This window comes from Phyllobates terribilis, unplaced genomic scaffold, assembly GCF_046119375.1.
Source record: "Phyllobates terribilis strain yellow unplaced genomic scaffold, ASM4611937v1 Scaffold_2__4_contigs__length_985480577, whole genome shotgun sequence".
Taxonomy (NCBI): Eukaryota; Metazoa; Chordata; class Amphibia; order Anura; family Dendrobatidae; genus Phyllobates; species Phyllobates terribilis.
In genome coordinates this window covers 193,785,804-193,857,892 of record NW_027362762.1, presented here as the reverse complement: position 1 = coordinate 193,857,892, position 72,089 = coordinate 193,785,804, and the positions used below count along the sequence as shown (strand labels likewise).

The 72,089-nt window shown below is 44.6% G+C and overlaps 1 protein-coding gene across 2 annotated transcripts; it reads left to right on the top strand.

The window, feature by feature from the left end:
* The first annotated feature begins 38,075 nt into the window (after window positions 1–38,075).
* CS (citrate synthase) lies at window positions 38,076–66,252 on the top strand. 2 transcript variants are annotated; one of them, XM_073663751.1, is made up of 11 exons: window positions 38,076–38,292; window positions 51,876–51,923; window positions 52,057–52,164; window positions 54,734–54,799; window positions 54,875–55,006; window positions 55,146–55,334; window positions 59,796–59,995; window positions 63,287–63,416; window positions 63,494–63,595; window positions 63,681–63,890; window positions 64,440–66,252. In XM_073663751.1, the coding sequence occupies exons 1-11, from the start codon at window positions 38,242–38,244 to the stop codon at window positions 64,608–64,610; spliced, it is 1,407 nt and encodes a 468-aa protein (XP_073519852.1). In that variant the 5' UTR covers window positions 38,076–38,241; the 3' UTR covers window positions 64,611–66,252. The 2 variants fall into 2 exon arrangements, with proteins under 2 accessions (XP_073519852.1, XP_073519853.1); XM_073663752.1 differs by lacking the exon at window positions 38,076–38,292 and adding an exon at window positions 38,653–38,691.
* Window positions 66,253–72,089: the final 5,837 nt, after the last annotated feature.

Sequence of the window (72,089 nt, the reverse complement as noted above, 5' to 3'; positions counted from 1 at the left end):
TACTGTGCTTGACGACAACCTCAGTCTCTTTTGGCCACCACTTGTCTAACCATGCCTGGTTTGTTTCTAGATGTTGATATGAATACCAAGGTCTGGCGACCAAGTTGCTACAATTTTGATACATGTAAGACCCTATTCACGCTTCCAATTTTTTTCAGATAAAACATTTGCTCATTTTAGCTACACATGAGCCAATGTGGGTCCAGTAAAAGGCCACCAGCAGCAGATCCCATTGTGGATATGACAAGCAGTCGGAGGTGTTGTGTCCCAAACACAACATAAAGTGGAAGTTGCTACTATAGAAGGGAAGTTTGGGGAGTTCCCTTTTATGACACTTGAGGAGTTGCTTTATGAAGTGTTATTCTCTTTTTTTTTGCGGCCTATTACTGAACATTAGTCAATAAACCTTTTCACATTACTTTTTTTGCTAAAATTAAACCCAAACATGTACGAGATTGGCCGCAAAACGAACCAAACTTGCTCATTTCAGTGAATGGGTCTGCAAAAAAAAAAAAGTGCACAGTTGTCATCTGTGTTGCATCCACCTGCTGTCTGATTTTTCACTGACTAAGACCTCATTCAGACGTCATTTTTTTAAGGTACAAGAAAAACGGACTGAGTTCATAAGTGATTTTCATCGGTGTCGTCAGTTTTTTTTCCACTGATGAGGAAAAAAAGTTTCTCCACCTTCTCCTATCGGTCAGTGAAATGGATGGCATCCGATTGCTGTCCGATTTGTTATCTTTCCATGGAGCCATAGACTCAATCACATGTCAGTTTTTCCACACATGAGTTCTATCCGTTTTTTATTCACAAATAGCATTGGTACCCTTGATAGTATATTCGGTAGTTCATGTCAGTGATTTTTTGCAGAACGAATGGTCCGTGCAAAGTTGTGGAGACATGTACGATATTGATCTGGATCAAACTATTATATAGCTATGACAGGTTCTCCTCCTGCTCTTGTTAGTGTAGTTTCCTTAGAGACTGCACAGCTCTGTCCTCCATAAAATGTCTGCTGGTGGTGGTTGTGACCAGACCAGTCTATCCATCTTGTCCAATTGAAAACCTGATTTCTATTGGAGGAGACTGATAGACTGATCTGGTCAAATGCTCCTCCACCAGTAGCCATTTTATGCAACGGAGAGCTGTGCAGACCTAGTGACTCTGATGAGAAGTATAGTTACTGACGTCACTGCTGTTCAGAGTCGCTGGGTCTCGCAGAGCGCAGCGGGAGTCGGCGACTCTGATGAGCAGTGACATCAGTACCCGGCAACTGTGAATAGCCGGAACAGTACTGCTATTCACAGTCGCCAGGGCCAGATTTGGGGACAGTGTCTTTTTTTTTTTTTCTCTCTTTTTATATTTTTCAGGTATCCATTTGTGGACTACGACGGACCAACATTGTTTTTGTTTTTTTCTTTCATAAATTGATGCATTAGGGAAAGTGTCGGGGAATGTTTTTTTCAAATAGTGTTTTTTTTTGTGTGTATTTTTATTTTTGATTAATGGGTTAGTAATGGGGGTATCTGATAGACACCTCTCCATTACTAACAAGGCTTGATGTCAGCTGTGATTTTTTACTTTAGTACATAGTAGAGCCTTCTGTATTTATTTTTATGAAAATTATTCAAGTTGCAACCATTGAACAGTTGCACACACAAATGTAGGATGGTTTGATGAAATGTTCATGAACAACTCCTATTCCGTTGGACTGCAACTGTCACACTACAACAAGTCTGTGTGTAGCTCCATCCTATATAAAGCCTCATTGTGTTTCGGGGGAACTGTACATAGATCACTATAACGGCAGATGCAGACAAGCATATTTTTTGTCATTTGAGAAAATTGGATCAATTGTGCAAATGACACTCTGATCAACGTTTGATCAGTGTCCGCATAGTCCGATCCAATTCTCTCGGATGGGAAAAATATTTCTCCATCTTCTCCATTCTCTGAGTGCGCAGATATCAAACTGCACTCAGATGTGTTCCAAGTGCAGTATGATGTTTCCCACGCACTCACTGACTTGCATGGCTGAGTGCGATTCAAATATCGTATCAAACTCAGGTATGCATCAATTTTTTTTCCTCTGAGTCTCCGTCCAAGGAAAAAAATCAGACGTGCATGGCCCCATAGACTAACATTTGTCCGAGTGCGATCCAATGTTTTGTTGGATTGCACTCGGACAGCAAGTACGCTCGTCTGCACCTGTCACTAGATTCACTAGAACTGCCTAGATCCTGGTCAGTCATTTTATAAAGGCTAAAAGGCTTTCTTAAGGCATCTTAATAAGCCCACGTTTGTGAATACACCATAGGCTTTTATAACTTTAACTAGATGGTGGCCCGATTCTAATGCATCGGGTAATCTAGAATATGCATGCGGCTGACCGGGCGCCACTAAGCAGCGAAGCAGTGTTTAAATGGGTTGTGCACTACTTTTAATTAACTTCACAATGTATCCCCTCGGTGCCCCTAATGAATTTTGTCATTACGTCATGTTGTCAATCCTGCTTGTGACAACATCGCTGACGACGCACAGCCAGCACGTAATTCTCCCGCCTGCAGCCGGATGTTGCTTCAGTTTACATCACAACTATTTGCGGCTGCAGCCTGGGGTCTGCTGTTCCGCGCACCACAGTGAATGACGGGCTGTGGCCGGGGTTATCCGTCATCGTGTCACATCCAGCATCCACAGCGCGGTCTGTCAATGTGGTTTGTATGGCTGCCTCATTCCTCTAATCCTGGTTTGTATGGCTGACTTATTTTGGATTGTACGCCTTCCTCATCTTAGCTTGTATGGCCCCCTTATCCTGGTTTTGTATGACCTACTCATTCCCCCATCTCTACAGCACAGTTCAAAAACTAAACCCTAATCCTCCCTGTAGCGCCGGCGTCCCTGCCCTCTGCTAGGCAGGGACGCTGTTCCCCTCACCTCCCTGCTCCGTGCCCGGCGTCCTCCTCCCGCTCTGCTGGCAGCGCGCGCTCCTTCCCGGCCACTGTGCTTAGGGCGCGCGCGCGCGCTCTCCCTCCCTCTTAAAGGGGCCGCGTGCGCCGTCCTAAGGAGTCCCCGGCCAATGGCCGGAGGACTTCACCATATATAAGGCACCTCCTCCAAAATGGAGGTGCCCGAGCAATGTTGTTGCACTGTTCTGCTCTGCTTCAGCCCTCAGGTCCCGTTGCCAGTTACCTGCCTGATTCCTGCCAGAGTCCTGCCAGTTTGCTGTCTGTTTCCTGCCTGTTATTCCTGCTACCTGCTTGCTAGCCTGAGGTCCGACGGTCTGCCTTACAACTCCTGTCAGTCTGTCTAAGGACCAGCTTGCCCGCTCACCTGGGAGCGCTCCTCCGCTACCTGCCTGCTTGCCTGCCCGGAGGCTCCGCCGTCACGTGCTGTGACCACCAGCTATTCCAGAGACTCTTGCCCGCTCACCTGGGAGCGCTTCTCCGCTACCTGCCTGCTTGCCTGCCCGGAGGCTCCGCCGTCACGTGCTGTGACCACCAGCTATTCCAGAGACTCTTGCCCGCTCACCTGGGAGCGCTTCTCCGCTACCTGCCTGCTTGCCTGCCCGGAGGCTCCGCCGTCACGTGCTGTGACCACCAGCTATTCCAGAGACTCTTGCCCGCTCACCTGGGAGCGCTTCTCCGCTACCTGCCTGCTTGCCTACCTGGAGGCCTCACCGTCACGTGCTGTGACCACCTGCTATTCCAGAGACTCTCGCTTGCTCACCTGGGAGCACACATCCTCCATCTGCCTTGCTAGCCTACCTGGAGGTTCAGCCATCACAGGTAGTACCTACCCTTTACCTAGAGACTGCCCCGGTCACTTGCCGTGACCTCCAGCCCGTTCACCCAGAGACTGCCCCGGTCACTTGCCGTGACCTCCAGCCCGTTCACCCAGAGACTGCCCCGGTCACTTGCCGTGACCTCCAGCCCGTTCACCCAGAGACTGTCCCGGTCACTTGCCGTGACCTCCAGCCCGTTCTTCCAGAGACTGTCCCGGTCACTTGCCGTGACCTCCTGCCCGTACACCCAGAGACTGTCCCGGTCACCAGCTGTGACTGCCTGCCTGGTCGCCACCCGCTCCCTTACAAGGACCGCCCCCTTGTATAGTAGCTCAGAGGTTCCGTCTCCCAGACCCGTTACAGTTTGCTCGGGCCATGGAACCCGGTGGCACCCAAGCTCCCTCGCTCTCGGACCTCTGTCATGAACTGTCCCGTCAGAGGTCCCAACAGGAGTCCATCCTGGGTCAACTGCGGAATGTCAATTCTCGCCTGGATACTCTGACTGCTCCACCAGCAACCACTGCCAGTGCCATGACTCGCAACCCGGCAGCTCCGCTGCCCACCAATACCATGGTATCCTACCCCGGACCCCGGCTTTCTGCACCTCCTCGCTTCGGAGGCGACTCCGCCCAGGCTCGAGGCTTCATAAATCAGTGCACCCTGCACTTTGAACTATTGTCCCACAAGTTTAACTCCGACCGGGCCAAAATTGCCTTCATCATGTCCCATCTCACCGGGGAGGCCCTGGCCTGGCTAAATCCTCTATGGGAGAGAGGAGACCCCCTGGTGTCCGACTTGCCTGCCTTCCTCACGGCTTTCCGGAAAGTCTTCGACGAACCCGGACGGAAGACCTCATCCGCATCATCTCTGCTACGCCTCCGTCAGGGAAGTCTCACCGTGGGCCAATATGCCATACGGTTCCGTACCCTTGCCTCGGAGCTGGCCTGGGATAACGACGCTCTGAAACCGTCTTCTGGGAGGGTCTGTCCGGCCGTATTAAAGATGAACTTGCCGGTCGGGACATTCCTACCACTCTCGATGACCTAATAACTCTTGCCACCCGGATTGACCTACGGTTCCAGGAGCGTGCCAAAGAGGTCACCCGTGAGAGGAGGTTTCCACGTCTAGCTCCTACCTTTCAGAAACCCGTCACTCCCTCCGTCTCTCTCCAGGTACACTCTCCTGAGTCTATGCAGGTCGACCAGACCAAGATGGTCAAAACCCGTCAGGACTTACGCCGTGCCGAGGGGAGCTGCTTCTACTGTGGCAGTAAGGAGCACCGGATACGTGCCTGCCCAGAGAGGTCGGGAAACGCCTGTGTCTAGGTTCGCTCAGAGAGGTCGACCTAGACAAGAATAAATCCTCTCCATCTCTGCTGCTGTCAGTTTCAATCGTCTGCGGGGAGAACCGTTATTTCGAACTAGCCCAACTGGACTCTGGAGCAGCCGGGAATCTTATTTCACAGTCCCTGGTAGAGAAATACCGCATCCCCACCAAACCTCTGGCTGTACCCTTGTCTGTTGCTGCCGTGGATGGGGGTCTCTTACCACGCCCCATCCAACTCATCACCGAGTCCATTACTCTACAGGTGGGAATGCTGCATCCTGAGAGTATCTCCTTTCATGTTCTGCCTGGACTCTCTCACGCCCTCTTGCTAGGTCTACCTTGGCTCCAGAGACATGCACCCGTGCTTGACTGGCAGACCGGAGAAGTCCTTCGCTGGGGACAGGACTGCCATAAGACCTGTCTGGTTCCCGTCCATCCCGTCCGTCCTTCTCCTACCCCAGCTAATCTACCTGGACTTCCGATTCCTTATTGGTCTTATGCTGATGTCTTTAATAAAAAGGAAGCAGAGACACTTCCCCCTCATAGACCATACGACTGCCCTATCGACCTGTTACCCGGTACTACTCCTCCCCGTGGGCGTATTTATCCATTATCCGCTGCTGAGACCCGGTCGATGTCCGAATATATTGAGGAGAATCTGGCCAGGGGATTCATCCGGAAATCTACCTCCCCGGCGGGAGCAGGCTTCTTCTTCGTAAAAAAGAAGGACGGCTCTCTCCGTCCCTGTATAGACTATAGAGGCCTTAACCAAATCACGGTGAAGAATAAGTACCCCCTTCCACTCATTCCGGAGTTATTTGATCGTCTGAGAGGGGCTAGAATCTTCACCAAACTGGACCTCCGTGGGGTGTACAACCTGGTTCGTATCCGTCAGGGGGATGAATGGAAGACGGCATTCAACACCCGGGACGGCCACTATGAATATCTGGTAATGCCCTTTGGTCTCTGTAACGCTCCTGCCGTCTTTCAAGAGTTGGTCAATGACATCTTCTGGGACCTTCTCTACTCTTGCGTAGTGGTGTACCTGGACGACATCTTGGTCTTCTCTCCGGATCTCCAGACTCACCGGAGGGACGTTCGTCAGGTCCTGCTCAGGCTCAGGCAGAATCACCTCTTCGCTAAATACGAGAAGTGCCTCTTTGAGCAGACCTCGCTTCCGTTTTTGGGCTACATTATTTCTCAGACCGGCCTACGAATGGATCCAGAGAAACTGTCTGCCATCGAGAAATGGCCTCGACCGGAGGGGTTGAAGGCCATTCAGCGGTTCCTGGGCTTCGCCAACTACTACCGCCTCTTCATACCACACTTCTCTTCCCGGACTGCCCCAATTTCCGCGCTCACCCGTAAGGGTACTAATCCCAAAGAGTGGCCGCCCGAAGCAGAGGAGGCCTTTCTTTCCTTAAAACAGGCCTTCTCTTCCGCCCCGGTGCTGCATCGCCCGGACGGCAACAAGCAGTTCTTCCTGGAAGTTGACGCCTCCTCCTCTGGAGCCGGAGCGGTACTTACTCAAAAATCATCTTCCGGGAGGATGGTAACTTGCGGCTTCTTCTCTAAACTCTTCTCCTCCTCAGAACGCAATTATTCCATAGGAAACCGAGAGTTATTGGCCATCAAACTGGCATTGGAGGAGTGGCGTTACCTGCTCGAGGGGGCTCTTCACCCGGTAATAATTTACACTGACCACAAGAACTTGGCTTACCTCCAGCATGCCCAGAGACTTAACCCGCGCCAAGCCCGGTGGTCCTTGTTTTTTGCTCGCTTTGATTTTGTTCTTCATTTTCGCCCGGCTGACAAAAACGTCAAGGCGGACGCCTTGTCTCGATCCTTTCTGGTGTCTGATCTCGAGGAAGATCCGAAACACATCATCGATCCCGCCAGAGTAATGCAGGTGGCTCCCGTGAGTCTAAATCGTCTCCCTCCCGGAAAGACGTTTGTATCAGTACCTGATCGGGAGAAGATCCTTCACTGGGGTCACTCGTCTAAACTGGCTGGCCATGCCGGTCAGAAAAAGACCCTCCAGCTTATTACCCGGCACTACTGGTGGCCTACCCTGCACAAGGACGTAATGGACTTTGTTTCTGCCTGTGTGTCCTGCGCCCGCAACAAGGTTTCGAGACATCTGCCAGCCGGTCGCCTCCTTCCGCTCCCAGTACCTGCTGCCCCCTGGCAGCATATAGCAATGGACTTTATACCAGACCTCCCAGTCTCTGCCGGTTGTACGGTCATTTGGGTGGTCGCTGACCGCTTCTCCAAGATGGCTCATTTCGTTCCCCTGCCAGGCCTCCCGTCTGCACCCGAGCTAGCTAAAGACTTTATTCGTCACATCTTCCGTCTTCATGGCCTGCCCCTCCACATCGTGTCGGATCGTGGGGTACAGCTCACCTCACGCTTCTGGAGAGCCACTTGTAAACTGCTAGACGTCTCCCTGGACTTCTCTTCCGCTTACCACCCACAGTCCAATGGTCAAGTGGAGCGGATCAATCAGAACCTGACCAGTTACCTCCGGCACTTCGTTAATGCCCATCATTCAGACTGGGTGGATCTCCTACCATGGGCCGAGTTCTCTTATAACAATCACGAGAGCGAATCCTCCTCCAAATCCCCGTTTTTTGTAGTCTTCGGTCAGCATCCTCGGATTCCTTTTCCTGTCTCCACCTCTGTGGACAACCCGGCTGCGGAATCTCTCGTTGGCAAATTTTCCTCCATTTGGGAGAGTACCCGATCCGCACTCCTTCAGTCGTCCGAACGGATGAAAAGACACGCTGACAAAAAACGCCTGGATCCTCCACAATTTCGTCCCGGAGATAAAGTCTGGCTCTCATCTAAATATGTCCGACTCAAGATACCTTCTTACAAGTTAGGGCCTCGGTTCATCGGCCCCCTGGAGGTCATCAGTCAGATCAACCCGGTGGCCTATAAATTGAAACTCCCGGCCAACTTACGGATCCCTAACTCCTTCCATGTATCTCTCCTCAAACCTGTGGTACTTAACTCTTTTTCCAAGTCTACAGGTACGCCTCCCGCTCCGGTTTCTGCTGATGACGAGTTTGAGGTAGAGAACATTGTTGCCACCAAAAGGGTAAGAGGAAAGACCTTTTTTCTAGTAGATTGGAAGGGGTTTGGTCCTGAGGAGAGAACGTGGGAGCCCCGGGAGAACATCCATGCCCCTCTTATCCTTGCTAAATTTCTGTCTGGCCTAAAAAAAGGGGGGCCTAAAGGGGGGGGTACTGTAGCGCCGGCGTCCCTGCCCTCTGCTAGGCAGGGACGCTGTTCCCCTCACCTCCCTGCTCCGTGCCCGGCGTCCTCCTCCCGCTCTGCTGGCAGCGCGCGCTCCTTCCCGGCCACTGTGCTTAGGGCGCACGCTCTCCCTCCCTCTTAAAGGGGCCGCGCGCGCCGTCCTAAGGAGTCCCCGGCCAATGGCCGGAGGACTTCACCATATATAAGGCACCTCCTCCAAAATGGAGGTGCCCGAGCAATGTTGTTGCACTGTTCTACTCTGCTTCAGCCCTCAGGTCCCGTTGCCAGTTACCTGCCTGATTCCTGCCAGAGTCCTGCCAGTTTGCTGTCTGTTTCCTGCCTGTTATTCCTGCTACCTGCCTGCTAGCCTGAGGTCCGACGGTCTGCCTTACAACTCCTGTCAGTCTGTCTAAGGACCAGCTTGCCCGCTCACCTGGGAGCGCTCCTCCGCTACCTGCCTGCTTGCCTGCCCGGAGGCTCCGCTGTCACGTGCTGTGACCACCAGCTATTCCAGAGACTCTTGCCCGCTCACCTGGGAGCGCTTCTCCGCTACCTGCCTGCTTGCCTGCCCGGAGGCTCCGCCGTCACGTGCTGTGACCACCAGCTATTCCAGAGACTCTTGCCCGCTCACCTGGGAGCGCTTCTCCGCTACCTGCCTGCTTGCCTGCCCGGAGGCTCCGCCGTCACGTGCTGTGACCACCAGCTATTCCAGAGACTCTTGCCCGCTCACCTGGGAGCGCTTCTCCGCTACCTGCCTGCTTGCCTACCTGGAGGCCTCACCGTCACGTGCTGTGACCACCTGCTATTCCAGAGACTCTCGCTTGCTCACCTGGGAGCACACATCCTCCATCTGCCTTGCTAGCCTACCTGGAGGTTCAGCCATCACAGGTCGTACCTACCCTTTACCTAGAGACTGCCCCGGTCACTTGCCGTGACCTCCAGCCCGTTCACCCAGAGACTGCCCCGGTCACTTGCCGTGACCTCCAGCCCGTTCACCCAGAGACTGCCCCGGTCACTTGCCGTGACCTCCAGCCCGTTCACCCAGAGACTGTCCCGGTCACTTGCCGTGACCTCCAGCCCGTTCTTCCAGAGACTGTCCCGGTCACTTGCCGTGACCTCCTGCCCGTACACCCAGAGACTGTCCCGGTCACCAGCTGTGACTGCCTGCCTGGTCGCCACCCGCTCCCTTACAAGGACCGCCCCCTTGTATAGTAGCTCAGAGGTTCCGCCTCCCAGACCCGTTACACTCCCCTTGTTTCCTTTCTCTGCTCTAGCGCTGTCTGTCCTGTTTTCAGCAGCTCCTCGCAGGATGTGAGGCACAGCACGCGCTCTCAGATACTGCTGTAATTAGCTGCTGTCTGTAGATTCGCTGCTTTCCACGCCGGGACTAAGTGGGTGGAGAGGCACAAATCTGCATTCACTTTAGTAGCACATGCCGCTATGAAGATTTAACAATAATACAATGAATACACAGAATAATACTTTATTAACTATTATTGGTTATAGAACTTAATACAACGGAACAAAATTATTAAACAGATGATCAAAATACATAAACAATTCCATGAATATGTAACAATATTTTACAATAAATCATCGGACAAAAGAAGTACGACCCTAGAATTTATTTATTAACAATATCAACCTAAAATATTTTTGTACACGACATTTTTGGTGAATACTTTTGGACTATCTGGAAGCAACTTTCCTTGTAAATGGGTATCCAAAACTTGCACCTTGACATTGGATCTCATTTTAACTCTTGAAAATGCAACATAGAGTTGTCCATGTCCAAAAACGGGCTCCGGTAAATATATGCCAACACGTTGTAGAGTTTGACCTTGTGACTTGTTTATTGTCATGGCAAATGCTGGTTTTACTGGAAACTGTCGACGACGAAGCCTAAATGGAAGACCGGTGTCTGAATGACATAAATCAATGCGTGGAATGAACTCTTCCTCTCCTTTTGCAGATCCAATGATCACTGTTGTTCGAATTATGTGGGAATGGAGTCCAGTAACAATAAGGCGAGTTCCATTACATAGACCATTTCTTGTATTTAGATTCCGAAGCAACATTACGATTGCTCCAACTTTAAGTTGTAGTCTGTGGAATGGCATTCCTGATGGCGTAACACTATTTAAAAATTCAACTGGATAATGCTCTCGTTCATCTTCATTGTCGACATCCACCAAATCATCACTTTTGTATAATTTATACTCTCCAGGCATTCTATCCATCACACGGGAATTTAGCAGAGATACGTCATCGTTCTTGGGACAGAGAATTGCATAGGAAGAGGCCCTCTCAACACTGCTTTGGTCGTTTACATCTATTTCAACGCGTTGTCCAAAAACATCACTTACGATGCAGTCAGTGCACACCATGTCTTCTGGTATTTCAATAATGTCTTCTCCAAGGTTATATTCATTGCTCAGTTCACCATTACCAAGTTTAAGAAGCCAGTTGCTGTACTCTGGGTCAGAAGATCGCATGTTGTTAATTAGTTGTAGTTTATTAAACTCTTTCCAAAGGTCTGACATTTTTAAGGTTGACTCGATAATATTTGTTCTTGTTCCATTCAGTACAACTGGAAGGCATTACCTAAAATCTCCGCCAAGGACAAAAACTTTACCTCCAAAAGGAATTTCATTTTTTTCAGCAATATTTGTAGTCATAACTTCACGCAGAAGTCTGTCAATTAAGCTCAAACCATATTTGGGCGCCATGGTGCACTCATCAAGTATCAAAAGATTTGCACTGTTCAACTGTTTTCCTGCAAATGTGTCTTGTTTGATTCTTGAAACGGAGATTTCATTGACCGGAACTGGTATCCCAAAGAGTGAATGCATAGTGCGACCTCCTCGTAAGAGGTTTGCTGCAATAGCTGTTGTAGCCGATGGCAATACGACTTTTCCTAACCCTCTAACGTGATGCATTAAAACTTCATATAGGTATGTTTTACCGCTGCCTCCAGGACCGTCAATAAAGAAACATTTTGGCGTTGGATCGGCTTGGTTTTCTACAGCGCTCACAATAGTGTCATATGCAATCCGTTGTTCTTGATTTAAGAAGTTTTTCTTCTCTGTTGCCAACAATAATTCATAAGCTTCGTCATACTCTTGAATTTGTGCAACTTGACTTGCAGGCTGTGGCAAATTAATGTCTGAAAACGTTTTTTCATGCAGTAGTAGGATATTTTGGACATCTTGCATGGCATAAGATTCGCAATTGTGACAATTTCCACTTTTGTTGTGAAGACGTAAGCAGTAATCTTCAATTATATGTTTTTTGAAATTTGTCCAAAGTTGAGCCGGATTTGTAGGCGGTCCAAAGACACAAATGTAGGCAAACAATTCACGAAGTTTCTTAGGCATATGTAGAGTAACTGCGTCTTCTAAAGTAAGTGTCCACATAGTATCATCCAATAGAAGTCCTAAAGCCAAAGCTGCAGCTTTAAATGTATCGTGCAATACTCCATTAACTGTTTTCAAATCTTTGTAACTTCTAGCTCCTTTGACATGCAGTAGTAACAGCCGAAGGCAATATCTTTCTTGATCTTTGACACTAACAGTATACATGCGTCCAATTATTCTGCTAAGTCCTCGTTGTCTTGGCTTCCAAGTTTTATTCCAAACGTAATGCTCTGGAATCTCTCGATACAAATACTGCCTTGCGTTTTCGTCAAGTTGGTTCAGCAAAAACCATTCCATTAATGTTGACGTTGTGCTTAAATTTTTGGAGACATCTTCGACTTGAGCATTTTCAAAGAAATAAAGCTGCTGTTGATTTGGTAAATGAATAGCTAAACGTATAATGGCATGGGACTGTGAATGCATTGGAGATGCAAATATTCTCCAAGCAGCTTCTGGAGCACTGACATATCTTGAGTCAACAAACCGTGATGATTCATCGTGATTGACTGTTTTTTGTTGGATTTCGACGTTAGCTTTGTCATGCCCCTTGTAGATGTACTTGAAAAGATATTTAACACTTTTTATTGAAGCGCAGATTTCAACGTTGATGTGACAATTGTAGCGTTTTAATAAGTACGGGTTGTATGGAACTATCCATGAGTTATTTATAATCTTTTTGTTGTGTACAATGTTATCAATCATTTGTCTCTGGTAGGATGGGTAGCCGTCCAAATCTTTAACAGCGTGCTGTTTCAACTGCTTTGGAAACCCTTTTGTACACTTTCCATTTTCCATGCATGGACTTTTTGGATTTGCTACACCGCATGGGCCATGAACCATATTACAGATTACAATATTATACAGTTCAGGATACTTTTCTTGGTTAGGAATTTCAGCCCACACTATGTTGTCAATTTCATCCTCCGTGCGAAACTTGGAATCCGCGTCTAAAATAATTAGTACATGCGCATGTGGGAGACCTCGTTTCTGAAACTCTATGATGTGTACCATTGCTACGACTGTTCCAAAAGGGCCTTTTTTGATGTCTTCAAAAAGGCTGCTGAGTTTTAGTCGAAATACATGTGCAACTAAGTCCGGCCTGTGTTCAACTTGCTGCCAGGGTTGTAGATTTTCTGTAATTTCCGGCCATTTAGGATTACAGGTCATTGTTAAAAAAATGTCAGGTCTTCCATACTTTGTTACTATTGCCATTGCATCTTGATAACGCTGTTGCATGTTGCGGGGGCTACCTTCAAAAGACGACGGGAGAATTACTGTTTTTCCAATTGGAATTCCTTTTTGAATGGATTGTTTTTGCAAATGTTCTTGAAGAACGCAGCAGTCTTCAACTTTAAGTTGTTTTTGATTTCTTCGTATGAAATTGAGCCGATTTGCTTCAATTTTAACGTATGCGTCTACTAAGTACTGTTGTGTCAGTTTCCCACCGTTTAAAATAGGATTGAAGTATTTTCGCACAGACAGAAGAAAACTGTAGTACTGTAGTTGTGTAATTCTTCTTGAAGTTCCATGCTGGTGTAGGTTTTCATGCCACCCTTGACCACTGCTTGGAAAGAATAGCGGATACAGAAGAGCATCAAGGTTGCTGTGCAAAATGCTAATCCGCTGTGTTTTAGGAACGAAAGGGTTGTTTTTGTCTGGCTTAAGATGGACTAATATATCTCTTTGAAAAGGAGGCTCTCCATCATGGTATTGAAAAACAACTGCGACCTCACTTACACGTGGTTTGTTGTAACATCGGGGATCTTGTTGACGTTCTTGTTTAATGGCCATGATAATAGAAGGCATTTCCGTCCCATTTTGTATAGCTCTCTGTTCCTCCTCAGCTTCAACGTCTTTTAGCATGCGATATGCGGCAGCAAATGGGCTGATTGTTTGTAAATGTACGGCAATTAGGTTCATCAGTTCTGCATTACACTTTTCATTTTCTTTTCGGTTCATCCTTTGTTCTGTAGCCTCATTTGGATCAAAGATGTATAATTGTGCAAATGTTGGTGGTTGTCCTAGTTCTGGGTGAAATGTTCCAGTACGGTGGTAGATCTGGCCATGAATTTTAAAACAATACGGTCCGAATCCAGGGGGCGATGCAATGTTGGCACCAAATGAAGCAAACGCATGAGAACTGTTGATACTTCTGATATTTTCCATAAAATTTCTACTGTGTTCATGCGTTCCTTTCATCAACTGCTCAAACAGATCTGAGTAGTGACATCTTGGTAGCATCACTTTTCCTTTTTGACAGCATTGAGTAAACTGATTGTCAGATGGTTTTTCCTCGATAAAATTCATAGATTCGCATTTTGAACAAACTACATTCATCTTCCCACAGTAGTGTTGAATAATGATAGTTTCATTGTCTGTTACGTAACGTGCAAGTTGTTGAATGTTCTGCTGGGTTTGCCTTAGTTGGTAGAGCATTCTTTTTTGATAAATTTGTCGATCGTGTTGTTCTCGGTTTGTCCTGGATTCTGGAGATTCATTCAGACGACATTGTCTATGGGATTCTGCATCGTGTTCGTGTCTAGCCGCAGTGTGTTGCGGTGTTTCCCGTTCCCGACATTGTCTGTGAGATTCCGCATCCTGGGCTTGTCTGGCGACAGTGTGTTGTGTTGTCTCCTGTTTCCGACGTTGTCTGTGAGATTCCGCATCCTGTGCTTGTCTGGCGGCAGTGTGTGGTGTTGTCTCCTGCTTCCGAAATTTTCTGTGAGCTTCCGCATCCTGGGCTTGTCTGCTGGCAGTGTGTTGTGGGGTCTCCTGTTCCCGGCGTTTTTGGTGAGATTCCGCATCCTGGGCTTGTCTGGCGGCAGTGTGTTGCGGTGTGTCCTGCGCCCGTTGTTTCTTGCGATATTCTGCATCCTTGGCTTGTCTGACAGCAGTGTGTGGTGTTGTCTCCTGCTTCCGAAATTTTCTGTGAGCTTCCGCATCCTGGGCTTGTCTGCTGGCAGTGTGTTGTGGTGTCTCCTGTTCCTGGCGTTTTTGTTGAGATTCTGCATCGTGGGCTTGTCTGGCGGCAGTGTGTTGCGGTGTCTCCAGTTTCCGGCGTTTTTGGTGAGATTCCGCATCCTGGGCTTGTCTGGCGGCAGTGTGTTGCGGTGTCTCCTGTTCCCGGCGTTTTTGGTGAGCTTCCGCATCCTGGGCTTGTCTGGCGGCAGTGTGTTTCGGTGTCTCCTGTTCCCGGCGTTTTTTTTGAGCTTCCGCATCCTGGGCTTGTCTGGCGGCAGTGTGTTGCGGTGTCTCCTGTTCCCGGCGTTTTTGGTGAGTTTCCGCATCCTGGGCTTGTCTGGCAGCAGTGTGTTGCGGTGTCTCCTGTTCCCGGCGTTTTTGGTGATATTCGGCATCCTGGGCTTGTCTGGCGGCAGTGTGTTGCGGTGTCTCCTGTTCCCGGCGTTTTTTGTGAGATTCCGCATCCTGGGCTTGTCTGGCGGCCGTGTGTTGTGGTATCTCCTGTTCCCGGCGTTTTTGTTGAGATTCTGCATCGTGGGTTTGTCTGGCGGCAGTGTGTTGCGGTGTCTCCAGTTTCCGGCGTTTTTGGTGATATTCGGCATCCTGGGCTTGTCTGGCGGCAGTGTGTTGCGGTGTCTCCTGTTCCCGGCGTTTTTTTGTGAGATTCCGCATCCTGGGCTTGTCTGGCGGCCGTGTGTTGCGGTGTCTCCTGTTCCCGGCGTTTTTGGTGATATTCGGCATCCTGGGCTTGTCTGGCGGCAGTGTGTTGCGGTGTCTCCTGTTCCCGGCGTTTTTGTGAGATTCCGCATCCTGGGCTTGTCTGGCGACAGTGTGTTGTGTTGTCTCCTGTTTCCGACGTTGTCTGTGAGATTCCGCATCCTGTGCTTGTCTGGCGGCAGTGTGTGGTGTTGTCTCCTGCTTCCGAAATTTTCTGTGAGCTTCCGCATCCTGGGCTTGTCTGCTGGCAGTGTGTTGTGGGGTCTCCTGTTCCCGGCGTTTTTGGTGAGATTCCGCATCCTGGGCTTGTCTGGCGGCAGTGTGTTGCGGTGTGTCCTGCGCCCGTTGTTTCTTGCGATATTCTGCATCCTTGGCTTGTCTGACAGCAGTGTGTGGTGTTGTCTCCTGCTTCCGAAATTTTCTGTGAGCTTCCGCATCCTGGGCTTGTCTGCTGGCAGTGTGTTGTGGTGTCTCCTGTTCCTGGCGTTTTTGTTGAGATTCTGCATCGTGGGCTTGTCTGGCGGCAGTGTGTTGCGGTGTCTCCAGTTTCCGGCGTTTTTGGTGAGATTCCGCATCCTGGGCTTGTCTGGCGGCAGTGTGTTGCGGTGTCTCCTGTTCCCGGCATTTTTGGTGAGCTTCCGCATCCTGGGCTTGTCTGGCGGCAGTGTGTTTCGGTGTCTCCTGTTCCCGGCGTTTTTTTTGAGCTTCCGCATCCTGGGCTTGTCTGGCGGCAGTGTGTTGCGGTGTCTCCTGTTCCCGGCGTTTTTGGTGAGTTTCCGCATCCTGGGCTTGTCTGGCAGCAGTGTGTTGCGGTGTCTCCTGTTCCCGGCGTTTTTGGTGATATTCGGCATCCTGGGCTTGTCTGGCGGCAGTGTGTTGCGGTGTCTCCTGTTCCCGGCGTTTTTTGTGAGATTCCGCATCCTGGGCTTGTCTGGCGGCCGTGTGTTGTGGTATCTCCTGTTCCCGGCGTTTTTGTTGAGATTCTGCATCGTGGGCTTGTCTGGCGGCAGTGTGTTGCGGTGTCTCCAGTTTCCGGCGTTTTTGGTGATATTCGGCATCCTGGGCTTGTCTGGCGGCAGTGTGTTGCGGTGTCTCCTGTTCCCGGCGTTTTTTTGTGAGATTCCGCATCCTGGGCTTGTCTGGCGGCCGTGTGTTGCGGTGTCTCCTGTTCCCGGCGTTTTTGGTGATATTCGGCATCCTGGGCTTGTCTGGCGGCAGTGTGTTGCGGTGTCTCCTGTTCCCGGCGTTTTTTTGTGAGATTCCGCATCCTGGGCTTGTCTGGCGGCCGTGTGTTGCGGTATCTCCTGTTCCCGACGTTTTTTGTGAGCTTCCGCATCCTGGGCTTGTCTGACGGCAGTATGTTGTGGTGTCTGTTGCTCTCGACGTTGTCGTTTTCTTGCTGCTTCTGCTGCTTTTCTGTCTTCCTCCGTGGAGTATTTTCGCTTACGACCCATTATAAAACAGGAAGCGTAAAGAAGTATCTCTTCAGCACGCTGTCACTGGCAGAACGTGTTCAGTAAACCTGACAGAAGTCCCTCGCACAGTGTGACTGAAGTCCCTCGCACAGTGTGACTGAAGTCCCTCGCACAGTCTGACTGAAGTCCCTCGCACAGTCTGACTGAAGTCCCTCGCACAGTCTGACTGAAGTCCCTCGCACAGTCTGACTGAAGTCCCTCGCACAGTGTGACAGAAAACCTGCTCAGTACGTTATGAGCATTTTGTGAGTCACATGACCACATGGGCGGAGTTAGCCGTGCTATCTCCCGTACGTGGCGTAGATATTTGAAATGTTGCGGTAATTGTCCGGAGAGCGTGTTTAAATTTGGCGCGGAAATCTGTGATTGGTCGCGGGCGGCGTCCGCGACCAATCATAGAAGCAAGTTTTAAATGTCGCGCGCAGTGTTACTAAGCAGCGGACAGTGTGTTTGAATTCAGCGTTCAAATCTCTGATTGGTCGCGCCCTCCCGACGCGACCAATCAGCGTATCGTATTGGTGAGGACCGGGGAGCGGCTGCCTGTACGGCTACTTCCGCTCCGAGAAGCCGGGACATGAGCGGGCGCTCGCAGCAGAAGTATCCGGACCCACAGCGCCGCTCCCTACACACGCTAGCCGCATGGATGTCAGCGGCGCTGCCTGTGCGGATACTTCCGCTCCGAGAAGCCGGGACATGACCGGGCACTCGCAGCAGAAGTATCCGGACCCGCAACGCCGCTCCCCGGTCCTCCCTTCACACCCTAGCCGCTGATGTCCCCACAGTATCAGCATGGTGTTACAAAGATCCGGACATTTTTGTTAAAAATCTCTAATTGGTCGCAGGCGCTGCCCGCGACCAATCACCAATTTGGGCGCCAAATTTAAATATCGGCGGCGACCAATCACGGATCTTGGCTCCACATTTAAAAACCGCTGTGCAGATTGGTCGCTGACGCTGGGCGCCACCAATCACCGATTTTGGCGCCACATTTAAATAGCGTCCGCGACCAATCAGTACAGCGGTGTTGAAATGTGGAGCCAAGATCGGTGATTGGTCGCGGCCGATATTTAAATTTGGCGCCCAAATCGGTGATTGGTCGCGGGCAGCGCCTGTGACCAATTAGCGATTTTTAACACAAATGTCCGGACCTTGTAACACTATGCGGATACCATGGGGACATCAGCGGCTAGGGTGTGAAGGGAGGACCGGGGAGCGGCATTGCGTGTCGGGATACTTCTGCTGCGAGCGGCCGCTCATGTCCCTGGTTCTCGCAGCAGAAGTACCCGCACATGCAGCGCCGCTCCCCGGTCCTCCCTTCACACCCTAGCCGCTGATGTCCCCACAGTATCCGCATGGTGTTACAAAGGTCCGGACATTTGTGTTAAAAATCGTTGATTGGTTGCTGGCGCTGCCCGCGACCAATCACCGATTTGGGCGCCAAATTTAAATATCGGCCGCGACCAATCACCGATCTTGGCTCCACATTTAAACACCGCTGTGCTGCTTTAAATATCGGCCGCGAACAATCAGCACAGCGGTGTTTAAATGTGGCGCCCAAATCCGTGATTGGTCGCGGGCAGCGTCGGCGACCAATCAGCACAGCGGTGTTTAAGTTTTGCGCTAAGATCAGTGATTAGTCGGGTCCGAAGACCGCGACCAATCATCGAATCGTCTTGGTGAGGACCGGGGAGCGGCGCTGCCTGTGCGGGTACTTATGCTGCGAGAACCCGGGACATAGCGGGCGCTCGCAGCAGAAGTATCCCGACCCGCAGCGCCGCTCCCCGGTCCTCCCTTCCGCATGGAGGTCAGCGGCGCCGGATTGACAGAGATTGACAGCGGCATTTAACTAGTTAACAGCCGCGGGTGGATCGCGATTCCACCCGCAGCTGTTGCGGGCACATGTCAGCTGCATACGGTAAATCAGCTGACATGTGCCCGGTTCAGTGCGGGCTCAGCGTTGGAGCCCACACTGAACCGGGTTACGACGTGGTGCGTACTATTACGTACCACGTCGTAAAGGGGTTAAAATCGGAAATGTTGGCCTTCTGAAATGTATGTTCAGTAAATGCACTCAATACTTGGTCGGGGCTCCTTTTGCATCAATTACTGTATTAATGCGGCGTGGAATGGAGGCGATCAGACTGTGGCACTGCTGAGGTGTTATGGAAGCCCAGGTTGCTTTGATAGCAGCCTTCAGCTCGTCTGCATTGTTGGGTCTGGTGTCTCATCTTCCTCTTGACAATACCCCATAGATTCTCTATGGGGTTAAGGTCAGGCGAGTTTGCTGGCCAATCAAGCACAGTGATACTGTTGCTTTTAAACCAGGTATTGGTACTTTTGGCAGTGTGGACAGGTGCCAAGTCCTGCTGGAGAATGAAATTTTCATCTCCAAAAAGCTTGTCTCCAGAGGGAAGCATGAAGTGCTCTAAAATTTCCTGGTAGACGGCGGCGCTGACCTTGGTCTTGATAAAACATAGTGGACCTACACCAGCAGATGACATGGCTCCCCAAACCATCACTGATTGTGGAAACTTCACACTAGACCTCAAGCAGCTTGGATTGTGTGCCTCTCCACTCTTCCTCCAGACTTTGGGACCTTGATTTCCAAATGAAATGAAAAATATACTTTCATCTGAAAAGAACACCTTGGACCACTGAGCAACCAGTCCAGGTCTTTTTCTCCTTGGCCCAGGTAAGACGCTTCTGGTGTTGTCTATTGGTCATGAGTGGCTTGACACAAGGAATGCGACACTTGTAGCCCATGTCCTGCATACATCTGTGTGTGGTGATTCTTAAAGCAATGACTCCAGCAGCAGTCCCCTCCTTGTGAATCTCCCCCAAATTTTTTAATGGCCTTTTCTTAACAATACTTTCAAGGCTGCGGTTATCCCGGTTGCTTGTGCACTTTTTCCTACCACACTTTTTCCTTACACTCAGCTTTCCATTAATATGCTTTGATACAGCACTCTGTGAACAGCCAGCTTCTTTAGCAATGACCTTTTGTGGCTTACCCTCCTTGTGGAGTGTGTCAATGACTGCCTTCTGGACATCTGTCAAGTCAGCAGTCTTCCCCATGATTGTGAAGCCTATGGAAACAGACTAAGAGACCTTATTAAACGCATCGGAAGCCTTTGCAGGTGTTTTTTTTTGTTAATTATTCTAATTTACTGATATAATGACTTTTGTGTTTTCATTGGCTGTAAGCCATAATCATTAACATTAACAGAAATAAACACTTGAAATAGATCACTCTGTAATGACTCTATATAATATGAGTTTCACTTTTTGTATTGAAGAACTGAAATAAATTAACTTTTTTATGATATTCTAATTTAGTGAGAAGCACTTGTATGTCCTAAATGTAATAAACAACATGAACTGCTGAGAAAGTTTACAATGTCAATTAAGGCTGTGTGCCCACGATGCGTTTTTTAAACGTTTCCACAGCGGCAAAAACGCTGCAGAAACGCTTAAAAACGCATGGTAGAAGGCCTGCCATGTCCCCCAATGATAATCCGCATGTGCTGTGCACATGCTGCGGAAATTTCCGCTGTCGATTATCATTGCAGAAAAAACGCAGCACTACCAATTATTTTGCGAAAGTGCTGCGTTTTCGCCGCCATTGACTTGCATTAGAACGCGACAATTCCGCAAGACTGCATCTGTACTTGCGTAATTGGCGCGTTCTAATGTGCGGATGGTACCCGGGTGTGGAGGAGAGGAGTCTCCTCCACACCCAGGTACCATTAAAAAAGCTGTAAAAAAAGAATAAAATAAAAAATAAATGTATACTTACCTTCGGCGGCCTGCGGTGCGCTCCTCCTTGCTTCCCGGCACTTTGCGATGGAATGAAGGACCTGCGCTGACGTCAGAGTCATGTGACGGGTCACGCGACGCTGACGTCGGCAGGTCCTTCACTCTACCGCTGCCGGCAGCCGGGACCGAGCGAAGCAAGACATCGGGGGCCATCGGAGGGTAAGTATATATTTATTTTTTGACATTCTCTCGGTCACACTATATAAATCCATGCTGTTTGCATGGATTTATATAGTGTGACCAAGTGACAAGCACTTTCCAAGTGATGCTAAAATCGCTTGGAAAGCGCTTGTCAACCCGCATGTGGAAATGCAAGTGAAGAACGCTTCACTTCCGCATGTCCCTGGCAGGAAAACGCATGTACAATCCGCATGCGTTTTTTTCTGCCAGGGAGATGCAGAAACGCTCAGGAAAAAATCCTGAGCATTTCTGCATCGTGGGCACATAGCCTATGACAGTTTTATTAATCGGCCGCCATGTCTCTCTGAATGTAGAGATACTAGAACACTTGTTGGGACAATGGGTCTGTTCTGATAAACCTGTGATGCTTGGGAGACCAGCTGTGTGCCTACAAAAAGTGGGCGCACCTCGCAGTTTGACAAACAGGGCTTTTAAAGGAAGACATGCAGATCAGGTAGTCCAAAATAGAATTACAATAGTGAAAGCGCTGTGCCTTCATTCTGATCATTCTTGTCCAGAAAGCACAAATAAATGTAACATAAAACTCCTATGTCACAGCATCTGATCTCTCGGAGGACTGGACAGGAAGCTGTTTGCCTTGTCTGTGATAATCTTCTGGCTGCATTGACAGGTCCTCGTCAGAACCTCGACCGCTCAGTGACTAATGGTAACTATGATCCCGTTTGTCCAGTGTCTGAGCCGCAGGGTATAGACTGTGACAGGCTAGGAATGACTGTTAATCATCTGCTTGTTCAGTGGTAATATGCGTATCTAAAGGCGAAAAATGTCTGATTTTACTGCACTCAATAAAATGTCTGTGAAGAGGAAAAAAAGTAAATGTGCTGTGCACACACGTGGTCAAAATTGTTGGTACCCCTCGTTTAATTAAAGAAAAACCCACAATGGTCACAGAAATAACTTGAATCTGACAAAAGTCAAAATAAATTAAAAATCTATGAAAATGAACAAATTAAAGTCAGACCTTGCTTTTCAACCCTGCTTCCACAGAATTTAAAAAATAAAAATAAACTCATGAAATAGGCCTGGACAGAAATGATGGTAAAATAGCAGGGAAGAGGAAGAGGGAAAAAATATCAGCTCACCTGTTAGTAGACAGCTAGAGGCTCTGTGTTAGAGGTGATCCGACGGCGGAATAGCCTTGGTTCCAGGCAATCACTTGGAATATAGAGCAAGGAAAAAGAGAGCACCAGATATCCAGCGGATCTTCATTAAAATATAGCTTTTATTGGAAACGTATAAAAGCAGCCATGTCACAAGGACAAAACACGGAATACTAATCCACAGAGCATGGTATTCCCAACGAGTTTCAGCTAAATGTTAGCCTTAATCATGGGATAAATTCACTGTGAAGCATAGTAGTATATATGACTGAACATACAAAGGTAGCTCCACCTAGGCACAGGTGGTAAATAGCTAATTAGTGAATAGGAGTACATTTAAAAGTGACATGCTCGTATAACAGAATACATGTTAAAAGTAACGATATTATACTATCACAGCAAAAAACAAATCTAAGCAAAGTGTATATATAAATCATGAAACAAACAAATAACAAAAGAAAGAATATGAGAGAGAGATCCTGTGAGAAAAAAACAAACAAACAAACAAAAAAAAAACGTTTCTTTGGAAGATCAATTGTTTAGTTTCTACTGAATTATTGTTTATACCAGATAGGGATTAGTTTAAATAACTTTTTTATAGCAAACAATTGTTTATATTCAGTAAATTTGATGAATTAACCTGCAAATATATGGGAATTTATTTGGTTAAAAAAATATCTTTCCATCTCGATGAGTTTTTATTCATATTCTTAGTTACTATAAATATAGAATGACATAAAGAGACTCAAAAGATAGATTTCCAACCGAATAATTATGTGTATTATAGTATTAAATTTTATCTGATGTTCAGACCTTACAATATTTTGGTAACTAATCTAAAAATCCAAAAAGGATTCTCTATTGAGAATTTTTACTTTGTGTTCCCCTCCTCTAAATGGTTAATATATTATCTCTATGTAAAAAAAGACTGAAATGTTGTGCTTTTCTGGGCATAGAAATGCCAGTAAGCAACACTCTCTATAATATTTACATATTTCACCTGTCGTTATGGCCACTTGGCTTTCATAATGGTATGTTTTCTGCATATACATTGTTTCAAGCGGTGTTTTTCTGCTTAGTATTGCATTTTATACTCTGGATTTTTGATGCTCTCCCTCTTACTTCCTACCTTGTAGATCTATGTGCTGTAAGGTCGCAGTTGGACAGGTTGTGGACTGAGGTATGTGTCCCCGAGGTGCCAAGCCTCGGTGATGTAGAACCTGGAGAGGTATTTTAATGGGCCCAGATTATGGGTGCGGGTTTTACGAGCAGCTGAAAGAGCTGGGTGGGATCGGCTGCTCACTTACCTCCAGTCCAGGTCTTGGAATGGCTGATTTAAGGCCATTGGTGCTGTTTCACTTTGTGTGTTTGCAAGGTGAGCAGGCTTGCATGCGCTGCTTAGCCATTGCTGGAGTCAGAGAAAAGCACTGACATTTAAACGGCTGAGCCCGTGCTTTATGGACAGGTTATTTTCAATTTTGTTCGGTTATACCTTTTGTACTTGAAGGAGGCTGTTTTATTTTGTTATCCTGACTGGTTTATGTGTGTGAACCAGCGTCTACCACAGAGCCGATCCCTCAAAGTGTATATAATAGCCTTTTAATATATTTGTTCAATAATCTATTTTTTACTTTATTGGTGGTTTATGGTTATTCCGTTGGTTCTCTTTTGTGGTTATGTAAAAAATTCAGCACACACTGCTTTGATCAATATTTCGATCAGACTCACCCATTATAAGTCAATGGGTGGGTGAAAAAACGGATCACATACGGGTTTCCATCCTTGCATTTATTTTTCACAGATCTATTACAATTATTAAGACAGGAAACTTGATTTTACCTTTATTATTTTTAAAATTGTTCATGTAAAAAAAAATGTATTCCATACGGAGGTAAAAAATGGACACACAGATGGCATACAAATGAAAAAAAATTGAGATTTCTTTCTGGATGTAAAATTGATGATTTTGCATACTCTCATCTTAACCGGGCCTAGATGTTGTCAGGGCAGGAGCTGATTTCCTTTACTTACACTTTTTTTTTTTAACATACAGTGAATGAGATTAGAGAATACTGCAAATGTTTCCTTACAATAGTGTGCTGTCTGTGCGTAGAATGTTGCACACATTGATAGCGCACTGACTGAATGTACCCTCGTCTGCACACAGACTTACAGATCATTCACCCTATAGTATCACTTTATATACCCTCTCATGCCAAGATGGGATTACTTCTCTTAACTATGCAATGCCCCATAGTGTCATACTAATGATATTGCTGCGGCTTCTTCTCCGGCAGGTGAGTCTTATTTCCTACTGCGCAACAACAAGCGGAGGAGGGAGGGAAGGAGAGAGAGAGGCCGCACGGAGAGGCGCAGGCCGCGGCCTCCGCTCTGGGCACTGTTCTGGGCCCGAGCCTCACAGCAGTGGGCAGATAGCGAGCGAGTGCAAATCCCACTGCGCCACCGGCGGGAGCGGCGCTGTGATCTGGCCAGTACCAGCCCAGGACATGTCAAGCGGATCACTGCCTCCTCCTCGGCCACCTGCCTTCATCTCTGTGCCCCCTCCTGTCACATTCCCTCTGTACTAGGGAATTGCATAACTAGCAATCCCTGACATGACCGGCTCCATTGTGACACCTGACAGCAAGTACCGACCTCTTTAGATACCTGTGCAGAGTACAGGCCTGCAGGGGTCACAGGGTACAGGCTGCCACCATGCCAGTATTGCAATTCCCAATTCGATTGGTGTTTGTAATCACCATCAACAAAGCTCAGGGCCAATCTTTAGAATTGTGCAGTTTAAATCAGACACGGATTGCTTCTCACATGGACAATTATATGTTGAGTGTTCTAAAGTCGGCAAACCAGACAATCTCTATATCTACACAGAAAATGGAACAACATAAAATATTGAATACCCACAAGCATTGTGAAATTAAATATTTTAGAAACGTGCGCTTTCTCTTTTCTTTCTTTTCCATTTAACCAGACTGAGCCACAGCAACGCACAGCCGGTTACTGCTAGTAGAACATAAAAGTGTGGGTATGGGAGAGTTGAGTGAGATAAATGATAGGCCGAACCATTTTTTGGCTGACATACAGTACAGACCAAAAGTTTGGACACACCTTCTCATTTAAAGATTTTTCTGTATTTTCATGACTATGGAAATTGTACATTTACACTGAAGGCATCAAAACTATGAATTAACACATGTGGAATTATATACTTAACAAAAAAGTGTGAAACAACTGAAAATATGTCTTATATTCTAGGTTCTTCAAAGTAGCCACCTTTTGCTTTGATGACTGCTTTGCACACTCTTGGCATTCTCTTGATGAGCTTCAAGGGGTAGTCACCGGAAATGGTCTTCCAACAATCTTGAAGGAGTTCCCAGAGATGTTTAGCACTTGTTGGCCCTTTTGCCTTCACTCTGCGGTCCAGCTCACTCCAAACCATCTCGATTGGGTTCAGGTCTGGTGACTGTGGAGGCCAGGTCATCTGGCGTAGCACCCCATCACTCTCCTCCTTGGTCAAATAGCCCTTACACAGCCTGGAGGTGTGTTTGGGGTCATTGTCCTGTTGAAAACTAAATGATGGTCCAACTAAACGCAGACCAGATGGAATAGCATGCCGCTGCAAGATGCTGTGGTAGCCATGCTGGTTCAGTATGCCTTCAATTTTGAATAAATCCCCAACAGTGTCACCAGCAAAGCACCCCCACACCATCACACCTCCTCCTCCATGCTTCACGGTGGGAACCAGGCATGTAGAGTCCATCTGTTCACCTTTTCTGCGTCGCACAAAGACACGGTGGTTGGAACCAAAGATCTCAAATTTGAACTCATCAGACCAAAGCACAGATTTCCACTGGTCTAATGTCCATTCCTTGTGTTCTTTAGCCCAAACAAGTCTCTTCTGCTTGTTGCCTGTCCTTAGCAGTGGTTTCCTAGCAGCTATTTTACCATGAAGGCCTGCTGCACAAAGTCTCCTCTTAACAGTTGTTGTAGAGATGTGTCTGCTGCTAGAACTCTGTGTGGCATTGACCTGGTCTCTAATCTGAGCTGCTGTTAACCTGCGATTTCTGAGGCTGGTGACTCGGATAAACTTATCCTCAGAAGCAGAGGTGACTCTTGGTCTTCCTTTCCTGGGGAGGTCCTCATGTGAGCCAGTTTCTTTGTAGCGCTTGATGATTTTTGCAACTGCACTTGGGGAAACTTTCAAAGTTTTCCCAATTTTTCACACTGACTGACCCTCATTTCTTAAAGTAATGATGGCCACTCGTTTTTCTTTACTTAGCTGCTTTTTTCTTGCCATAATACAAATTCTAACAGTCTATTCAGTAGGACTATCAGCTGTGTATCCACCAGACTTCTGCACAACACAACTGATGGTCCCAACCCCATTTATAAGGCAAGAAATCCCACTTGATAAACCTGACAGGGCACACCTGTGAAGTGAAAACCTTTTCCGGTGACTACCTCTTGAAGCTCATCAAGAGAATGCCAAGAGTGTGCAAAGCAGTCATCAAAGCAAAAGGTGGCTACTTTGAAGAACCTAGAATATAAGACATATTTTCAGTTGTTTCACACTTTTTTTGTTAAGGATATAATTCCACATGTGTTAATTCATAGTTTTGATGCCTTCAGTGTGAATTACAATTTTCATAGTCATGAAAATACAAAAAAATCTTTAAATGAGAAGGTGTGTCCAAACTTTTGGTCTGTACTGTATATAGGGTATGGGGGGCTTTGGGATAGATCATCAATATCAGATGAATGGAGCCTTCACTCACCGATCAGCTGTTACCAGCTCCAGCAGCTGCTGGTGAAACATGGTGGTGGTAGAATCATGGTTTCAGCCATTTTGCTGCATCTCGGCCAGGTTGGCTTGTCAGTATTCATGTAACAATAACTTCTTAATTATACAAGCAAATTCTAAAGGAAAATTTGGGGACATTTGTCCATGAGCTGTATCTCAATCAAACATAGGTCATGCAGAAAGACGATTCAAAGCTCACAAGTTGGTCTACCAAAGAATGGATAACGAAAAAGTTAAAGGAATCTGTCACTAGGCTGTTCCTACCCGATCTGACATCAGCATGATAGTGGGGTAGACTCTGATTCCAGCAATGTGTCACTTACTGGGCTGCTTGCTGCAGTTTTGATTAAAAACTGTTTCATATCCAAGGAGCCCTCAGGGCACTGTTTTACGAGCTAAATTACTGTTAACCAACATATGGGGTTCTTCCTATTAAACGATAAGATCATCAGTTTATATGTTTAAAATGATCCTGAGACAAGAGAATCTCATCTGTTCTTCTCACATATTTTTCTGCTATGCAAAAGGGAACCTGACGGGTCCCCCATGCCATCCAAACCACCAGCATTTCCCTATTCCTTTACAAACACCCTGCCTAATAAGCCCCTTATAGTGTTTGATACATTAACAGATCTTTAGAAAATGTATTTTTACAGTCTGTTTTTAATATGCAAATTAATCTTTTGACTAGTCGATGGGGAGTTTGTTTTCCCAGACTAGTCGTCTCACTCAGCATATTATCATGCCCCTATGGGCGTAATAACATGAATTGCAAGAGCCCGTGTCATCACCAGCCCTCTGCATATCTTGTGCATGTGCGAGACTTTCTTTCCCAGAGGTCATTGCGCCTCTGAAGCCAGGTCTACGCTTACCATATTTAGGCCACGACCCCACTATCAGTATTTGGTCAGTATTCGGTCAGTATTTTTTCTCAGGAGTGGGAGCCAAAATCAGGCGAGGAACAATCAGAGAAAAGGTATAATAGAAACAAGTCACCAATTCTGCATTTATCACCCACCCCTGGTTTTGGCTCCCACTCCTGAGAAAAAATACTGACTGAATACTGACCAAATACTGATAGTGAGGCTGTGGCCTAAGAGGCCCACTGCACATGTCCAGAGGCAAAGAAGAAGGCTGACATCAACAGAGGAGCCAAAGATCAAGCTTCTTCTTTGCTCAGCGTGCCTCTGAAGCCGAGAAGGTACACTTGACTTCAAAGCGCAATCGTGTCTGGGAAAGAAAAGCTGCCTCTGGCAAATCATGTCATTATGCCCACAGGGGCGTGATAACATGCTGAGTGGGACGACTAGTCAGGTGAAACAAATACCCAATCGACTGGACAAAAGGTTAATTTGCATATGAAAAACGGACTGCAAAAATACTTTTTCTAAAGATCTGTTAATATGCCAAACACTATAAGGGGCTTATTAGGTAGTGGGCATATAAATAGAGAAATTCTGGTGGTTTGGCGGGCATGGAGGACCTGTCAGGTTTCCTTTAAGTATATTAATTAACGCTAACCAATGGTCTGTATACATTATTTAATTTTACATCTAATTTGCAATCTCTTATTGAATTATATAGTTATATGATGTTATTCTGAATGTCTTAATAAAAACTTTGAAACAGAAAAACATTTTTCTCTGCTGCAGATCTACCAGTTCTCTGAATGCTGAGCTATGTATAACTCTGTCCCCACCACTGATTGACAGCTTTGTGTGTACACTGTGCATAGGCAGAAAGCTGCCAATCAGTGGTGGGGTTATACAGGGTTTATGAATATGGAGGACTACACGGCAGCAGGTTTACTAGACCTCTAGTGAAAGTCCCCTGCTGATTAAACAGTGATTTAACAAAACTACAGCAAGTAGTGGAATCAGGGTCTCTTTCTCTACATCACGCTGCTCTCGGATTAGGTGTCAAAAACCTGGTGAGAGAATCGATTTAAAGTTTTAAAAATGGCCAAGTCTTGACCTTGATCCAATAGATATCAGAGTTGAAGCTGTTTTGTAGCGAGGAATGTGCTAAAATTCCCACAAGTCTATGTTCGGGAAGAAACATTACCGTTTGGATACAGTTAGTGCTGCACAAGGGGATCACACCAAACGCTCAAAGCAGAGGTTTCCATACTTTTGCCACTCAAAGACATGTGACATTGGATACGTTTCTGCATTAAAAAATGACAAATTCTAATTTTTGTAACTCATTTATTTTATTTAATTCACTTTATCTACTTTTAGGTGTTCTGTGAAAACCTGTTGTAGTGTGTGCACGTATACACCTCATCTTCTGAGTATGCGTCCAAAAGTGGCAATAAAAGCAGAGTTTTTCATAAAGTGCTAGTAGATATAAGCCCAGTCTTTGGGTCTCAGAGTTACATAGCAAACCAAAAAACTTTTATATGTAATCTCTAACCTCTCTTTTTTAGGCTGTCTAAGGGACACCATGATAAGGCGCCTGCTTGGTAACAAATACAATTTAATTGCCTCTACAGTGAAGTGAATATCCAGTGGTAAAAGGGTTAATACTTGGACCCTGCATCAGTAAAGGACCCTTTAGTAACCATGAGAATTGTTATGAGGTCATAAACACATGTCATAAAGAAGATTCCGCAAAAGAAGGGAGCGTTGCCACAATCAGTGCCATTACTGATGAGCCTGAGGACCTTCAGCTTGACAACCCCATGTAATGTGCCACCTTGGTATAATTTGGAGGTTCTAGCAGGGAAAGAGGTTGTCTGTTTTAGACGCCCCCAGGGTATATTCAAGTAATAGAGGGGGGTCCCCAGCACAGGATCCTCTTCTGTTACCCAGAGCTGGGGGACCCTCTACATAGAGCAGATCTCCTTTGAGAGTTCATGGAAAGACTTATGACTTGTAACCGAGTGTCCAACTTCTTGAGCGGCGGACGGAGAAAATATACATTCACCTGGGCAATCAGATCACTAAAATTTATTGTAGCTGTCAATGTGATGACAGATATCGCAGCCAGGTCTCTCCCACATCCAGTTTATCACATTTATAGTCTATATTTGTTATGTCGTTCTCTGTAAATCTGGGAAAATTTACAAATTGTAAAATTCTGCAGTTACATCTGTTATATATCGGCACTAACTCTCTAAGTCCAAGGGAAGGGCAGTCCTCCAGCCATGGTTCCCTAGAGGTTTCCTCCACAGGGGGTTTTCCTCTCCTGAGTGCTGGAGGGTGACACTTCGTGAGTCGAGGGTTGTGCTAATTTCGGTGTCATGAAAATTTTAATAAAATTGTGAACCATTTGACACCTAATTGCAATGCTTTGTGTATTTATTTTGTATGCTTGTCTGATTCATTTTGTTTGGGAATCAGGGTCCATCACATATCACAAAGTCATACGGCTGGACATCTGCCGGTCGCACAGGGTCCTCGCCTATATAGTAAGTACATTTTGCCCAAGGGGGTTGCCCCTGCTCAGGGCCGGCGTCAGCACCCGGGCAAGTGCCGCGGCCCTGGACCATCAGAGGGGCCCACTCGTTGTTGTAGCCCGGGCCCCTTCCCCGGCATCTGTGCAGCCAGGACCGTCGGCGCTGCTTGATTGCCGGCACTTCACCAGACATGGCCGCGTGCAGTGCGGCTGTGTCTGCTAGTAATGACACGGCAGGGGCGACACTGTGCCTTTAATTTTGATTGTGTCGCGTCATTGCTAGCAGGCACAGCTCACTGCGCGCCGCCATGTCTTAAGTGCCGGCAATCAGACACCTCCGCAGGTCCTGCACAAATGGGGGGGCAGCTGCCAGGGACCCGACGCCGAGTGGACCCCCCTGATGGTCCAGGGCCCCATGTCTGTGACGCGCCGGTGGCCCTGCAAAGCCACATGGCAGAGGAGTTGGACTGGAGACAGGACCGGGGGCAGGTGAGTGAGTCTTATTGTCAGCTTCCCCAATCCCCATATTAAAAATATTTCTAGTGTGTGTATGATGTAAATGTCTGTCTGTATGACTGTGTATATATATTTATGTCTGTTTTATATGTTTTTAAGAATTTGTGTTCAAATATGTATGTACTGTATGTGTACGTATCTGTGTATGTGCGTGTCTGTACTGTATGGGTACGTATCTGTGTATGTGCGTGTCTGCATATTGTATGTGTGTGTATCTGTACCATGTGCATGTGTCTGCACATGTCTGCGTACTGTGTGTGTGCATGTATGTCTGCGTACTGTGTGCATGTCTGCAAACTGTGTGTGTGTGCATGTCTGCGTACTGTGTGTGCAAGTCTGCGTACTGTGTGTGTGCGTGCATGTCTGCATATGTGAAGGATGAGGAGGCAGGCTGGGCCCTGTGCTGTATACCTATATTTCACTGCCGTATCTGTGCATCATGAATCGTGTATGTGTTAAAGGGGCTCACTGAGACTCTTTCGCCCGTGGCCCACGAAAACCTGGAGCCAGCCCTGCCCCTGCTCTCGTGATGATGATGATGATGGAGAAGCGGAGACAAAAATTACAGCGCAACTCCTGGATGTGTGCTCTCATCATTGGAATAAACAATTTTATTACAGCAATATTATAAGCAGGTTGCTGGGCTATTCCTGTAACTACTCTTAACCTCAAAGGAAAGTGCAGCGTGCAAGATGGTCTGTGGGAACAGCGGCTACACAGAATCTTCTTAATCCTGATAGGTGGGGGTGGGTCATCCCTACCACCAGATGGGAGCTGCACCCCTGTCCTAAGGAGCAGCCTCAAAATCATTCTTACTTTTTTTTAATCAGATAATTTTTATTGAAAACTCCAGATTCAAATTTTCCATTTTCAATTAAAATCATTCTTACTTAAAGGGAACCTTTTATGTCCGATAACGCTATAAACCTGCACATATAAAATGGACCCCATAATTTGTTACGCAATTTCCCCCGAACATGATGATGCCCCATGTGCAGTCAAAAACTGCTGTTTGGGCACACGGCAGGGCTCGGAAAAAGAGGCGCTATTTGATTTTTAGCCCTGACATACCAAAACAGCAGAAATCCCCCATAAGTGACACCATTTTGGAAACTAGACCCCTCAAGGAATTCATCTAGAGGTACAATGAGTATTTTAAGCCATAGGTGATTCACAAAACTTTATAACCTTAAGATGTGAAAACAAAAAAATTTATTTTTTCCACTGAAATACTGTGTTAACCCCAAGCTTGGAATTTTCACAAGGCATGCTGTAATGCACACGCCCGGGCTGAGTGGCGTGTGCGTGTATATGTAGTGATTCCACTGGACCATGCCGGAGAGTGAATGCCTGGAGGGGCGTAACTAAGTATCCACCCGATCCGATCAGGGTCGCACGACGGCATACGACGCCAGTGCACTAAGGAGGAAAAGAGCAGAGGGACCAGGTGCTACTCCAGGACAGACCCCGGACACGGCTGTTGACCCACACAGGGGAATACAGGTACAGGCAGGTTAGGCTGGCATACAGACTGCTGGGTATAGGCAGACACGGCTGGTATGCAGACTGGCGGATGCTGGTAAGCACGACTAGTATGCAGGCAGGGAGGTACTGGCAGGTACGACAGGTTGGAGCACCGAGTGGATAGGACCCAGTACAGACTGGGACTCAGGAACAGAACCGCAGATGCGGTGGACAAACAGCAGAGTGAGGCCGCCCAGAGCGGCGAGCAAGAGCAGAACAAGACAAGACCGCCTGGAGCGGTGAGCGAGAGAAGAGCAGGACAAGGCCGCCTAGAGAGGTGAGCGAGAGAGGAGCAGGACGAGACTGCCGAAGCAGCGAGCAAAGGGTCAGAGCAGAGAGAGACTGCCGGAGCAGCGAGCAAAGGGTCAGAGCAGAGCGAGACTGCCGGAGCAGCGAGCAAAGGGTCAGAGCAGAGCGAGACTGCCGGAGCAGCGAGCAAAGGGTCAGAGCAGAGCGAGACTGCCGGAGCAGCAAGCAAAGGGTCAGAGCAGAGCGAGACTGCCGGAGCAGTGAGCAAAGGGTCAGAGCAGAGCGAGACTGCCGGAGCAGCGAGCAAAGGGTCAGAGCAGAGCGGAAACCGCAGGAGTGGTGAGCAAGGCAGAGCAGGCAAGAACAGCCGGAGCGGTGAGCAAGGCAGAGCAGAGGGGACAGGGCTCTGATCACACGGAACAGACTGGAAGGGAAAGGCAGAACCAGGTACACACAGGATACTTGCAATGAAGTAGCGAGTGGACTCTAAACTCACAAACCGGAGTACAGGGACAACGAGTAGGAGTTAGGTACGGGATCAGATTCTGCAGGAAAAGGGAAGGTACGGACATAGAGAAAAACAGGTAACAGGCTAGGAGAGTATACAGACAAGAACAGACACAGCAGCAAGATACAGGAGCGGGTCTAGGTATGCGGCCCCTAGAAGGCGGAACAAAAAGGCTAGGAGCATGTTTAGACAGGAACAGGCAAGATACAGGAACGGGTCTAGGTATGCGGCCCCTAGAAGGCGGAAAGAACAGGCTAGGAGCGTGTTCACACTGGCCTGGAAATACAGCCTCCAGGATAGGCAGAAGACAACAGGCTAGAAGATAGTTCAGACAGGACACAGTTCAGACACGGGAACTGATACAGCAAGGCAGGAAACATAGACAAGACCTGGCACATCAGTGACAGGAAGCCAACTGACAGAACACAATGCTCAGGCATGGATTCCAGGGAGGAGCTGGGTTAAATACCAGGTGACAGACAGCAATAGGCTGAGGACGCACAAGGGGTGTGCCTGCAGCAGCTACAAGAAGCAGGAAGTGATCGGGCGCCGCCCTTAAGCAGCAGAAACAGAGGCAAGCAGACAGCATGGAGGGAAGCCAGGCTAGCAGACTGGACTGGAGATCAAGTGCGCGCTCTTGCACAGTGGGAGATGGACCACTATGCAAGGACGCCGCCAGGTATGTTACACATATTATTTATTTATATAGCGCCATTGATTCCATGGTGCTGTACATGAGAGGTTACACACCAAATACAGATATCACTTACAGTAAACAAACTAACAATGATAGACTGGTACAGAGGGAAGAGGACCCTGCAGTTGTGGGCTTACATTCTACAGGATGGTGGGGAAGGAGACAGTAGGATAAAATGGACCCCCTAATTTGTTATGCAATTTATCCCGAATGCAGTGATACCCCATATATGATCAAAAACTTATGTTTGGGCACGTGGAAAAGCTTGGAAAGCAAAGAGAACTATTTAATTTTTGGAATCCAAATTTGGATATAATGATGCACTTGCAGAGCCCCTGAGGTGCTAAAAAAGTAGACACACCAACAAGTGACCCTGTCAAAACAAACTCCACAGGAATTCATTTTGGGGTGTCATAAGCATTTTTAACATACAAACTATATCACAAAATTTTAAAAATTGCGCCGTGAAAGCTAAAAGTTTATTTTTTTCCGGTAAAATTATACTGTAGCCTTGAGGTTTTATTCACACAAGGGATAATAGGAGAAGATAGAAAATTTGTTATGCAATTTTTACCAATGTTGTAATATCCTATATGTTGTTGTAAATACGACGGGCATCAGATGTGAAGGAGCACTACTTGGCTTTTTAGAATGCTGATTCCCTTTTAATAGATTGTGGGTGTCATTAGCCGAGCCCCTGATCTTCCAGAAAAACCCACAAGTGACCTCATATTGGAAACCAGGGCTGTGGAGTCTGAATCGGTATAAAATGGACCAACTCCGAATCCTAAAATATATAATAAATTGGGTACAGTAGTTCAATGAAGTTTGTGGGGAATATTTTTTTCATAAGAATTTAGGAAAGTTATGAAATGTCCTATTCCTGATCTAAGGGTCTAGACTTTTAGCTGAGATGAATCTGTGCTACAGTAAATTTATCACTTAAACATGAGTCATGTATGAGGGAGTCGGAGTTGGAGTCGGTGTCATGGAAATTGAGGAGTCAAGGTCGGGGGTTTGGCTTACCGACTCCACAGCCCTGTTGGAAACTTCACTGCTTAAGGAATTCATCTAGAAGTATTGTGAGTATTTTGAATCCACAGGTGCCTCACAGAATTTTATAACATTAGTAGGAAGGAGCACTATTTGGATATCCATGCTTAGATTTTGCTGGAATGATCTGTGGGTAACATTTGCAGAGCCCCTTAGGTACCAGAACAGCAGAAAACTTCCCAAAGTGACCCTCTCGATGAATTAATCTATGGCTGCAAGCGACTATTTTGGACCCACAGGTGTTTTCAGTTTGTAACATTAACTCCATGCTTTTTTTCTGGAGAATTGTAAAAATGCCAACTTAATGCCCATAGATAGTGCCCAGCTTGTGCTTCTGGAGATACGCACTCCACAAATTGTTGAGTGTTTTTGCCCCACTACAGTAATGTCAGACATGTGGCTGCTTACTGCGCACAGATTACACTGAAATGGGTTTGAGGGTGTGGGAGACTTGTCGCTTTTTCTAACCCTTTGTCCTACCAGTAACGTGGTAACCCCATATATTTCCATTGCTAGATGATGGACCTCAGTGGGGACTTGCTTTGTACGTTGTAAGTTAGGGATTTATTGGTAACATTTTGGGGGTATATAACATTTAACATTTTTTGATTGGTTTCAGTAAAGATATAGTATCATATTATTGTGTTCTACGCTGAGCAGTTACATTGGGGTTTACTCCATCCTGTGTACCGAAATGTTTTGGGCACAGCAAGCTATCTTTTAAATTGTGTGCTGACTGCTCGGAGGACGGCTCACTCCTTAACAATTGCTATTTATACTTCAAGAAGGGGGTGCATCCTCCGAGCAGCCCCAGCAGCTGCTGAGCTAAAATAATTTTAACTCAATGCTTGTGTTCTCTGATGATTTATTGTGGACAAAGGTGGTTAGGTGATCAGTGCTGCAGCCAGTGAGGGAGGGCTGGGGTCTGAATTAATTTACAGGACAAAATATTTTGGTTGGTACTCTTGGCTTCTGTTCGGTGCAAAATTGTTATAAATGAATCTGTAGACTATGAATCAGGACATCAAGAAGGTCAAGGTGAATTTCTTCCGAAGATGAATAAAATAATTTAAATGACAATATCCTGCTGTGGTGTCTATCGGGATTCATTTACAGGTCTGGCATGAAGTGTGAATTTTGTTAGTTACTGTATTTTCTTACGTAGTCTGCAGCTTTATAATATTCTGCAGACTGCTAGTGTCAAACTGGTATCTGATTCTTATATGGCCACTGTATGGTGGTATTATTGGTTATATTGGTGTTTGTATACCAGTAGTATACCTATCCCTGACTGTGTAACTTTGTATTTCTGCAATCCACTTTGATTTTAATTCTTGAGTTTTTATTATTTTTGGAACTGATATTTATAAGAGAGTGACGAGGAGTGTGACCAAGCATAGAAACATTTGGGCAGGCACACATTGGTTGATTGTAGGGAAATAAAGAATTTTTGATGTTTTCCCTGTTGCCAGAATTTCCCACAAACTGCAATGGGTGTGTGTCCTAGAGGTAGGATTTGCACCTATAATACATTTATGGTGAATTTGGTGTTAAAAATGTATATTAGAAAATAGCTTACAGATTATTATACAGGGTGATTCACTTGCTACTTTACCCGAAATAATTGCTGATGTTTTAAAGAAGATGTTGAAAATGTCCACGGTTTACATCCAAGCCTGCCTACACGCACCGTTCCATATTGTTGAATGTATTCTGGAGGATGTCTGGAGTCATAGCCTGAATTTCTCGCTGTATGTACTCTCGGAGGCCTGTAATGTTCGTGGCTTGCTATCGTACACTGACTCTTCAAATGGCCCCAAAGGAAAAAAATCTGGCAATAAAGAATTATTTTCTCTTGTTTGCACCTTTTCAATTCCAAAACAACAGTGACTCTATAGAGATGAACACGACCTTTCTTGGCCGCTCGTTGACATGTGGAATATGACATGTCTGTCTCCCGGGAAAGCCTGTGCAACGATTTACATGGAGATGCCAGAAGTCGCTGTTTCACATCTTGAATTGTTTCCTTGGACATTTTCGGACGTCCTCCATTATGTCTATCCAGTAATGTTCCTGTACGTTCCAGCTTATTCACCAATGACAGGATACATGGTTTACACAGCAGATTTTGACCTCCATGCTTCTTTAGAAACTCACTTTGGCCCCTCTTTAGGACTCAGTTTTCATAATGAAAACGCGTTCCTTCAAACTGTACCTGTACATATTTAACAAATGAAGAAGGAATTCGGCAGGAGGGAAATGCAAGCACCAGACATAAACTACCTACGCGCAGAAAGGAGTGCAGTCTATCTCGTAGTGGAGACAAGTCGGTGAGACCACTCGGTGTGAGGATGTGGTCTCTCATCGCTGAGGTTCATTGCACTCGGACTTATCATGAACCTAAGTATGTACAGTCCAGCTTTCAGTATGGTCGCCCGTCTCTCTTAGAAGTTACAGCAATTTTTCCGGGTAAAGTAGCGAGTGACTCGCCCTGAATTACCTGCAGGCAATCTGTATATACATTTCTCATGAAGTGCTAGTCAGGGTCGCTGTCACTGTAAAGTGATGATATTACAGCAAAAATAAATGATGAGACACCTTCCATTTTTTTCTGAGCGGACAAAAAAGTGCCGTGTTTTTGCGGACTGTCCTGTAATTTCTGATCGGTTGGCAGCGACCGAGCATGTCACTAACCCCGACCTCCATCTGCGACCATGTGAGCTCCGTTTGCCTCATTGCTCTGTCCTTTCAGAATGAACGCAGGACGGAAGATGCAGAATGTAGAACATCTTTAAGATGAGAGGCTGCAGAGTACAGACTGCTGGAGCGGCGGCGCAGAGCGGAGTAGTCCGGCTCCCTCAATTTCCCGCCTTCCCCGGCGCTAGCAGCTGCCTAGCCAATCACAAACCGGCACTGAGTCACGCGCGTCCGAGCCGGCACAGCGGCTGTGAGGAGGCGGCTCAGTACCTGTCGCCAGACGTGATTGTACCGTGGTTGTTACACGGCAGATTGTAACTCGCTAATGGCCGGAGTCCAATAACGTGCACAATGACAGACTGCCCCAGTTCTAGTCAGCAGTGACGGGCAGCTCGGAATAGCGAACAAGGGGCCGCGCCTACTTCACATTTCTGCGCATTTGTCCTAGTGTCATATTACTAGCGTAATACCCATAGACTAAGTGATGAATAAGAAGGTCATTCTCCTGCCCCTCATAAGATGGCGACCGTACGTCTGCGTGCCGACACTGGTGACGTCATTAGACAGGGGGCGGGGTTCAAATCCTCCTTTTCAACCTTGTCCCGGCTCCGGCCTTCTAGGCGCCTTCAGCGTAGCCGGTCCCTGTCAGACGCTGCCAGTGCTCCGGGCCCAGACACGGCCTCCGCCTTCCCCGGGGAAGACTCCGAACTCCAGCCACCCTCACAATGTCTCTCATCACCGCCGGACGCCTGTGCGCTCGTATTCTCGGGGCTAAGGTGAGTATTATAGGACTGGGCTACAGCCGCCATAATCACACATAGTAATTACACCGCTCGTAACCGCCGGGAGGACCTGCAGGAACCCAGCCAGGAGCCTCCGCAGTGTGTGCCGCCGCCCTCCCCCGCCTGTGCTAGCTCGTTACAGCCGGTGAGTCCCCAGAAGGCCCTGCTGTCACCATGGGGCACGTCCGTTACCGTGCAGTGCCATGTCCATGGAGGCGGCAGTGTACGGGGAGCCGCAGGGACCACACATGACGGCTCCTACAGCCCTGATACATGGAGGTCACACAGCTCTAGGCTCAGAGGTGGAGGAGGTCGCCCTGCAGCCCCCTGAGTGCGCTGTGGGGGGCGCTGTCTGTAGCTCTCATCCTTATGGGGAGACTTATTGGAAATGCAGTAAGCTTTTATTTCTTTATAATTTTACTCCGCACAGAAGGTTATAAAACTTTGCAAATCGCTTTATTGGGGGATTTGTCTTCATTCCTGTAGACTGATAATGCCCCTCTGTATTCTCCCAGTCTGTTATCATGCCTTTAGCTGCATTGCTATTAGAATGTACTCATTTGAAGTACAGATGATGGCAGTGAAAGGGTCAGCTCAGCACCTGTGTCTCCATAACTCTGAGGATGAGCTGCTGCTTCAGGAGACTGGTCTGATAAGCACAACACTCAGAGGAGGAGACAGGTGCTGACCCATCACTGCCATCATCTATACTCCCAATGTGTATGTGCTGATCAATAAAGCTGAAGGCAGAAAAATAGTTTGGAGAAAAGCTGAATCTTTTCTTACATAAATGAAGACAAATCCTCTAATAATGCAAATATGCAATAACTTGGAAATCACTTGTATAAATCACTTATAAAAAAAAAAAAAAAAAAATAACTAAAAGTTACTGTCGAAATGGAGTCTGTCACCCCCCCCCAAACTCTTTTTAAACTAAGCATGTGGAGGACTGTGGTCCTGTGGAGGACTGTATGAAGTCCAATTTTCCTTTTATTGTTCCTAAAACAATCTTTTTCTCATATACTGATGAGCGTGCTCATTGCACGGTTCTGCCCCCAGTTACTTTGCCTCGCTCTCCACCTTGTGGATCTGTCTGGTGAGCAGCCATACCAGACAGGAGAGGAGTGCTTGTGCGCCCGCTTGGCTCCTGCACTGCCCATGTTGGTGTATGCGCTCTAGGCCGAGGATTCGGTACAGCCTGGGCTGCCCAGCGCTGTCAGCCGGTATGTATGGCGGGAGGGGCCGAGGCATGATAACTGAGGAGTGGGATTGTGCAGCAACACCCTGCACACTGCATAAGATCACACAGGCAAGGAGGACTAGACCATAGGTGTGGTTCTTATAGTGGCTGCATTGTATTAGTTTCCTATATGACTATTTGCTTAACTCAAATTGCATTTTGGCTGTGACGACTTTTTATATTGTACGTGTATGTGACTGTTTTCATTTCATAAGGAACCGATCAGTTTTCTGTTATTGCTGCACATTGCACCTGACATGTCTGGCAGCGCCTGTCTCCCAAGCCAAGTGTGTGCTTGAGGAGTTAGTAGTATTGGGCATTGTGCGATCTAGATGACTGCTATATAATCTGTACCGCCATCTTTCCAGAGCTTCTGCTACTGGACACGATAATGTGACGTTCTGTAGACACTCCAGTGGAACGGTTACATGTGATCCCTCCACTCTGTAGGTCAGAAGTCACTTGATTAGTCAGTGTACTCATTGCACTTTGAGAGTGGAGTCTCTGCCCAGTGTAAAGATAAAAATGAAGAGTCCTGAGCAGCTGATACCTTTTAATGGTTAACTGAAGCCATAACAACAAATTGTAAACTATCCAGACGGCTGTGGATTTCTTCATCTGCTTTGGTTGAGGCAAGAACATTGAATTCTCAAGAAAACATTTGCTTTACCGCATAGTGCATTTGTCTCCATAGGTTAGTAAAGGTGACGTAGAAGTCTGTGGGGTGACCTTTCCAAGGGGACAATATCCTACAGGTTATCCTATAAAATGGCGCTGGTCAGCACATGATACATGTCCACAGCTGGGCACCTCATAGGTTATAAATACTGACATGCAATATCCTGAGCTGCCCATGTTCTGTAAGAGGTGTCCAATGTGTTCCTGGGCAGAAGCAGCCGCTCTATCCATCTGTCAGGTTTGATGCCACTTGGTCTGATCAGTCCCACACTCTGCCTGTACAGCAATCCTAAGGGAAGTATTGGCATCTTGTGACACTCTCTAATATCTTGTGTATTGCATATACCATTAATTATTCTAATCTTAGAGGAATTGGATGGGTCTCTACTGCAAAACTGCTGCAATTTACAGTACAATACAGGTAAATGGGTTTTTAAAAATCCCATTTCCACATTTAGGAAAAGAATCCACAGGAAAATGAAAGTATGGTGCGGATTTGAAATCTGATACATGCTCATCATTATGCAGCTTTTCGGTGCAGGTTTCACCCTATTCAATGCTTTTTAAATGGAGTAGGGTAAAATCCGCAGCCTAAGACGAGCGGATTTGTAACCAGATTCGTAGAAGAAGTTTTCCACAACGTGAGCATAACCTTACACTTTAACACTGATAAGGGGCAACACCCCGAAACAGTTTCAAACAATTGAGATTCTGGTTTGGCTTTTATCCAGAGTCATATGGCAAGGATCTTTGAAGAGTTTACAATGACTTAGGAGTTCTTATTCTAGTAGGTGGTGCTGGAGTCCTAGTCCTCTTCAAAGAGGCAATTTGCATATTAAATTTCCCAGAGGAGCATGCATGGCATATGTCTCCTCACTCTGACATGCCAGGCTTGGCTTTGTTCCTCTCCAGAAGGATAAACCTTACCCCTTAGATTATTGATTCTGGCAGAGAAAGAAGCAGATTTCTCTGATAACATATATTACATAATTGTTCATATTCACTTGTACTATTGATTTATGAAATAAAAGTTAAAACGACGGTTACGCTTTGAGGGATTTTGCCCCTATATGCCCCTTCTGCTATGTGCCCTCACCCATTCTGCACCGCAAACAGGTCACTTTCTGGCAGATTACTCCTAACAGAAAGTGCCAACTTATTTTAGGTGGGGCGCGGGGGGACAAGGGATCTTTTGCACCAAGGAAATAAGCTTTGCTAGTTGATGGCACAAATTGCCAAATATATATTGTACTGGTTACATATATTAACTATAGAGGAAAATAAAGCTACTAGAACTTGTAGCAAAGCTCTAGATGGGACTTAGTTTATGGAGGATATCCGGTTCTGGACTACATGCAACCAATCAGATGGCTTTCATATGTAACCTAGTCTTGAAAAGTGTATGCTGAAATATCTAATTCATATAGTTTGTGAGGTATTTTTCTAGAATAGCAAGAGCCCTATGCATCAAAAACTGTCAGAAAATGGGTGGAGGGTGAGCTTGGCCTGTTGCCAGCTTCTGTGTAGTAAGCACTGCACTGCTGTGCTCAGCGTCCTGTCCCTTTTGGAGCCGTCACTGGTGATATGATACAATGGTGCAGTAGTAGAGGGGTCAGGGATTTCCGGGGATGACAATTTGTTACTACTTCTCTGACCACTTTTCACAGAGACCTCAGTAATGTGTCTAATATTGTAAAAAGGCCAATTACAGATTGTAGAGAGTAGAAGTTATGAGTTTACTGGTGATGAGGATAGATGTTTCCTACAAGTCAATAGCCCCTTTGTAGAGTCCCCTGGCCAGACTAGCCTCAGCCTGACATGGTCTCTAGCAAACAATAGACTGAATATATCCATTTAATATTTTAATCTATAGAGAAACTTTCATGCGTCTCTATTTTTCGGCAGATATGGAGTTATTCATGACCTAAAGGTTTCAGCCTTTTATATAAGGTAGCTCTTATTTTTGAGCTTTCTTTGCTGACTTCATAGACAAGTTTCAAGCAAACCCTATAAAAAGATATTTGTCAAATCCGTTAAATTTAGTAGTGCAAACAGTTTGTGACTGAGTATGGATTTAAAGGGCATTTATCAACAGGATTTTAACCCACAAAATATTTATATGCACATGTAGCTTTACATGGCCGATCCGTATATTACTCATGAATCAGAGTTTGAATTGATGTGTAAATTAGTCGGTAGATCTGAAACCTCAGTCGCTCCAGCTTTATTCCCTGCCCAGTGCCACCGCCTCCTGCGTGACTGACGACTCATTTGCCTGACATCACACAGCATAGAGGCTGTCTGTCTCACACTGAAAACTTCTTTAATTTAAAATAATCTCTGGAGGCAGATTATCGGGGAGATCCATGTCCCACCCATAGATCAGCTAATTTACTTGCTAAGAAAAACGTGGATTTCTCTGCAATAAGACATCATTAGATCACAGATATCACTCTATTCATTTTCCTATGATCATCATGGCCATATAGCCAGTTTAGGAGGCCTGATCCTTCTGACATACTCCCTGTAAAGAGGTTGTCTGAGAGTAAACAATTGCTGACCTATTTGCTGATTTGGCAGTAGCCAGATGTAAGCAATGTATGGAGCAGAACCCTGCAGCTACACACTTAGTTGCTGCTGAGTACTGCAGTTTATTTCTCATCTGTCCACTGCCGGAGCAGATTTCAGCTGATTATTTAAGTGCTGGGTGATAGGTCATCGTCATGAGATTGTGGGGTCTATTGGGTCAGTTGTTTAGACCTGGACATTCCCTTTAACCAGGGCTGTGGAGTTGGTAAGCCAAACTACCGACTCCTCAATTTCCCTGACTTCCGACTGTGACTCCACAGCACGGCCTCAATACTGAGCGTGAACCTAAAGTGCAGCACAGATTCATCTCAACTAAAAGCCGAGATCCTTAGATCAGGAACAGACATTTATAGGACATTTCATAAGTTTCCCAATTTTCTTATGGAAAAAAATTACAGCACATCCTGCATTCTATTACTGTACCCAATTTATTATATTTTGGGAGTCTGAGTCATTCCATTTTATACCAACTCAGAGTCCACCAAAATGGACACCGATTCAACAGCTGTGCAGCAGCTTCATTCAAAGTCTATGGAACTATAGATTTTGAACGGATTGCCTCTCCATGTACAATCCTCCTCTCTGCAGCCGTGTTGGTAGGAGGGATAGGGGGCTAAGGACTCCAGTGACCGCTAAGCACAACATATAGATTTATTTTCTTTCCTATGGATAGATAATAAATGGCAGTTTTGGGAAAACCTCCTTGGATGTATTCACAAATTGCAGAAAATTCTGCTTCTGAAAATTGGTTACATTCCACATGGAGCGGTTTCAGATAAATATGAAAGTTTGAATAGGAGTCATTATGTTGGCAGCTGTCTCTCCCATACACAAAAGCACTTTTTCGGCCAAGCTCTGTTATCCGAGAACTGCTGCCTTACCTGTCTGGTGGCAGCTTATCTCCAGCCGCTGTATTGAAAGTGTGGCTCCTTTATTCCTCCCAGGAGCAGCCAGCTTTCAGTCATAGAGGCATGCTGGCGCTGTTACAGCCCAGTACCGTAACCCTGCCCTGGCACTTTGCATTGATGAACTGCAGAGACTGCTGTCAGAACTGTCAGTCAGTGCCGGGGCGTGCTCACAGTGCTGCAAGCGGTGAATAGCCGCCAGTGCACCTCTATGACTGAAAGCTAGCGGCTCCTGGGAAGAATGAAGTTCATTTCCTGGGCGCAGAATTTTCAGTACAGCAGCTGGGCACCTGCCTAATGATGATAACCAGTAACCTACAGATTAACCCTATACCTACAGTTAATAGTTTTATCAGATGTGACAGGTTCTCTTTAAGACGAATGCAATGACATAGAAAACGATAAAATAGCATGACCGTACACAACTACTGCACTTCACAATGGAGTCACTTATGGTTTACACCAGTGTTACATACAAATGTTAATGCTATATATTTTGCTAGTAAACAAGATTGAGTAATTTTTGTATGCAGTAACTGCTAGGGTTGTACCAGACATGACTCGCTAGACTGCATATTCACCTGGTTACTCCAGATGCAGCAGCATATTTGACTGATGTGCCCTTGGCTCTTAACATCAGGCTGCAGTTCAATCAGTGTGATGGTAGATAAGGGAGTCATGTGGTTCATTTGTTATGTAACGCTAGGGCAATGTCGGCATATCTAACACTTAGCCGGCGTGCACATATTCAATATTTACTTCTACAGGTTTCTGTAATGCAGTGTTGGTACATTATATATGGTCAGAATATATATACTGACACTTCCCGGGAGAATTTCTGGTCATATGATGCTGGTACACGTGACGTTACTAAGTAACGTGTGACCGTTGGTGTTGCATACTATAGAATAATAGATCATTTAGGATGCAGAGAAGAATTTTCCTCTGCAAATTCCATGGTGGCTTTTGCCTCATCTGAAAAATTCTAGTGACTCCTTCATCCCAGTAAGGCAGGTCGGGTTGTGTGGATGCTGGATTATTGGGATTGGACTGTAATATCTGTTAAACCCATGTAACCTCTTTGTGCTTGGATGACCTGGAGGTTGAGCGATGTGGCTCTGAGCAGATTAACTTTGTGAAGTTGGAAGTTCTGAATGTTCAGAGGTGTGAGTTATTGGAAATGTTGGCTAGTTCTCTCTGAACTAGTTAGTAAATGCATTGTATTGGATGGGTGTTGTCTTGTGCCGCTTTTGTAACAAGCCTTTGGTTTCTAGGTCAAGTGGGTGTGTGAGTGAATAACCTGCTGCATTTGTCACCACTGTTATATAGGAAACTTTACCAACCAGTATAAAGCGACCATTCTGCTGAGCGAGTCAATTCTAGTTGCACAATTTAACATTTAGCTATTTATTACATTTTTATAAGAGATTTCATGGTTACACAGTATAAGGTACCAATCCTCACCCATTATACCTATGGCACGTTTTGTAGTGCAGTTGTACACACAAAGTTGTCAGAGATGACCAGTGTTTTCTCCTAAAGCAGCCCTTTATGTCAGTGCTTAATTGGAGGTGTAGTTTTGCAACAGCTTGGGAGCCCTGAGTTTGGGAACAGTGTCCTAATGCTCCAAATATACATACAGATATCAATTGATGGTCACTTTTTTACTTAGTGACATCCTTATTGGTTTGTGTGTGTAGTAAGTGATTATCTGTTTCTCTTACCTGCTGTTCCAGTTTTTGCTCATTTTATAATCTGGAGCCAGTATTGTAAAGAGAAATGATAAAGGTGTCCTATACACCTTGGATAGCAGGCATCTATTACTGTTACACCCCCTCCTTCCATCCATCCAAACTTGTAGATGTAAATAACTGCTGCCAGACTCCTCAGGTGGCAGTTTATTTTATTTGCAAAGCAAAAGATCGGGCATAGTGAAATCTAACATGCCCAACCCCTCTTTTCCCCAACAACTGTTAGGAAATAGTCAGCACTTTCCCATACTGTTTAGCCGACATTCATCTGGGGCCACCTTATTGATGGTCCAGATGGGAATAACTCGTGACATGACGGCAGAACTCTGGAAATGGTCAATCAGGCTGCGCTAGTGTGCCCAAAACTCCTGTTAAAGTGAATTAGCTATTCTTTCCTATTTTGTTCTATGGGAGTTACAGGACAGGCATAGCACAGTCCTGGCTGTTGTCCCAGTGCTGCCCTTCTGTGGCTGATATAGGGAGATGGGGTTCAAGGGCTGAGATGGGAATAACTATGGTCAACCTGCTACATTAGTGCACATCAGCTGTGTAGTGTGAATGCAGCATGTATATGTTTGTACATGTGAGCGTATTTCCTACTCGTATTATATGGACTGATGAGTAAGATTACTTTGACGTTGGTTGTGAAATATCTAAAGGTTGTGCTGACAAAATGTACTTTGGAAGATGAAACTGTAAAATGATGGGCGCGGTTTCAGACCTGCTCGTGCCTTTTGAGGTCAAGGTTTCTGTTGGTAAAATTTTACGCTGTCTAACATCTGCAATAGATCTCTATTTTCATTTTTAACTGAAATAAAAATCATGTCAGGAATGAAGGTCTTAAAGAGCTTTTCCAGTGCTTTCTTTTACATGTGGACACATAATTGCCTACTGATCCTCACCGGTGTTATTTTTATTTATTATTATAGCGCCATTTATTCCATGGCACTTTACGTGTGAAAAAGGGGTATACATACAAGAACAATTACAATAATCTTGAACACAATGTGACGGCGACTGGTACAGGAGGAGAGAGGACCCTGCCTGTGAGGGCTCACAGTCTACAAGGGATGGGTGAGGATACAGTAGGTGGGGGTAGAGCTGGTCGTGCAGCGGTATTGGTGGAGTGGTGGTTACTGCAGGTTGTAGGCTTGTCGGAAGAGGTGGGTCTTCAGGCTCTCTTTGAAAGTTTCCACGGTCGACGAGAGTTTGATGTGTTGGGGTAGAGAGTTCCAGAGTAGGGGGGGGGAAGCACGGGAGAAATCTTGTATGCAATTGTGGGAGGAGGAGATTAGAGGGGAGTAGAGAAGGAGATCTTCTGAGGATCGGAGGTTGCGTGCGGGTATGTAGCGGGAGACTAGGTCAGAGATATATGGAGGAGACAGGTTGTGAATGGCTTTGTATGTCATGGTTAGGGTTTTGAACTGGAGTCTCTGGGCAATGGGGAGCCAGTGGAGAGATTGACAGAGAGGAGAGGCCGGGGAATAGCGGGGGGGAGAGGTGGATTAGTCGGGCAGCAGAGTTTAGGATGGATTGGAGGGGTGCGAGAGTGTTGGAAGGGAGGCCACAGAGCAGGAGGTTGCAGTAGTCAAGGCGGGAGATGATGAGGGCGTGCACTAGTGTTTTTGCAGATTCATGGTTGAGGAATGTGCGGATCCGGGAGATATTTTTGAGTTGGAGTCAGCAGGAAGTGGAAAGAGCTTCGATATGTGGTTTGAGGGAGAGTTCAGAGTCCAGGGTTACCCCAAGGCAGCGAGCCTGAGGGCCTGGGGAGAGTGGGCAGCCATTGACGTTGATAGATAGGTCAGTTAGGGGGGTTGAATGAGATAGCGGAAAGATGATGAATTCTGTTTTGTCCATGTTAAGTTTTAGCAATCTAGCAGAGAAGGATGAAATAGCAGACGGACATTGTGGGATTTTGGTTTGTAAGGAGGTGATATTGGGTCCAGAGAGGTAGATCTGTGTCATCAGCATAGAGGTGATAATGAAAGCCATGAGACTGTATGAGCTGTCCCAGGCCTAAGGTGTAGATGGAGAAGAGCAGGGGTCCTAGAACTGAACCTTGGGGGACACCGACACATAGGGGGCGAGATGAGGAGGTGGTTTGTGAGTGAGAGACACTGAATGCCCTGTCTGTTAGGTATGAGGAGATCCAGGATAGGGTCAAGTCTGTGATGCCGAGAGATGAGAGTTTGTAGTAAGAGTTCCCTCATTCTCCTCCATTGTTGTTGACGCATCGCTGCTGCAGCCAATTAGTGGTGAGGGACCTGGTCAGGTGGATGGAGGAGGAATGTTATTTTTCTAGCACACTCTGCCCATATGTATAGTAAAAGAAAAGAGCAGAAACCCCCGTTATGGGTATGTTCAAACATAGGCTTTTTCCACCATAGATTGGTACCAGTCTGCATTAAAATCTGTATTGCAGGTGGATTTTTCATGGATGTAGATGGAACTTGCCACATATTTCATCTTCTGCATTGCAAAAATTTGAAATCTGGAGTGAATATTGACTGCAAAAATTGTTAAATTGACATGCTGCAGAATGAAAATCTGCACTGGAAGTCACATTATGCTGCAGTTTTTTTTTTCCAACGTGTAGGTGAGATTTGGGAGATTGCAAATTGGTAAATCCATTTGCAAATCCATATGGAAAATCTGTCGTGTATCCTTCCAGTGTACTAATGTATAGGGAAACTGTACAATGTTCTGTTCCCTGGGAATTGTATGCTTGAGAATGGAAAGTGTGGTCTTTCCCACCTCTTATTTACAGTGTATTTTACATGTGCTGTTGTAGCCATTACAGCATAAAGCTAACAAATGGACTGATACCTCGACTGTACTACATGCTCCCACTTGAACACTGTATAGCACAGCCCTCTGTTTTGGGCACATGTTTCTTTATTTTACTCACATTAGTGGATCAGACCCAACACTGACGCATAAATGTATAGACAGCGTGCTTGTCCCAAATCCTAAATTTTCTCAGTAGAAAGGTGGATTGTCATAGAATACGTAGAAAATAAATCTGTGGTATATAAGTGACTTTCTTGAAATGAATATTTCATCTTATTAATCAGATTTATAATACAATATTTTAGCTGTAAATGTTCTAAAATTAGCAGAAGAAAATGAAAAATCTCTAGATGAAAAGGGTTACCCCACTATTAAATGTAGAGATCATTCTCTGCTGCCAGAAGGGGAAGGATACTGATTCTGGCCAGAGCCCAGTCCTAGTAACACAGAATGGCAACAGTACAAGAGGGAAACAAGGAAAAACAGTAAAAAAAAGAAAAAAAATGATGCTAGAAACCCAGCAAATTATTTTCTCTATGAAATTGCTCATCTATGTGATGTTGTTTAGTACACAGCCATATTACTGCTGTGCATAGGGCCCACAGTGGAGGAGGCTGTGTAATGTGCTCCGTGCTGAGGTCCTCTCCTGGTTACAGGCTCGGGCTGTGCTGATTTCTGACACCACGTGCTATGTCTGCAGAGATGTTATACATCTCATACTAATCCTGGAATCTCAGAAAGAGGCCATGTCACTGATAGAAGGACCGGTACATCCACCTACTCCCAGCAGTGCCCATGGTCTCTGTGCTTTTTATTTATACATGTGGTTGGTTCTCTACTAGTGGTATCTATGTATGCAATAACTGTAAAAAATGTCCCAGTGTTATGCTTGATATGTGACCTGACAAGTGTCTGGATATGTGGCAGCTTTGGGTGTGTGATCAGATAAAGCTGCGGTCCCATGCTGGCTATTGCGGATAAAACCAGATTGGCTTTTACTAAGCCAGTTTTTTTTCTCTAATGAAAGCATGTGGTATTTCAGGTACCTTTTTCTTCCTCTCAGTATCCAGTCCGCGTTCTGTGCTGAGTGTTAGGCTTAATCAGTCTCATTTAGGCTTATTCTAAAGGTGTACTCACATAGGCCGGTTGTGTGCACGTGGTCAAAATCCCATGTATCTTACTGTTGGCATTTCCAGCGGCATCTAGAGACTTGTGTAAATTTTAAATGGTTCTATAAATGCATTAACTATATATGGACTGATTTAGATCTGATTTACAGGAGATGCCGTGAGATGCTGGCTAATACAACGTATGTGCTTACTGACATAATAGTGTGTTAGTTTGGGGAAAAAGGCCCAATTACTGCAATGTGCTGTTTGTTACGTTGCTGAAAAGGGGCTGTCCCTACACAGACTTTTCTTTCACAGGTTGTTTCGCCTATTAAAACAACAAACAAGTATTTCTTACTTTTCCTGGGTCCAGCGCTGATTCTCCACCACTGCCTAGGTTTCAATGACAGAGCTGCAGTCAATCAAAGAGCCCAGCAGCCTTGCCTGTGTAAACAGCTTGAGCCACTGAATTCACTGATTGGCTGCAGTGCAGTCAACGTGACATCCGTGATGGAGAATCAGCGCTAGACCGGGGAGTTTTAAGAAATACCATACGCTTTTTTTTCTCCTACTGCAGCCTATTTTTTTTTTTTACCCTCCCCATGTGCAATGGCAGCGCTCCACCGCTGCTTGTTTATCTGCAGTATTCGTGTCACTACGACAGCACTGCCGACAGTCAGTGAGCTCCGTGGATTATGCCGTATACCGAGGCAGGGCGACTGAGTTCATTGACTGCAGACTAGCAGAGATCTGAGCAACGGCGGAGACACTGCGCTGGAACTGGGGAAGGTAAGAAATACTTGTGTGTTTTTTGTTTTGTTTTTTAATATAGGTAAAACCGCCTATGACAGTTTTCTGAAAAGGCACAACACACTGGTGTCAGTGCTGTCCTAGAGAAGGTTCTCCTCAAAGGCCTTTTACCACTGTTAGAAATGATGGCTTGTTACTCAGCCACTTAAAAAGGTTTTCCCATGAGCAAAAGTTCATTTTAATCTATAGACTTTTGGAATAACAATTTCCACAATCGGATGTGTTTTAAATAAAATGTTCCTGTGCTGAGATAATCTTATAAATGTGCCCCTCCTGTGTCCTGTGTAATGGCTGTGTCTGACCATACAGGAACATGGTCTGATCATACCACAGCTCCTGGGCAGGGGAGGAAGCAAGAGTATACAGTTATTACAGCATGGGATCGCAGCTGATTCTTTCTGTGAGGCAAAACATTTCCCTGTCTGTTCTTAATGTTTTAAATCAAAGAAAGGAATCAATCATTTGTGATCCCGTGCTGTAATGTCTGTATACTTTTTTTTTTTTTTTCTTTTCTCCCCTCCTTGCAAGGAGCTGTGGTATGATCCGACCATGTCCCATACACTGTCAGACACAGCTATTACACTGGGGCACACTTATAAGATTATCTCAGCACAGGAACATATAATTTAAACACATTCAATTGTGGAACTTATTACTATTTCAAGATCTATTGATTATGAACGTTTGCTTGTGGGAAAACCCCTTTAATGCCTTTCAGATGTTCACTGCAGGGAGCCACAGAAAAACCTTCCTAAAGGCTCATTTATTTATTTTTTTTTATATGCAGTTTTGGCCTGTGCCATTTCGCCATCAATGGGAGATCCATTTTTCTAGTATGCAAAACAAAAAATCAAGCTTCTCCTATCCATTGGGCCTCATTCAGACGTTTGTGAATCACGTATGTGCTTTATGTGTATTTTTCCATGTGTGAAAATCCCTAATGAAACTGATAATAAAAACTGACACACTAAGCAAAATCACTGACACTTGGAGCGTTTTTTGCAAATGTGAAAAATCACTGTCATGTGAATGAGGCCGTAATCCATTTTTTTTCACAAGCTCCTTGATCGGAGGAGTGTGATCCTTGACTATTGCATACACTCGGTCCACAAAGAAACATGCACATGTGAACAGACCCATAGACTAATAATCTGGACATGTTGTGCTATCATGACCTTCAGTTAGACTGTTAATGTACTTCACATACTCTGGGTCGTTGGACACATTGACGCTGACAGCAGATTGGCGTACTTTCTCTAAAAGTCCTTTTTAGTTGGCTTCCTGGATGTTCTGCACCCTCCCCCAGCCTCCAGGTCCAGCATATGTATGTAGCGAGTTTAACAAGTTGTCTTCTGGTTTCATATGTGGTGCTGGGTGAAACCTACAGGTGTCTTTCCCTGGTTACCTGTGTTGCCTTCAGCTCAGGTTTACTTCTATGCACCCCAAAGCAGATGGGAGGTGGCTTTTTAGGTCCATATTGTGTGGATGAAATTAGAGACTGGGAAATGCTGCAGTTGAGCTGCAGGTATTTCTAATGCCTCAGAGAATAGTTACGTATTTGTGTATGGAGACCATTCCCATCCCTTGGGTTTCCTAGACTGCTTTTTATAATCACATTGGCAGGCAACAGCATGTTATTTTCATTCTCTGCTGTCCAAACAGCTGAATAATGGGCACAATCTCTTCTTTCTTCTCCAAACAGAACTCCCCTTGTGTTTTGGTTGCTGCTCGCCATGCCAGCTCTTCCACGGTAAGCCCTAGGTCTTTTGTTTCCTTGTTGGGTTGATCTTGGGCACATTATTAATGTGATTGGTAACTCTCACTTGGCACCGGCCAGGATTTCCTGCTTAGTTTCTTTTAACTTTTCTTTTGTTTCCATAAAGAACCTTAAAGATGTCCTGTCAGACCTCATCCCAAAAGAGCAAGCAAGAATCAAGAACTTTAAGCAACAACATGGGAAGACCGTCATTGGCCAAATCACCGTTGACATGGTAAGCCAGAAAAGTATCTGCACCGATTTTAATTTGGGCTAATGGCTACCTTTTAGTTCTATATATGCAAACCCACTGGGGGCAGATTTGTTAATTTATTTTTTTGTGATAACCTCCTTGGTGCTTAACTTTAGAGGGAACCTGTCATCAGGTTTTCCCTTTATAACCTGTTGCCACCACATTATATGCATCTTAATGCACATCCCTTCATCCTCTTTATATTGTAACAGTACTGCAGCATACCTTTTCAAAGGGTATTAAGATAATATATATAATGCAGATGAAGTGGTGCAAAATAGGAAAAAATGTTTTTTTTTGTTTTTTTTTTTTAATAAAATGGTGCGCCTTATAATCTGTTTTACCTGGGGGGGCAGCGGTGGTGGAGCGGGGGGTTACAGGAGCCAGGGTCACAGATTCAGAAGGTTGGCTTGCAGCAGGAGTCGCTCGAAGCTGCAGGTCCCATCCTCAGAAGAAGGGTTGCTGATTCAGGATGACCTGAGCGGTGGTGGTGGTGGTGGCAGCAGCGACGGGAGTGGGGCGATGATGCGGCCCTGTCCTCAGAAGAAGTCAGCGGTGAGTGGAGGTTCCTTATCCTGTACATAGACCTGCGGTGGGCTTAGAAAAAAATGGCCGCAGGAGCATGCAAAGATCGAGATCTCCTATCCCAAGATCTCAATCTGCGCATGCTCCTGCGGCCATTTTGCCGAAGCCCACCGCAGGGCTATGTACGGGATAGGGAACCTCCGCTCACCGCCGACTTCTTCTGAGACCAGGGCCACAGCATCGCGCCGCCACCACCGCTCAGGTCATCCTGAATCAGCAACCCTTCTTCTGACGATGGGGACCCGACTCCTGCCGCAGCCGCTGCCAAACTCTTGTATCTGTGACGCCGCCCCCCAGGTAAAATACCGTACCTTCGCAATATAAGACGCACCCCCTTTTTCCTCCCAAATTTGGTGTGGGGGGGGGGGAGGGCGGGAGTGCATCTTATAAACCGAAAAATACGGTATATCTTGACACATATTTGAGACAGAAGGCTGACATCTTCACAGTAAAGGCATACATTGGGGATATGCTGCACATATGGTCACATGTTATAGAGCAAGGGGAGGGGAACTAAGTAGATTGATATAGTTTTGTGAGAAAAGATTAATTTTATCCTTTGCTGTTCTTGGGATTTTCAGTTTCGTGGACGGTCCAATCAGTGACTGACTGCTATCTTTTGTATAAGTGTACATGCAGAGACAGCTGTCAGTCACTGATAGAACCGCCCACTGGACCGGAAATCCCAGGAACAGCAAAAGATAAAATTATGGAAACACAAGTTATAAACTGAATCTATTCTCACAAAACTATATAATAATTTTCCCCCTGCTCTAAAACATGCTGCCTGCAGATTGAATGAATTGCATTTTCATGATAGGTTTGCTTTAACCCTTTTTCCTCCTTGGAATTTTTTTTTTTTTTTTTATATAGCCACTTTTTATTTTGCACTGATCTAGACATATGAGGACTTGTTTTTTTTGCAGAACAAGATGTAGTTTTGATTGATACCATTCATTAAGTAAGAAAAAATGGCAAAAAAATCCAATTGTGAAATGGTGGGGATGACGACACAATTCTGCCATTGTTTTTTTGATTTATTTTTATGACATTAATTGTGCAGTAAAAATGACCTGACATGATTCTCCAGGTCAGTACTTTTATGGAGATTCCAAACATGAATAGTTTCTTTACTATTTTAATGACATCCAAAACTTGGGCAGCACGGTGACTCAGTGGTTAGCGCTACAGCCTTGGGGTCCTGGGTTCAAAGCCCACCAAGGACAACATCTGCAATGAGTTTGTATGTTCTCCCCATGTTTGTGTGGGTTTCCTCCATGTTCTCCAGTTTCCTTCCACACTCCAAAGACATACTGATAGGGAATTTAGATTTGGAGTCCCAATGGGGACAGTGCCGATAATGTCTGTAAATTGTCTGAATTGTAATGCATTGTGGAATATGTTAGCTCTATATAAATAGAAGAGGAAACTTCAGAATTTTGTACAAAAATATTAAAACATTTTTTTTTTTCTACATTTAACTTTTTGTTGGTCTTGAAGCTGCGATCGTACGATATACAGCTGTATACAGTAAAAATGACAGTCTCCTATGATGCCCAACCACAGGCTGGACGCCACAGAAAAAATCAAATGACAGACACGAGGGCATTTAGCCGGCCCCATCTGTCATAGCAACCTATCGGCAATCATGGTTCAAGGGGAGCTGATGGGCAACCGAACTATTGTCCTGGCAGGATTGTGGAGCTTAAATACCACTGTCAGTGATGGACAGAGCCCTTTAAGAGGTTTGCAGCAATCATTGGGTGCCGATTGCTGCTGTTAAAGGCAAGTGCTAGCTTCTTACTCTAGCCAGCATCTGCCCTGTGTGCAGCGGGTTTTCTTTCTGTACCAGCTTCAAAGTCCATGGAGCGTTAAGGGGTTAATTAAATAGTAAAAAGACTCTTAGAATAAACTTATGCAATGAAAAAACCTGTCCACTTGTTTTCTTTCTGTATCTGTTCTTTAGGTATATGGAGGCATGAGAGGCATGAAAGGATTAGTGTATGAAACATCTGTGCTCGATGCTGATGAGGTAAGATCTACAGACAAAGCGAGTTACACCATTGTGCTTCATTCCTATAACTCAGAACGCCATATTTGTTTCTAGGGCATCCGCTTCCGTGGTTACAGCATCCCTGAATGCCAGAAGCTGCTGCCCAAGGCACCAGGAGGTGCGGAGCCCCTACCTGAGGGACTTTTCTGGCTCCTGGTCACCGGGGAGGTGCCCTCACAAGAACAGGTAAGCTTCTTGTAAAAACCTTCCTGCAATCTGCTGATCGAGCCATTAATGCGAGCTTTATTTATGTCACAATACTAGTGCTTCAGCCCATACATGCTTTACTGTGATTTGTCACTGCTGCGGATTTTCTGATTAACAGGTTAATTGGCTCTCTAAAGAGTGGGCAAAGAGAGCTGCTCTCCCCTCACACGTCGTAACCATGTTGGACAACTTTCCCACCAATCTGCATCCCATGTCCCAGTTCAGCGCTGCAATCACCGCCCTAAATAGTGAGAGCAACTTTGCTCGGGCTTATGCTGAAGGCGTTAACAAGGCCAAGTACTGGGAGGTAAGAATCCGGCCAGCCATGGCTCAGAATGCCGTGCACACAGACCCTAGTGTTCCCGATACTCACTCTTATGCTATACACATACTGCATTTTATAATTTTAATATACATTATTTTTTTTGTAATTTCCATGGGAATTGTCGGCCATTCATAGAGTATAATTATGTTTTCAAACAATGATATTTTGTAGCTTTATTGGACTATTCAAAATTCTAAGTTTGGAACCAATATAATTAAAATTGTGTTGAAAGCATGTCGTATCTCGAACATCCTTTAGGGGGCAGCCTGTTTCAAAATGAATCTTATGCTCTTCACACCATTTTTGCTAACCTTTCCCACATATAAACCATTAGCCATGGGGGAAAATTTTACTACAGCCCTTAGCATTCTTTTATAAGAATAAAAAAATATAAGTTTAGATTAGAGGTGTATACTTGTGGCCAAAAGTTTTAAGATTGAAACAAATGTTGGTTTTCACAAAGTTTGGTGCTTCTGTGTTTGTACAGTTTTAATCAGATGTTTCTATGGTTTTTGAAGTACATTTATAAGCATTTCATAAGTATTTAAACTTCTATTGAGAAATGAGGTTTATGTAAAGACTGAATATTTACAGGGCTGACCCTTATTTTTTAAGAATTCTGCAGCTTCTCCTGGCAGCTGGATATCTGCTTCTGGGCCAAATCCTGACCGATGGCAACTCATTCTTATCTAATTGCTTAGAGTTTTCACAATTTGTCTATTTTTGACCATCTGCTTTTTGAGGATTAGCCACATGTTCTCAATGGGATTGAGATCTGGGGAGTTTCCTGGCCATGGGTGCAACATTTCAATTGTGAGTGAGCCCCCTGTCTCTGATGAAAAACAGCTCCACGGATGACTGGTCCCAGGAGGCATACTGTTAGTATGATACAGTACTCATGGTAGAGCTCCCCTTTTTTTCTCCAGATATTCTTCCAGATGTCCCAAACAATCTGAGGGGGGGCTTCATCAGAGAAAATAAGTTTAGTCCCTGTATGGGAGAGTTGGGCAAGATGGTTGCTGACTAAACAATCGGCTGAATAATTGTTTTCTGACTGCTATATAATTTGAGAAACTTTGCCTGCAAATAATTATTGCCAATACAGTCCTAGATCACACTAATGTGCCAAAATCCTGCCATTACCGGGTGTCGTCCCTGTACCAGTTTTGTACATAAATGACATCTAGCACATTCACCAACATTTGTCTCTTTATACTGTCGGTGGTAATAACCAGGATCCATTCACAACCCACCATATCTGGTAATGTTCAGGCTGAACCGAGCAGGCCATTAGATGTGGGAAGGTCCATGTGACGGTATTGTGGCTATATTCTTTCATCTGTCTTATTCCCACAGTTCCAGTCTGAGCACTGGGCTCATGCCACTGATTCTATGATGTATGTTTGGGTAATGAGATTTGCCACCATGTTAGGAATTGCTGCTGTAATTCTAATGAGAAAGCACAGCCACAATAATATTGTGAGACCCTTCTTAGAGATTTATCTTCAACACCCCACACTGTAGACCATGCCTCTTAGAGGAAATGTTTTTATTAATTCCACACATATGCACTAGTGTACCAACATAAAATCATTTAAAAACAACACAAAAACACAATGTGAAAAAGTTATCCCCTTTAAAATGAGGCATGGTTATCCTATCACAATTTACAAGATTATAGTATCGAAAAGCCCCCATATAGAATAGTTTAAATGTAGAGGTTTGTATATAGTCATAATGAATCGGTCTATAAAACTAAATTTACATTAAAAATAAGTAAATATATGTATCATGTGCTCATAAAGCTACTGAACATATTGTATGCATAAAAAACTTACCATAATGGCATTCACTTAGTTTCTAGAGTAATAAAGTATCCATGCAAACCCCCAATGTTAGTCCACAACGTGGACCTGTGGGGGGCAGAGGGAATCAGACCCTACGTGTTACACCACATCCATGTGGCTTCCTCAGGGGTAAAGTATTATTGGGGTAAAGTTATTTGTGATGACTAGTGTCTGATACACACCACCTTTTATTCTTCTATATACTGCTTTTTTGGTGTAAGCCACAGCATCTGTTAACTGTTTGTAGTGCCAGTTTACCATAGTTTCTTAAGGGGAATATCTGGGACTTTAAAAAAGAATGCATGTAGTTGCTAACAGAGGCAAGTACCCATCTGTTGTACCCGGTGCCTGTCATTGACCGCTCCTGCCAGAGAGCAGCAGTTTCTCTTCCTGTTTTTTTGCATCACCTCTGCTTCATGGTAATGTAGGACTATGGTTTCTTTTCATATTTGTCCCCTCAGATATAACACTTTACGTTTTTACTCCACAAGGTCACATGTGTGTCCTTGAATCACCTTCTACAACGCTGTAGTCATGTTTATGAAGGAGGTGCTCTAAGTTTCCATGAGTGTCTCCTCTCCACCCATCTATGTCCTTGGCTTTGTGACAGATCTGTCATACATTTACACAGAGCTGTGGGGTTGTGGGGACAGTAGCACGCTGCTGGAATAGGTGGAGATCCCTGTGCTCAGCTTGCTTTGGCTTACCGTTCTATAAATGCAGAGCTGAGTTGGCAGAGAAAACCCTTTGTTAAGGTGAGCCAGCTCTGGAGCTCATGTGACTTCTCAATGTCATCCAGCCCTTGGAGTCTGGGGTAGAGTCCCTCCCATCAGCTTGTATGTGCACGCTCCATACGGGGAATGCAGAGTATTTAATGTATGCTCTGGGCATGAGGGCTGACGTACTTTGTGCTGAACTCCTTGACGCTGTTCTATAAAGGACACATGGAAATTTCTCTGGACATCTAGGATAAATATGCTGCATGTGTTCACAAGAAAAGACAGCTTCTTCTACAGCCAGTGCCACCTCTGCTTGTGTAAATTGTTTCTATTTCATAGGCCACAATTGGTTAATTTTTAATGTAATGACTGCTGCAATCTGAACACAAACCCAATTCTAAGGCTAAATGCACACGTTGCAGATTTCCTGCAGCACAACTGCTCGGTTTCCGCAGCAGAATCAACATGTCACCATTCATTGCAAAAGGAGACATCCACAATTCATTTTGCAGAAAAAACGCTAACATGGGCTCACACATCAATAGCAGTTGTTGATTTTTCATGCTTCTATTTTAATTGTTACTTACAATATGCAGGAGAGAAATTCCCATCCAGTAGCAGGATTGTTTATTACAGACCAGCTGCAGTGCCAATGCTCTTCTCACAGAACAAGATTGAAATTTTATATATATTTTTTGCAGTTGAGATTCACACTAGAGAAGTGGAAGGGGAGATGAACTTGTTCCGAAGGCCTCACTCACAGCTTCAGTTTTCTCCTACGTAAAAATCTAATTCACTGTTTATCAGTGTGTTTGATCCGATTTTTCATTATTTATTTGGTCAGTGTCAGTTTTTACCATCAGTGATTTTCACATATGAAAAAATAAATTGCAAGTCATATCCAATGTTAATCGCAGACAGCACGTGGACTGTACACTTGTGCTATCCGTGTGCAGTCTGTGATTAGAATGGGTCATTTTTATCTGACTCTGATCAATTACAAGCATGTCTTCTTGGTCTGCAGAAAAGCATGGTCATGTGAACACTATAATGGGTTCATGTTCTATCTGTGATGAATACGACACATACGTGATTCACGGATGTCTGAGGCCTTAGTTGGTGTCAGTTTTGCATCATAATTGAACTTGGAATATGCCGGTTATAGCGCACAGTGCCTAAGATGGGGTAAAAGTATTGAAAATGTATTTGAACATTGGATTTATGTGCTGCTATATCAGTTGCCCATTTGACCTTCATGTAGATGCCCTGGTGATATGTAGCCGACCTCCATATAATGTAGATATTTGCATTCCACAATAGTACTTCTAGGAGTGACCTTCACGATGATAACTGATGTTTTATCATTTACATTTGCATCTTTTGTCATGTCATTGGTTATGTGAACAGTATTAGACCATACAACACACCTATCAGCTAACGCTTGTGCTGCCTGAACCGGGAATTGGGCATGCAAACTACAACATTCATAATCCCATTTTCCCATATAGAAATTTAATATTTCGTACAAAAGCCCTTGTTGGTGATGGCATCTTTAAGACGCCTCTTGTATGGAGAAACTAGTCACATGCATTGCTCAGGTGTGATTTTTGGCCCATTCTTCCACACAAACACTCTTCAAGGTCCCGTGGGCTTCTTCTATGAACTCTGAGCTTTAGTTCCTTGCATAAATTTTCTCTTGGATTCAGGTCAGGTGATTGGCTGGGCCAGTCTAGCAGTTTTATTTTCTTTCTCTGAAACAAATTGACAATTTCCTTGGCTGTGTGTTTGGGAACATTGGTTACGTGTTCAATACTTATTTCGCTTGCTGTATGTCATTTTTTGTATTGTAATACTTTAAACATTTTTTTTCTTTAAAGTTGATCTATGAAGACTCAATGGATCTGATTGCAAAACTCCCATGCATTGCAGCCAAAATCTACCGTAATCTTTACCGTGAGGGAAGTAGTATTGGAGCCATAGATTCCAACCTGGACTGGTCCTACAATTTCACCAATATGCTGGGCTACACAGATGCAGAGTTCACAGAGCTCATGAGACTTTATCTCACCATCCACAGGTACTTGGGATTTCTACAGATATAGCAGAGCTGGCCAATGCACCAGTGCAGTTTTCATTTGGCTTAACTTCTTAGCAAACTACAGTGTATATTTTCGTCAAAGGTTGACATGGAATGTATGCTGCAGACTAGTGAGCCAACAACTAAAGTATAGCCAGCAACTTGTATTTAAAAATATAAATAACAAAAAAAAAATACATTTGCTATCACTACGTTTGTAAGTCCGATATATGAAAATATAAAGTAAATTAATCTGATCGTAAACGGCATAACGAAATAAAATCAAAACGCTAGAATTGCTTTCTTTGTGCCGCCGCATCATTGCAATAAGAGGCGATGAAAGCATCGTATCTACCCCAAAGTGGTATCAATAAAAACACCAGCTCAGGGTGCAAAAAGTAGTTGTTCTGACCTGGAGAATCACATTGCCAGGTCAGTTTTAACATATACTGAACACTTGTTAAGAAAAAAAAAAAAGTGCAGTTCGCAATTTGATTTAAGTGTTTTTTTTATTTACCATTTCACTGCACTTGGAATTTTTTTTCCTGCTCTCCAATGCATCACATGATCAAATGAATGGGATCATTTAAAAGTACAACTTGTCCCACTAAAAACATGCTCTCATACTATATTGACGGAAAAACAAAGTTAATTGTAAAGTGCTGCGGAATATGTTGGTGCTATATCTTCATAAATGAGTATTGTGAAAAAGTGCTTGTAAATGCAAGTAATTTTGCAGTTTACTGCTTATTAAAATTTTCAGCCGTTTGGAGGTACTAACACTTTTTTTTGTTTGTTTACAGTTCGTTGCCTTGGAGAGCAACCACTGCCGCTAGGCAGCAGAACATGCACATTGCTTATAAGCTCTTTTCTATTGAGCTTGTAAGCACCACTTTGAAGCTTGCCAGGATCAGGGGAGCACGCAGTTACCTACTATTCCCGGCTAGCTTCAGTGCAGTGCTTACAAGCTTAGACAGCAGCAGTGGTCAGTCTCCTAGGAGGTGTAAGCAAAAGTGTGTTATAAGCGCTATCCATCTATGAAAATGCAAATAGCCATTTAATGGTCCCATTCAAAGTGGTGATTTTGGCCCATTAACAAGCTAGCTGACCATGTACAAGTCGATCAGTGCTCGTTTACTGTTCTGATAACACAGGCTGACCAGTACTGATGGGAACGGAACGATTGGTATTACGCTCTTTCTGTCCCCACACGGCAATCATGTCTGCAGCACATTGCACTGTGTAAATGATATTGATGCTATTTATGCCAGCATAATAGATCGGATCACCCAGTGAACAAGTGTTTTGCCAGTTTGTCTGGTAATTACCTGCATTTTTACACTGGCCGATAGTTGGCATTAAAAGTTCTTGTGAACGTTCATTTACAGAATTTCGGCCTGTCTAAATACTCCTTAAACTCAATTTTTCCTACTGATCAGAAAGTTTGAGAACTTTCAGAGAAGTGTAAAGCTATGTGCCCACGATGCAGAAATGCTCAGGATTTTTTCCTGAGCGTTTCTGCATCTCCCTGGCAGAAAAAAACGCATGCGGATTGTACATGTGTTTTCCTGCCAGGGACAAGCGGAAGTGAAGCGTTCTTCACATGCATTTCCGCATGCGGGTTGTCAAGCGCTTTCCAAGCGATTTTAGCATCACTTGGAAAGTGCTTGTCATCTTGGTCACACTATATAAATCCATGCAACCGGCATGGATTTATATACTGTGACCAGAGAGAATGTCAAAAAAGAAAAAAACAAATATATACTTACCATCCGATGGCCCGCGCTGTCTTGATTTCCTCCGTCCCGGCTGCCAGCAGCGTTAGTGAAGGACCTGTCGGCGTCGCGTGACCCGTCACATGACTATGACGTCAGCGCAGGTCCTTCATTCCATCGCGAACTGCTGCCAAGCAAAGAGGAGTGCACCGCGGGCCGCCAGAAGGTAAGTATATATTTATTTATTTTTTATTCTTTTTTTTTTTTTACAGTTTTCATTGGTACCCGGGTCCGGAGGAGAGTCTCCTGTCCTCTAGACCCGGGTACCATCCGCACATTAGAGCGCATGGAATGCGCATCTACTTATGTTGTGATGCGTAATCCATGCGGCCTAATGCAAGTCAATGGCGGCGAAAACGCAACACTTCCGCAAAATAATTGGTAGTGCTGAGTTTTTTTCCGCAATGCTAATCCGCAGCGGAAATTTCCGCAGCATGTGCACAGCACATTCGGATCATCATTGGGAAACATGGCAGGCCTTCTACCATGTGTTTTTTTAAGCGTTTCTGCAGCGTTTTTGCCGCTGCGAAAACGCTTAAACGCATCGTGGGCACACAGCCTAAGGCATGTCCAGAATTGACAGATTCTCACTGTCACCAGGCAATGTGGCATCTCCTGATCATTAGTATGTGGGCCACATCACACAAGATCTTAGTTAGAAAACCTCTGCACACACTTGACTTTTAGTTGTATACAGAAAAAAAAATAAAATCAAAAAGCAAACACTGACCACCACCTCCAGACAGAATAATACAAGTGTGACCAGATCCCAGCTTCTATAATTGGTTTCTATACAAGCAAAAGAATACAGCAGCACTCTATAAGTGACAAGATATATGCAAACATTGGATATATGAAATTTAGTATGAATTACTGCTAGATAGAATATACTTATAAAATTGTTACTTGGTGCATAAATTGGCCAATTCATGTGTGCCCACTAGCCACAACAAGACTACCTCTTTCTTGTAGGATCCTAGACCTACTAGTTATCAAACATGTTTTTAAAGGCACATAGGATCCAGTACTATTTAAAAACAGTCCTAGGCTGATGAGGAGTACTCAAAAATCACCATTTCCAATAGTAAGCAAAAAATGAAAGACAGACCAGCACCTCCAAACAAAAGAAAGCAAGTGTGAACAGGGGCAAGCTGCTATGACTACATGACATGCAAACAAGAGAATACAGCAGCTCTCTGTATGCACTAAGATGTATGCAAACATGCTCTCTTCACAACACCCTAAGGCAGATCGTTAGTGCTGGGTCCTGCCTTCCCTTCAGATTTTTGCTTCTAGCCATATTCTATATTGCAGTTTAGATTTTATATGTTCAGTGTTTGCATACACCTTAGTGCTTACAGAGTGCTGCTGTATGCTTTTGTATTTAGCTATGTACTGTGAGAGGCAGTTTTACTTTCTCTTATTCTCCATAAGGTTGGTGACAAATGGGGACTTGACATTTGTGTTTTTTTTTTTCCTATTTTAGATTGACTATTTTTTTTTTTTTTTATTCCAGTGACCATGAAGGAGGAAATGTAAGTGCACACACCAGTCACTTGGTTGGCAGTGCCCTGTCTGATCCTTACCTGTCTTTTTCTGCTGCCATGAATGGACTTGCTGGTCCTCTCCATGGATTGGCCAATCAAGTATGTATATTATCGTACAACTACACTTGGGAAACTGTGTTTTTTGTATAGTTTTTAAAAAAAAATTTTACTTACAGGAGGTACTAGGTTGGTTAACAAGTCTCCAGAAGGATTTGGGTGGTGAAGTGTCAGATGAGCAGCTCAGAGACTACATCTGGAACACCCTGAATTCTGGCAGGGTATGTATTGACTGTCTTAATGTATAAATTATTAAATGTCCAGTTTTCATCTAGTTACTCATCTAATTAATATCTTCTATGATAGGTGGTACCTGGCTATGGTCACGCAGTCCTCAGAAAAACTGATCCTCGCTACACATGTCAGAGAGAATTTGCTCTAAAACATCTTCCCAGTGATCCTATGTTTAAGCTGGTGGCTCAGCTTTATAAGATTGTACCGAATGTGTTACTGGAGCAGGGAAAAGCCAAGAACCCCTGGCCCAATGTAGACGCTCACAGCGGTGTCCTCCTACAGGTAAGAACAGGACACACCTAAAACGATTACTCTCCTGTGCCACATTTGTTGCAGTCTCCATCTTTGTTCTGTATGCAGCAAGTAAATATATAGAAAGAAATGGTTCTTATGGGTGACCTGTAATGACCTGGTCACGCTTTAGTTCTGCATTTTCTATAGCCAAGGTGGCAGGTCTGTTGCTGTAGATAACCTAGTAGTATTTCTCCTGATAACTGAGTATTGCAATACCCTATAAGACACACAGGATTATTATAGTGGTAGCGCAGTGCATGTTTGAAATGGCTTTAAGTCATAGATCAAGAGATATTAATGCCTGAGGGTAGTGTCGGTGCACAGATAGCCCATGGTCTGGGTCCGCAATGGCTGTCAGATTATAGGGGAATGTGTATAATGTGATTACTTATTGCTAATGGCCACATGGTTGTGCCAAGACTGAGCGGCCACTAACAAAAGTAACCAATCTTCATCTGTTTAACCTCTGCTGCAACAGTCTCTACCCTGACACGATTAATTATAAGATTTTGTCTTTTGTCATTTTTTTCTCTCCAGTATTATGGTATGAAGGAGATGAATTACTATACAGTCCTCTTTGGTGTGTCAAGAGCATTGGGCGTCCTGTCTCAGCTTATCTGGAGCCGTGCACTTGGGTTCCCTCTGGAGAGACCTAAATCCATGAGCACAGAAGGCCTCATGCAGCTAGTCGGAACAAAATCTGGTTAAAAATAAAAAATGAAATACGGAAAGCTGCACCCTTTCTGGATGAAAAGCCAAGTTAAAGACAGTACACCTTTCGTTTCAACAGACTGCTTTGCACCCTATTGTCTTCTGAGCGCTGACAAGAAAACACTTCTGATTATTTATGCTGAAAGCCGTTCTTTTCACAACATATTCTGTTCATCTTCCTTCACTGCTGGAGAGATTCAATCTCCACCAGGAAAGGTTTATGTGCTGCCGGTAGGGATCAGACATGATTCAGTGGTTACCTGTACCCTCCATTTTACTTATTTATAACCCAGCTGTGCAGATGTATAGCCTTCGGGACCTATGCACACAATGCACCTTTGTCTGCTCCACTCATACTGTGAAAAAGCAGTAGCCTTAGCAATTGCTCTAACAGAGGGTCTCCTCTTCACAGAAGTAATCTGATCATCACTCTATAAGTTGGTGTTGTACCTTATATACTTTACACAGGTCACCTCTTAAAATCTTTAAGGCCCTTTCAGATGGGGTTAGGGAAAGCGCACACAAGCTTGACAGTGCTGCTACACTAATGTTCATGGGAGACATATCAGTCCTGGACAGCTCGGACTCCCAGCTTGGCTGCTTGGTCTATGAATGATTAGTTTTTGGAGAACGTTTCCTTCTGAGTTCATCAGAAAACCAAGAACTGTTGCATAGCCATGTTTTCTGCAGGGATGTGCATATTTTTTTCCTGGTTCTGGTCTTTTCTTAAAGTAAGCTTTTAATTTGCTGTTTTTTGTGTAGATTCCTGCCTTCCAAGGTTATCGGTCATGAATGTGGGAATGTTTTTTTTTTTTTTTTCTTTTTTTTTCTTGTGTGCGCGCGAAGAGGTACAACCACTGCAATGGAGATGATTCAGGTCTTCTACAGTTCTGTCAAAGGCTGGATTTAGTCATTGCTTCCTTAGCAGATTCCCAGCAATGTAGTTTTAGATTGCATAAGCTGCTACTGACTTATTTTTTTTCTTCTATGCTGCATCCTCACCAGTTTGTTTGTTTTTTTATATATTTTTGTTAGAAATGCTAGTAAACCTCATTCAGACATCCATGAAGCACAGTCCGAGTACAGACCACAATGCACAGACTTGACTGGTCTCCCAACCTGGAATTAACAGCTTCATATTTGCCTATGTGGCTGGCAAATTCAGGTCAGGAAACCCGCATCAAGTATATGCATCATGGTCCGCGCGCAGACCATGTTGTATGGTCGTCTCAATGAGGCTTTACTATGTCAATAAGAAAGTAGCGACCAAGAAGGAAAAAAAAAAACATACAGTGCAGCAGAAAGTTATTTGGCATTATCTAGCATTACTTTAAGCTGCTATCATCTTTTGCAATCAAACTGCAATATCTTCAAACCTGGAAAAACTCGTCTGGTAAAGACATCTTCCTCGGCAGCACTGGACATATCCCATAAGCATCTAGAGAAAAGGAATCAGTAAAACGTAACTATATAATACACTCCTCCACCTCCCTCTACCTGTGTGCTATTCCTGCCCCTCTTGTCCGTGCAGGCAGACCATGCCAGCGAATGCTGTGCAAATTACGGATGGATGTTCAGATTCACAATAGACTTAAGGTTGTTCTGTATAAATGCAAAATAAATGTTTTTATTAACTACATCATATCTGTGTTTGCTTGGCATTTTGAAGCAGTTTCCTTTTTAATTACTTGCATTGTGTTAATTGCACAAAGGCTCAATTCAGATGGACACCTGTAAAATCATCCATTTTTCACCCAGGGAAAAAAAATATATATATATTTCTTGTCTTGCTGTTCAGTTCATCTGCTATACGTTTGTCTGACTTTTTTTTTTTTGCATGTATATGCCATCCCTTTTATAGATTAGCAATTTAAAATTGTAATGGTCCTTAAAAACGGGATGCCATATGGGACAGTTCTCCTTTGGGATCCGTTTCTTTAACACACCCATTGAGTTTAATGGGTAAATCTGAAAGTGATCTGAAAATCAGAATAGACATGAGCTTTTTTTTTTTTTGTAAATTTAAGCTCGCAGACTCTCAGCTTGTCGTTAAAAAAAAAAAAAAAAAAAGTGAATTATCCCATTGACTGCCGCTGGTCTGAATGCTCAGTTTTGCACACAGACATGAAACACACTTGTCTGAAGTAGCCCTAATCTTTGTGGGGTTTTTTTGTAAATCTAATCAAAATAATGTTTCTTGTCTGTGATCTTGAGCCTTGAATAAAACTAATTTTGAGATTTTGGTTCTGAAAAAATGGCACTATAATCAAAAGATGAAACATGACTCAAATAGCTAATTATTTACTTTTCGGTAACTCAAATCTGTGCAGGTTTTGTGCTGCCTGTGGACTCCAAAGCCAGGTTTAGATGGCTGTATCTCACTGTGTATATGGACTGCGATGCCCAGCCTTGGGTGTCCTGACCCAACCATCGCTCTTTTTAGACTTCACCCTTAGTGATCCATAGGGCCTATGGGTAGCTGATAAATGTCTTACATGGACAGCCCCTATAGGGTATGTGCAAACAACTTTTTTTTTTTCCAGACTGGTATGATTCGTAACCATTTTGAAAAAGCGCTGAAAAAAAAAAGCACAAAAGAATATATGCATTTCTATGAATATATGAACAGCAAGTCGTTTTTACAGTCTTCTGAACATCCTTTAACTAACTACTTCAGGTTTCCAAAGACACCAAGAGGTTAAGAGAAGTAACATATGATGTGTTCAGAGCAGAAAACGCCTGAAGACTCTACACTTGACAATACAAATCAATGGGAAGGCTTAAACGCATGGGTGCCTTTTTGAGTGTTTATCTCTAGTGGCAGCTTTATTGAATGTAAAAAAAAAAAAAGTACAGAAGACACCTAAAAACGCTGGGACAACGCTAACAAAAATTGACAGCATTCAAACACTTTGAAAAAGCACTCAGATACCACTAAAAAATACTGAAAGGGGTTGTCCAGTACTTTTAGATTACCCCCAAATGTATCCCCCCAGGGCCCCTAAGGATTTTTGTAAATACCTTATGTTGCAGATACTGCCTGTGAGTGGCGCTATCACTGGCCGTTCACAGTCATTACGTGACGCCCAGCTGCAATCGGCTCTGACATCCTCTGATGTAACGACAAGTGCTGGCAGCAGCTGGGGGTCTTTGTCTTCTGCGTTCCACGGTGGATGCCAGGCTGTGGGCGGGGTTACCCCTCCGCGTCACACCCAGCATCCACCGCTCGCTCAGCCTCTACCCATTCATTGGGAAAGTGCACAGTGGATGCTGGGTGTGACGCAGTTAATAACCCCGCCCACAACTCGGCAGCCACCGCGGGGACCCCAGCGCTGAGTCACGCCTCACTTGTCGTGACGTCAGCACGGGGTCACGTGATGCCTGTGAGCGGCCACCGATAGCCCCACTCACAGGCATTATTAGCAACTGAAGGTATTTACAAAAATCCTTAGGGACCCCGGGGGGATGCATTGGGGGGGACCGGGGTAATCTAAAGTACTGGACAACTGATTTTAAAAAAGACTCTTCCACTTGGAAAACGGACAATTTTGGCCACCTAAAGATATATGCACAAACCCTTAGGTGGATCCTGCAAATATTAATATGGTGAAAGCTGTACAATATCCATGACTATCTAATGGTGGATTTTTTTTCCCATTCTTGTGTCCAAATGCTCATCCCGCAAACTAATTAGATTTATTTTTTTAATTTGAGCAAATGCATTTACTTGTTGGTAGTATTGGCTTGTCGGTTTGAACACCACAAAATACAAAAATTCAATTTTTTCGATAAATGGGACCTGCTCCTGTTTTTTTGACCAAATATATGAATCTAAAATGAAGCAAAAAGTCTTTTGAATATACCATATCTTGCATCAAACCAACTTAATTAATGCTTGTGAGACCGTCACTTTAAATACAGGCATTTATACCTATTAACCCCTTCACTACCTGGTGATTTTTCTTTTCTTTTTTTCTCTTCTTTCAAGAGCCATAACTTTATTTTTCTGCCCATATAGCCATATGGGGGCTTGTTTTTTGTGAGATGAGTTGTGCTAACCTGGAGAATCATTTTGCCATTCTTATGTTTACCACAGAATGAATGCCATAGAAACAAAAGCCAAACTACAATGGTGTGGAAGAGTAGGGGTTTTTTTTCCCACTTGGAATTTCTTTCCCTTTTTCGGTCCTTTTTATGATCAAATGAATGTAGCCATTCAAACTTGCAAAAAATATAGTTATTAGTCTTGAGGGGTGAGGGGGTGGGAAAGAGAGTAAAAAAGGAAAAAAATGTCGGTCCTTTTAAAGGGTTAAAGTGAATTAGGTAAGTGATCAAACAATCGCAGAATCAAGGCACCCTGTGGATCAATTAAGATGACTGGAAATTAAAAAAAAATATTGGGAAAACTCTATTATACATGCACAATATTTGAGTAGTAATATTTTTCGAATACTTACACAATGTTACTAGTGTGAAAACAGGTCACACAAAGTGCCCCCCCCCCCCCATCCCTAAATCTGACATGGTTGGTTATGGCTTGGAGTGACTAACCAATTCATGACCTGGCTTTAGGAGTGAGTGTTAGGCCTCATTCACACTCCTATGTTTAAACATGTCAAAAATTGGTACCGGTGTCATTAGTGTTTGGTCAGTGTGTCCCTTTTAACCAATAAACTTATGGTAAAATATGTCACTCCTTCATGAATGCAAGTGTTTGGATAGGATCCCAATCTTTCAGAATCAAATGGCAAAATAAATCTGGCACTTATAGGCAGGTATGGTGAAGAAGATGATTTTAATTGTGTGCTCCACAAACAAAAGTGTAAAAACTTTTGACATCTCGGTCTATATTGACCTTTATCAAACATACACATCAATGTATGACCATGGGGATTAAGGTGAGTCTGTGCTTTGAGGAACGTGACCTTCGTCTCTTAGAGGTAGAGCGCTTGTCTGCAAGTTATTTATCCATTGATGGGAAAAACAAAGTTTCTCCTATACTTCGCAATGTTAAATACAGACTGAACACTGATGCCATCCATCTGCTGTACGTGTTTTTTTCATGGACCCATAGACTTGGCACCTTTCATCTGTTATACTGGAGTAAAAGATGTCTCAGCGAGTTCTGCACGGATACACTGTTCACAAAAAAACACGAACATGTGAACAGCACCTTAGATTAAAATTGATGCAACACAGACGTCTGCATGAGGACTCTCAAACTGCAGAACTCTGCAGACGCTACATCACAATGTACACAACTGCAGTGATAAGACCCCAATCATATTAAATTATCATCTGAAGATGCCTATATCGTCTTGGTTCGGCCAACTGTCTAATATGTATGGGGACCCAGACAATTTATTATTGGGGGAAATATTGATCTGACATGTCCTATATTAGACTGACAATTGTATGGTCTCCCGGAGATAAGCAGCTGTCAAACATCTCTGGACTCCGCTTTCTCAAACAGAAGACCAGGAGCGCTCAGCTACGGGAGATATCAGCTGATCATGGGAGGGCTGGGTGTCTGATCCTGAGCGATCTCATATTAATGACCCATCCTATCCATAGGTGATCAGTATGTTACTCCTGCACAAACTCCTTCAAGCACTAGAAAACTCATCACGAAATTCAAAAATAAAAAATGCTTACCTTTCCATGTGGCCTCCTTCAATAGAGTATGTTCAAACCCTCAGAATAGAGACGCACGAAGCAGCTGCTGTCTGCCCAAAACTGCACGAGTCTTTTATTTTAAGAACCGTTAACATGTTATATTACCCCAAATTATTAACACTGATCATAACTGCTATGTGTGTGACTACCCTTATAGGGTCTTCTGCTAATCACAACACCTGGGCCAAATTGATAAAGTAATAGTACCACAACCAAAAAAAAGAGGGAATAGACTATGAAAATACTAGCCAAATTAAGAAAAAAAAACTATTTTTTTCTTTAAGATTTGCTAATTGCTATCACATCTAACTATGTGAGGTTTTTTTTTACAGTACATTTATCCTGTTTAAGTAATGCTGTAAAAACATCCCCAACAAGTCTATGGAAATATATATACAGTGGGGGAAATAAGTATTTGATCCCTTGCTGTTTTTGTAAGTTTGCCCACTGACAAAGACATGAACAGTCTAATTTTAAGGGTAGGTTAATTTTAAAATTGAGAGAATATCCAAAAACAAAAATATCAAGAAAATCACATTGTATAAATTAGATAATTTATTTATTTTTTTTTGCATTTTGCAGTGAGAAATAGGTATTTGATCCCTCTGGCAAACAACACTTAATACTTGGTGGCAAAACCCTTGTTGGTAAGCACAGCAGTCAGACTTTTTTTTGTAGTTGAATATGAGGGTTGCACACATGTCAGGAGGAATTTTGGTCCACTCCTCTTTGCAGATCATCTCTAAATCATTCAGATTTTGAGGCTGTCGCTTGGCAACTCAGAGCTTCAACTCCCTCCACAAGTTTTCTATGTGATTAAGGTCTGGAGACTGCCTAGGCCACCCCATGACTTTAATGTGCTTCTTTTTGAGCCACTCCTTTGTTTCCTTGGCTGTATGCTTTGGGTCATTGTCTTGCTGGAAGACCCAACCACAACCTATTTTCAATGCTCTTACTGAGGGAAGGAGGTTGTTGGCCAAAATCTCACGATACATGACCCCATCCATCTTCCCTTCAGTACGGTGCAGTTTTCTTATCCTCTTTGCAGAAAGGCACCCCCAAAGTATATAGTTTCCCCCACCATGCTTCATGTTTGGGACGATGTTCTTAGGGATGTACTCATCCTCCTTCTTCCTCCAAACACTGCGAGTTGAGTTATTGCCAAAGAGCTCAATTTTTGTCTCATCTGACCACAGCACCTTCTCCCAATAACTCACAGAATCATCCAAGTCTTCATTGGCAAACTTCAGAAGGGCCTGCACATGTACCTTCTTGAGCAGGGGGACCTTGCAGGCACTGCAGGATTTTAAACCTTTAAGGCGTAATGTGTTACCAATGGTTTTCTTGGTGACTGTGGTCCCAGCTGCCTTGAGATCATTAACAAGTTCCCCCCCGTGTAGTTTTAGACTGATCTCTCACCTTCCTCATGATCAAGGATACCCCACGAGGTGAGATTTTGCATTGTGCCCCAGATTGATGTCGATTGACAGTCATTTTGTATTTCTTCCATTTTCTTACTATTGCACCAACAGTTGTCTCCTTCTCACCCAGCGTCTTACTTATGGTTTTGTAGCCCATTCCAGCTTTTGTGCAGGTCTATGATCTTGTCCCTGACATCCTTAGAAAGTTCTTTGGTCTTGCCCATGTTGTAGAGGTTAGAGTCTGACTGATTAATTGAGTCTGTGGACAGGAGTCTTTTATACAGGTGACTATGTAAGACAGCTGACTTTAATGCAGGTAACAAGTTGATTAGGAGCGTCTAACTGGTCTGTAGGAGCCAGAACTCATAATGGTTTGTAG

Excerpts from the sequence above, each read along its gene's own strand:
- CS (XM_073663751.1), top strand. The coding sequence starts at position 38,242 with ATGTCTCTCATCACCGCCGGACGCCTGTGCGCTCGTATTCTCGGGGCT. Across the intron at positions 38,293-51,875 it reads CTCGTATTCTCGGGGCTAAG|AACTCCCCTTGTGTTTTGGT; the intron begins GTGAGTATTATA and ends TTCTCCAAACAG. Across the intron at positions 59,996-63,286 it reads CTTTATCTCACCATCCACAG|TGACCATGAAGGAGGAAATG; the intron begins GTACTTGGGATT and ends TTTTTATTCCAG.